The sequence below is a fragment of the Aptenodytes forsteri genome, unplaced genomic scaffold, assembly GCF_000699145.1.
Source record: "Aptenodytes forsteri isolate BGI_AS27 unplaced genomic scaffold, ASM69914v1 Scaffold2, whole genome shotgun sequence".
NCBI lineage: Eukaryota > Metazoa > Chordata > Aves > Sphenisciformes > Spheniscidae > Aptenodytes > Aptenodytes forsteri.
In genome coordinates, this window is record NW_008795695.1 from 14,418,890 (window position 1) to 14,488,097 (window position 69,208).

The 69,208-nt window shown below is 45.0% G+C and overlaps 1 protein-coding gene across 2 annotated transcripts; it reads left to right on the plus strand.

Annotated features, from left to right (window-relative positions):
* The first annotated feature begins 34,475 nt into the window (after positions 1-34,475).
* Positions 34,476-55,132, plus strand: NDP (NDP, norrin cystine knot growth factor). Of its 2 annotated transcripts, XM_009283029.2 has the most exons (4): positions 34,491-34,554; positions 45,405-45,461; positions 46,148-46,502; positions 54,321-55,132. In XM_009283029.2, exons 3-4 carry the CDS (start codon positions 46,329-46,331, stop codon positions 54,546-54,548), a joined length of 402 nt encoding a protein of 133 aa, XP_009281304.1. In that variant the 5' UTR covers positions 34,491-34,554; positions 45,405-45,461; positions 46,148-46,328; the 3' UTR covers positions 54,549-55,132. The 2 variants fall into 2 exon arrangements, with proteins under 2 accessions (XP_009281305.1, XP_009281304.1); XM_009283030.1 differs by lacking the exon at positions 45,405-45,461 and having other exon boundaries at positions 34,476-34,554.
* Positions 55,133-69,208: the final 14,076 nt, after the last annotated feature.

Sequence of the window (69,208 nt, forward strand, 5' to 3'; positions counted from 1 at the left end):
GAAAACAGTTTGGTGGACTGAACGAAATCGGTAAAAGATTTTTGTTGCGTAGAAACATGCCACTCTGCCTTTCTGCTTGCAAGGGCGTTGAGGTTATAGCCCACAATGACGACCACAGAGACAGTAAACAGTAGCTCATTGTTTGCGAGGAAGGCCCCGTGTTAATTGTTTGCTGTCCCAAGCAATCGCTTATTGCAATTAGTCTGTGATTGACTGTTAAAAAATCTGTTGCCTGTTTTTAAAATAGACCCTTTTCTCCCATACCTGAGCTTGTGGTGCGGGGCTTTATCTGGCTGAGCACAGGAAGGGGAGGCTGCTAGCAGGTTGACTTGACTTCAGCATTCATACCAGCTCCAGCCTGCCTGGGCTTGGGTTAGTGTTGAATGGGCTGTGGCTTAGCTGGGGCTGCCTACAGCTGCTTCCCTGCTTCGGCTCTGCACCCGGACTCCTTCGGATGAGCTGGGCTGCAGGGACCTTGCCTGGTCTGACCCCTGAATGGCGTTTTCCTGCTTGGATGAGCACAGCAGAAGAAAGAAGGTGCAGATCATGGGAAAGTGGTGAGAACCTCCCTTGATGAGCCAATTACTCAGACTTTCCCCCTCTGATTGTGTCAGGTGCCTCTTTCGAAAACCTTAACTCGCACTGTTAGGAGTTTAATTTTAGGCTCATGCCTCCCACATATGGCTTTTATACTGTGGGAAGCCTTCAGACATATCACACTTAATCTGTTTATCCTTACTCATTTTCTTGCCATGCTCGATATTTGTTTTTAATCAAGAACAACTTTTCTGTCTCATGCATTCATCCAGCTAAATGATAATGTGCAGTTCTGCTCCAAGAAGTCACTATGTGCTTGCTGCATCAGTTCAAAGCCAGGCTTGCTGAGCTGGGTGGCAATATAGCTTTTCCTTCTGCCACCCCTGAGCAGCCAGCACAATGCTGAGGCAGTAAAATAAATTGTATTTTATTTTGTGCCTCATCCAAAGAAATGGCTGATAAATTCCCAATCTGTGGCCAGCTGTGTGGCACTTTGAGGATGCTTGTAGGACTTTTCCTAGGAGGGCAGTTGGTAAGGACAGAAAGATTCCTGTTTGAGTGACACTGTCCATCTGCTCATCAGAAAAACCACAGCGAGTGAAAGCTTGGCCCTTCAGAAGACAGCAAGAGCTTTGCTACAGACTTTCATAAAGCCAGGATTAAACTCACCTACTTCTAACACAAATAAAGCAAATTTTGCACCTAATACATCTGACACATTTCCTATTGAATTTACTAGTAGCTGAAATGGGATCTTGGGTCTGAAAGATAGTAAACTCAGAGCCACAACCATATTTCACTGGGGAGCCTACACTCCCATACCGCAGCTGATGTTGCCAAGGCAGAAGTACGTGGAAGACAAATGCAGATGTTTTAGCTCTGTAAACCTTGGAGTCACACTGGAGGAAGAACTGGATTAAAAGAAAATACACTCTTGCTTCCCTTACAGTCATTGAAGCCGTGACAGAGAGAAAGGAAAATGCTCGTCCACAACATGTATCCATACAAACATGAGTTTGCAGGGTGTTAGAGGAAATAACTTCTATGAAAGCAGCTTTGTAAAGAGATAAGGAAAAAAGGTGTGTGTGTTTTTTTTGTTCAGCCATCACATTTTAATCTGCTTCTTTACTTGTGTTGGCTATTTCAGGGAATGTGAGCTGTTTGGGAATACCTGACACACACATCAGGTATTTTCCATGTCAGAATCACCATTTAGGAGATATCATTATGTTTTTCAGCACTCACTTTTATCTGTTAGTGAAAGAGATGAGTGAATGAATCTACGTTGCCAGCAGAGCTGCCCGGGTGGGATGGACATCCCGTACAGACAGCCTCCTCACAGATGCTGCCAGACACCAGCGCTTTAAAACTGCTTATCTTTCCCTTCCATTTTTGCGTACAAGATACCCTGCAAAAAGTACATGCTCTGGAGGGGTCAAGGGTTAGGTGACACAAAACCGTACCAAATTTCTCTTTTACCCTCCCCTTCTTGCAGAAACCATACTCCAAGTCTCTTCTTTTAACATCAGCCTTGCTCTGGTTTATAAGGGATGTTTTTCTGCATGGCCAAGTTTTCCAGCACCTTGCACCTACGTTGGTCTGTTCCTTCTCAGCTCCTTGGAGCATCTGCTTGGATGTGGGTGACTGAGAGGGGCCGCACCTCAGAGCTGTGGTGTGACACTGCTGGTGCACGGGGGGAGGACGGGGCACACGTGGGCTGCTGTTTCACTCAGCCGTAGATGCAAAGACAAGTTTTAGCCCGTCTGTGTGTAACCCCTGGATGAGCAAAGCCCGGCCTGGTGCTTAGTAGCTTCTTGGAGTCCAAAGCCTTGGCACTGTCTCGGTTCTCATGTGGCTTCTGGGGCTGACGAATTAAAAAGTTACCTACGTTTTGCTTTCCTAGAAGATGCTACAGTCATGGGACAGCTGGGAAAGTGGTGACGTTACAGAAACCAGAGAGTGACCACAGGGCAGCTGGAAGGAAAGAGATGCTTAGTCAGATGGTTTGCTCTTCTCTGGGCCAGAATTTCTCCCCTGCTGAAAAGGTATCCCAGTATTAATTCAATGTGTCTCCTGTTATGGCGACAGACCATTTTGGTTTTGGCTTCTGTCAGCACCCACATAACTCAATGACTACTTCTTTATAGAAGTAACCATTAAGCACTCAAACCGTCCGACACTCCACAGGCAGGTGTAAGAAATGACAAATAAAAAAATCCATAACATCAGTAAAACTTCTAGAACAAGGACGAGGTTTGAATTTTTTATATTTCAGACAGAAACAGAAAACACATCTTTAAACTTTGATCTTCTTATATGTCATTAGCTAAAGTGACTATAATCCTAGGTTAAAATAAAATATCCTTCTTAAGTCCTTTTTAATTTAGTCTTACCCACATTTCAGTCAGGTACTGAAGAAGCAAAACAAAGCAAAGCAGTTTTTCATTCTCATAAATCAAAAAGCTTTTCCCATCATACTAAAGCTTTATGCCAGAATTTATTTTACAGATAAATGTACACGTGTTCTGCCCACAACACCCACAATTGCTAGAAAACACAGAGAGGCTTTGAAGGATTAAAACAGAGCATGGGACCTGCAAATAGAGCTTGGCTAATAAGGGGTTTTTTTCAGTTCATTGGCAGTACTGAAAGAACTAAAACACAGTTTGTTTCAGGTTGCCCCAAAATGAGAATATTCAAAGTGTTTTGGATGAACAGAAGAGTGAAAAAAATAATTTGTGGCTGAACAAAATGGCTTATTGTACCTGAAATCAAACATTACAAGTAATTAAGTGAAGCTGGAACCCTGTTTTCAGTCATGAAAGCAAACAATTTCGTCTTAAAAATACAAACGTTTAATTGTTTTGTCATTTTGTCAGCGTTTTTTAAGGTCTTATTTTTCTGACCAGTCCAACCAGGCAATGTTGGACATAAATTAGAACTTATTTTTGTCGATCTGTGTCAGCATTTTCCAGGAAAAAGCTATAGCCATAAATGCCATCCATCTGCCCAGCCAGAAACCATGATGTTACCTGCTTCTAATTTGTATAATAAGTGTGATTCACTAATGACATGCAACTGTTAGGAAAATATCATGAACTCTCAGTCTTACAGCAGACCTCTAGTTTTTCATCCTTCTAGGGTAATATTGTACTGAAAAAAAGAAAGAAGACGCTGGTCTCTGCTACCTCTTTGAGGGAAGGTTTTTCTCTGAAGTGTCAACTCCATCTCCCATGCAGCTACGTGAAATGTGGAATCTGCTTGGGCTGCCTGGCGTGAATAAGCTTGTAGACCCCAAGTGAACAAGTTCTTGAATGTTGTAGTCAACTAGCATTTTTCATGGTGGGAAATCTTCCATCTCGCGATGGACTCTTATCTAAAATACGTTATACAACAGACTTTTACCATCCAGTCCTGAGGTTATGCAGAAAGCTATTGAAAATGCATAATAGATATTATTTTACAGAATAATGTTTTATGTGCAACACATATTCTAAGTTATTTCCTCTGCAAAGTCCTGTGGTAAAACATATGTTGACCTTAGTAACATTTCCTTTTTTTTTTTTTCATTTGCAATGTATATGGCTGTTGAAGAGCCAGCGTGTTCCTATCTGTGACAGCCTTGCATTTGAGAGCCAATATGGGAACAGAAGACGTATATAATGGGGAATGAATATATCTGTCAACTTCATATTTCTCTCTGGCGTATCAATGCACATCACGGGGTGAGATCCTCAGTTGCTGAATATTGGGCCCCTGTGTGTTTACTCTGTGTAGAGTACTGTGAGGTCCAGTGGTTGTAATGCAATAACAAAGCAAACCCACTAAGCCTGGAGCAACTGTAGTGTTTCATAACCCAGAACATGAACACAGTGGTGTTGCCAGAACTGTGAAAGCAGCTGTGCAGACTCCCAGCGTCCGGGGAGTTTGACGTTGCACCTCAGTCAATGGAGGTAAGGACTTTGTGAGAGTCAGCATTTGTGTTAATTAGAATAACTGAGATGCTTGCTTGTTTTTTCTTTTGATCTCCGTCATCCATGGATATGTGTGCTCAAGCTGGAGAGTATTCCTTTGACTAGGAAGCCCACAGTGCTTTTTGTTTCTTGGTATTGTCCCGCAGGACTAGCTCCCTGGACACAGTGGAGGAGGATTTTCAGAGGGTTACTCAAAATCTTTTCTTTGCTGGAGATGGTGTACAGCCCCAGGAAACAAACACAGAGGAGGGCATGGAAAAGCAGCAGACATTAAAAGCACTATCACATGCTTCTTTTCCATTCTCAGAAACCCTGGTTGTATACTCTGCTTGTTCTCTATGAGGAAGAAGTCACGGGGGTGAGGGCAGAGGGGCGTCTTTCAGTTCACTGAGGAAATGACTTCTCTCTGCCCTTCTCCACATACGAATGGGAACCCTCCAAGGGAATCCAAAGGGATGCATGGTCCCAGAAGGATGTGCTATTGGTAAAATACGATGCTTTGCACAACTTGAGAAATGTAACAGACGTGCATTAAATCATGTCCATTGATGGGAAAGACATTTCTACCCTGGTAAGATCACGTCTTTGGTTCTGCAGATTTACTGCTCGGCCGTGGGGGGCTCATGGAAAGTCCTAAGAATTCTGGTATGAGCAGTGCTGCGGAGGTGGCGAAGGTTTACACCTGCCTTGGGCTGGACCACTGTCAGAGGGCAGTGACATGATCCAATTTTGGACTCTGACATGATCCAGTTCTGGACTATTGAAGACAGCTACTCAGAAAATGAGTCTGGAAACAGCAAGTTGATGAAAAACCCAGAAACCAATTAAAAAAAAAAATCCTTTTCTGTTCCAGAGAAGTCTAGGCTCCTTCAGGAGCTCAGTTCCTGTTATTTATTTGCATTGTGTTGCTGCCTGCAGGTCCTACTGAAATGCCAGCAGCCCAATGTGGCTGGCAAATTAGCAGTAGAACCAGTTGCAGTGACCTTCCTGCCAGCAGTCGAGCAGAGAGTACAGAAAATAGATGCAGAGGGTATCACTGACAGAGGGGCCGTGGTAATTAGGGTAAGCTCTTTCTGTTTCACAGTAACATACTACAGTACTACATACTACAGTATAAAATCGCTCAAGGCACAATTTTGGCATTTCATGTTCCAGTCTTCACCCTGGCTAAGGAAGGCTATGCCTGACAATGTGATGTGTGAAGACTGATTTTTTTTTCCTATGGGTACCATTGCGCAAAGTGAGGATCTGAGCCTGTCACCAGGACCTTGATGGTCCACACAGCCCTGCTGGGCTTCCTATGGCACTGCAGTGCCTATGCTGGAGATCTCTGGGGTCTAGGACCCCTCACCACTCAGGGTGGCCGGAGTCTTGAATCCTTTATCAAAAACCTTCTTCCACAAGAAGAATAAGGGAAAGAAATGTATAGGTGAGAGAAGACTGAAGGACAGTATAAAAGCAGCCAAGGTGCAGTGTGCGAGTAAGAAAATCACTGGACATGTCGGTCTGTACAGTGTGGCACCCAGCCAAACTGTGATACCGTGCACTTTTTATCATGAGCAACAAAGTAAACAAACTTCATGGTCCCTTTGCAGTTTTTCAAAAAAGACCCAGGCAGAGAGGCATGTCATGTGAAGCACAGGGAAAGTAAGTGGGATTTTGGTTTTCCAAAGGCAAGCAAGCATGATTTTGGCAACTGCCAGAGACACATGTGATCTCCCCCTAACCCTCCCACCCCAAAATGAGTGGTACTTGGCAGAGACAACCCTGGCCGGTGGTGCTGGGGGGAAGGTACCCTGTCCTCACCCTCCAGACTGCCGTCTGTTCATAGGAAGAGAGTCCTGAACAACAGCAATAACCCCCCGCTCAACCTTTCTCAGCTGACTGATTCACTCTTTTTATGGAGCTAACCCATCCGCAGACATCCTTTGCTCCACAGCCAGAAATGATTTGCTGTTCTCTTCTTTTTTTTTGCAGTAGAGTATGCTTGCTCCACACCCACCCAGCCCCCTGGGGTGCCGTGTGGCAGACAGACTGACAGCTGGGTCCTGTCCTTCCCACCCTGCACACCCAAAGCCCAAAATGGCACCCTCAGGGGCTCAGCATTGCCCAAGAAAGTCATACGTCGAAATGTAGGGCACGGGACTCAGTCCCCTTTGCTCCTTTCACCAGCGATGTCAGCTCAGAGCAGGAGTTTCATGGAAGCTGGTAGCTCGGGTGGGTTTGGATCTCGGTCAAGAAGAGGGTGGGACTGTGAAGCTGGGGACAGGGAGGGTGGGTGGGTGGGCCAGGAGGTCAGTGGGACCATTCCCTGCTCTGAAGCAAGTCCGAATGTATCTGCGTTGCCCCTGGCAGCCTGCTTGTTCCCAAGCATTTTGGACCAGCTCCCCTCTTCTGTGCCTGAAGTCTCTTGCAGATCCCCAGCGTAGCCACCCCATGCCAGCAAGTCTATGAATTTCAGCATTTAATATTGTTCTGAGTATTATTTATGGCAGAACCCTTTTTCTAGCCTAAACGAATTATTCCTTCATCTTTTCCCCATAAATCATGTGTTTCAGTCCCTTGCAGCTCCTCTCCCTCCTCTTTCCTATGTGCTCCCATCTGCCTGCATCCTCTGCAGAGCCTGGTGCCAAGGTCTGGGCACAGGGCTGCTGCTCAGGGCTCCTCAGTGTGGAGCAGAGCGGAGTAATTGTTTACAGCACTTGCTGGCATGTCCCAGAATGACATTTGCCTTTTTTCCAACAGTATCACATTGTTGATTCATGCTCACTCCCCGCTTCGCTCTGACCCCCGGACCGGTTTGCGCAGCAGCCCAGTCCACCTCACCAGCTTGTCCTTCTTCTGGGCACCCGAGTTTTCCTTCCTGAATGCCGCCCTCCATGTCCGTCTCGCTGAGTTTCACCTTGTTGATTTCAGATCCATTTTATTTTATTTTACCAGGCCCGCTTTGAATTCCAGTTTTGTCTGTGAAAGTGCTGCTCAGGCATCTCCAGCCTCATGCTGTTGAAAATCCTACTGAAGCCAAGATACACCACATCTAGAGCATACCCCTACCCACCAGCCCTGTGACCCCACCAGAGAAGGAAATTCGTTTGGTTTGACATAATTTGCTCTTCACAAATCCATGTTAGCTGTTTCCGTTCCCCTTGATATCCTCTGAGAGTCACAGACTGATTGTCTAATAATTTTGCTGAGTATTTTTCAGGGTGTCAAACTTTGGTTGACTGCTCTATCATTCCCCAGGTGGTCTTTCTCTTCCTTTCTAAAGCCAGGTACCATGCTTTGCCCTCAGTTAGTGAATCCCACATCTCAAAATTCATTCACACCTGGCTTATTGGGAGCACTCTCCCTGGGATTGCCAGGAGCGCCGGCAGCATGCAATGAGTACATGGCCAGTCCCATAGGTAGATCTACACACATTTACTGGCCACCTTTCAATGAGCCATGTGTTCCCAAAAAGCAGTTTACTGCTTTCCAACACACAGCAAAAATGGTGTCATAGGAAGAAAGGCTGCTGCAAATCAGTCAAGTCAAAATCTGCTGTGTAATTCTGGGAGCTGAATTTGTCCCGTGAGAGGTGGGTCTCCGTACACGGGTCTGGGAGCGATGCCTGAGCTGACCAACAGGACCGCTGTCTTTTGCTGTATTTTTGGAAAGTGTCACAGGGAGCTAGCTCCTCCAAAATAAAAAAAAATATAGTGGAACATCCTCGTGTTCACCTCTCCTAAAAAGCCTTCTGGTGGAGTTCTCTCCCGTTCCCTTGAGATTCATTGCTGAGTTTTCTGAATTTGGGAATGACGTAATTTCCTTGATCTTAGCCTGGTCCCCCAGCCACCTAATCCTGCGCTACTTGCACCTACCCACATGACTTAAATCCCTGTGTGATACCTTTTACAGACGCCTTCTTTAAAGATAAACACATGTTATAATAATAGCAAAATAACACATTACTCTCGCAGGCCTTCACACTTGTTAACACTCATCTGGATCTATGCAACCTCATTTTTATGTCTATAATTTTATTTCCATAAATTTTAAATCCATACGTAGGCTGTGGGATTTAAACACAGGTAACTAATGCCTTTCTTTATGAATCTTACTGTTGGTGCACTTAACTGTAGTGCAGAGTACAAAGCGCAAGAGAAAATTTCTTTCCTGGGGACCATATGTTAAAAGAATAAAGCTCTGACTTAATGTCGTAGCCTTGCAGAGTAGCACAGTCAACAAACCACTATTAGATCATGGAATAAATATCGACAAGTTCCAGAGTATTGTTTAAGCCTGTTGCTATAGTAATTTGAAATTTTGTTCTATCAACTACTTAAAAAAGGGGATGAAACAACACGTTGGTATTTAATTCTTTCCAAATTTATTGTGTTGGCAACACTCAAACCAGAATCATCTGCTTTTAAAAGAAAAGTGGAGCATGGGCATCTCTAGGCTAAGTTACTCTGCGTAGGCTTCCACCCTGGAAATTATTTTTTCGTATTAATGGAGAAGAACAGTCTTTTCCCTGCTCACTCAGCCGATGCTTTAAGGTTCACAGCTCCAAACCAGATGACACTGCCTTTTTTTGGAGCCACATAAGTTTATAATTTCATGTGAAGGATAAGTGTTTTAATGGGTAGTCGCAGAAGGGCACGGGGCATGTAGCGAGCTTTCCTGGGCAGCGAACGCTGAGGCTCTTAAGCACAGCGCAGGAAGGCATGTATCATCCATAATGTATGGACTACCCCTGAGCAGACTTTCTGCAGTGTGAAAAGACGGTGTGAGTGCATCCGGGAACAGCAGAGATGAAGGTCAGGAACTTGGGCAAGCCTGAGGGGACTAGATTAATTGTAGGATGCGACAAAGGATCAAGCGTTGACTCTTATCCAAGTTACTTCTTCATAGTTGTAGCCTCAACTGTGTGAGGCTCGAGTCCCTTAGGAGGACTCGACACACTGACCAGTAATATTTTTTCCTTGTTTCTTATGCGTTTCCTTCCATACCCTTAGCAAACCACAGTGCAATCTTCTGAGGCCGCATCAGTCCCCTCCTGCATGTACAAAGTTGCTACAGAGGGTGTGTAATTCAAGAAAAAGTTTCTTTTGCATTTTCTCTGAAGTAGGCAATATTCTTTTGCCCCTCTGTTGTTTAGTGTTACCTTTATAACCAGTTAGAGGTGTCCTGCTGGGTAGTTTCTTAGGATTTTACAGTTACTCTTTCTTAATATAAAGCTGTAGTTTAACTCTTAGCATTTTGTAACACTAAGGCTCTGGAAGGGAAAGGAAAGTGCTTTTCAGTCTGTGGTACACACATTGTGCTGGTCTGTGAGGCAGCAGACAGGTGGTCTGTGGATGGATAAAAGAAGTAAGAAAATCAAAGCATACCCATACACATCCGAGAAACAAACAAACTAGGGGGGTAAAACAGACTTAAAAATTAACATCTGAAGTTTAGCATCAATTGCATTTGCCTGCAGAGGAAAAGCAAATTGGCAGCACTACACAAGCTGGCTCTTGAATTTTTTTTCAAGACGATGCATAGCTTTTGGAATAAGGAATGTTAAAAAGCACTGTTGGGCAGCATTGCCCACACTGTTGCATAAGAGTTATGGAGACTGCAATGCCACCATGTGAAATTTGGTAAGTGCCTTTGTCTAAATGTCTGGGGATGGTACAATTGCAGTTGTGTCTTTGATTTGGCACCATACTGCAAATTATTAAATAGGTGGTTGCCTGCTCTGAAGTTACTGTGTAAAAGCGTTTGATGGCAAAGACTGATAAAAGTGAGCTTCATCGGCTCGTGCAAGCCAGGATTTGAAACTCTGGTAAGTTTTGGTACCTGCCTGGGCACACTCGCTGTCCCTGCGACTCTCTACAAAAGCAACCCTGGGAGGGTTAAATCTTTCCATCGCCAGTGACCGACTTATGCCCCTGGGTCCAGCCTTTCTCCAAGGAGCAGCCTTTCCCCCTTCTCAGTGCTCAGAAACTGGGCGGCTGGCGCCTTGCCCACGGCTTGTTTGTCAGAAACTGGGATCTTTTCTTTTCTGAGTGCGTGGCTGAAGAGCAGCGAGCGTGCCTGGCCTGGCCTGGCAATGTCCTGCAATGTCCTGGGGCTGAAAATATTTCTCACGGCTCTGGTGACTTGCTGCTGGTATGGTGACAGCTCTCAAGACCCACTGGTTGACATCTTTTTTTTTTTCTTTTCTTTTTTTCTACCTTGCAGCCTGGCAGGTACAAATCTTCTACTCGCGGCTCATTAGGCAGGCTTTTTCACAAGGGAGAGTTTTTTCCCCTCCTCTGCACTGATCTTGACATGTATCACCCAGAAACGAAGACATCCTGGTGGAGGGAGTGGAAGGAAAGGGGAGCGAACACTCTGCTCTCACCCTGAGGACTGCTCACCCTCCACAACTGCCATGGACACCTCCAAGGGCTGAATTTCATGCAAAGCAGGTAAAGAGAAATTCAGACTGCATTATTTGCACCTGTAACTCATTTGCAAAGTGCCATGCTGCAGGTGCAACTGAAAGGTTCAGGACCAGTTTTTTTTTAATAATCTACCCTGAAGCACCATTTCTTGGGCTGCTGGCAAAACCGCTAGCTCAGTGATGGGGCCAACAAATGCTTTTGCACACTGGTTAGGTCTCATATTTGCAGGGCTTCCCACATAGTTCTCACCTGGATCCTGACACACAGAGTTTATAAATATTCAAAAGGTGACAATCTAGTTATTTTTGCATGAGTAAGTTGTCTGGGCAGTAGCAAACTGTAGCTGCTACTCCAACCTGGAAACTGAGGTAGTTTGTGTCTCCTTGCCTGTTTTTTCCATGGGAAACAATGGCAGACAATTTCGTTCAGCATTGCCTACAATGTCCTGCCCCAAGTGCTGTCAAATACCTCCTGTGCAGAAAGGCCTGTGCAAAAAGGGTCTGGAGACCTTTCTCCGAGCTACACGTTGTGATGTGCAAATTTGTCTACTTGACTGCATGGTACAGCCACCCTGAAGCTTTCAATGGTGGCAGAGGAGCTACCTCTGAACCCTTCTCAGAAATGACCAAGATAAGTAACCTATCCATAGCTATTTTCAAGAGCTGCCTGTGCTTTTTACAATAGTGTGAACTTTCTGGGCCAAACTCTCTGTTGGCATAAACCAAGAGAGTGTCAAGGACCCAGTTAACAAAAACCAGTTGGGTGGGTGGAAGGACTTACACCACTGAGGACAGTTATGAGCTTACTCTCACCCAGCAAAAGTTGGACAGAGTTTAATTCTACTTTGTTCTACTGGATGCTGCTGTCCCCTTCAAGCTTAAAGCTTGGCTTTGCTCTTGGCTGTAAGGAGAAACCTGTGGGGTGGCACCACATGCTCAGTGTTTTCTGCTGACAAGACTGAAGAGGAAGATCCCTCATTTTGGAGCCACAAGCCCCTCCGTGCTTCCCTTGCAGCATGCCAAAACGGGCTGGCAAGAAAGCCATGTTGCGGGTCCCCATCTCTCCAAGTGCGAGAGCTGGTCTCTTCCCTTAGGGCCTGTTTTCTCATATGCAGAAGCCCAAGAAATGTCATGGCTGCAAGTTTTGGGTGGGGGAAGAGGAAGAACATAGTCCACTAAAAATCAGCACTGTTGGGCTCACTAAAGATCACAGGTTGAACTCTGGGGCAGCACCTTTCTGCAGATGCCACTGGCAGCATCAGTGAGAATTTGGAAATTTTGGACCAGTTTGTGAAGCAGTAGCTTGGAAACGAAGCAAAAATGACTTAGAAAATCAATGTTTGATGAAGCTGTGCTATTATGACAGAGAAGAAAATATGCTCGAAGAAAATATGCTCAAAGAAAATATGAATGAAATGGCTAAGAGGACAGTTCACCTAAGTCCCACAGAAAAATTATTGGACACCTTTAGCTCACTAGCGCACTCAAGGAATTCCTGCAGGAGTTATTATTTTTCAGATATGACCTTTTTTTTTTTTAGCATTACTTCTTTGCAATGCAAGGATGGTCTCTGAAGTGCCTCTGTAGAGAACTGTAACTCTATATATGGTATTTCTGAGTTTAGGGAGGGCAGATGTAGCCATCTTCTAAAGAAACCGAAGTTAGGGAGGGCAGATGTAGCCATCTTCTAAAGAAAAGGCTCTTGAAAAGTGAAGAGTGACCCTGTAAAACTGAGGCGCTCTCTAATAACTAGGAGCAGTTGGCAGGTCTAAGCATTGGACAGGGCTAGGGGCAGGTATGTATATGCAAACATGAAAGCAGATACGAAACCAGATAACATTTATTTTACTTAATCCTTGGTAGAGGCACATTCCTGAAAGTAACTAGGGCACCGTGTCTCGTGTGCATTTCAGGAAAGCTGTTTCTGCAGCCGAGGCTGTGCCGAAGGGGCACACAGCCTCTGCCGCGCGAGGTTGCCGTGCTCCTGGTGCAGGCTCAGGGCCGTGGCTGGCCCATTGAGCGGGCAGAGCCAGACGTTGCATGGGAAGCATCGACACCGAGACGGGCACGGTGGGGAGAGCAACCACCGCTGTGGGTGCCATGCGGCACAGCCAGTGCAGCCGAGCTCCTGGAGGGGGACAGAGCTTCCCTGTGAACCAAGGGGTGGGAGCAGGGACTTCACCCCAGCTCTCTGAGTCACAGTTCGCTTTCCATTCTGGATTTGTTTTGGCAGGATGTCTAGCCACATCTACCTGATTTAAGCATATCTTCCATTTCTCACTGAGTGCAGGCCTGTGGACACGAGAAGCACCTGAGCTCTGCTCCCTGTGGCCCAGCGAAACAGGTCTGTGGCACACGTGTGGCACGTTCTTCCCACAGTAGCCCTGGATACCCTGTCATGGGGTGAAGGGCTCAAGTGCGTGCAAGGTTAGTGCAATAACATGCGTTTCACCAGGCTTATGGACAGACGCGATATCTTTCATTAGACCAGCTGATATTCAAAAAAAACCCTAACAGGCAAATTGGTGGACACACAGCTCTTTCCTCAGGGCTCAGAAAGCAGCATCATCATCTTCCAGGCAAAACACAGGTTAGAAACAACAGCCCTTTGTTCAACTCAGTTGTGCTAGCTGACCAGTCAACTTGAGAGGAAAAGGGCAGTTACAACCTGTGGGGTCAAGATAGGGTTTTAGCAAGGGGAAGGTGATAATACGTTTATTCCTTCAGAGCAAAGCAGGGGGGAAACAGGTCAGCAGGCCGCCCATGTGGAACGAGCATCATTCAGCTAGACAGAAGGAAGATCAAAGTATGCCTTAAATACATGGACTTTGCTGAGTCCATAACTTTTTTTTACTGTAGTAGAGTTACGCATCTTCCTTTTCAGGGTTGTCTTTTGGAGTTGTATCAGAAGCCACCCTTCAGGATGACCCTCCGAGAGGTCAGAGGGAATGTTTAGTGAAAAATATTCTCTACATGGTAACTGGATGCTACGGTTCTTTATTAATTGTCCAGCAGAGTTCACTCCAGCACGTAAGTGTTGTCCAACTGCATAGTTTCCATAAGTCCTGTAGTGTATGGGTGTAGTGTGTGTCACGTTTCATGGTGAGCATGTGAAGGCTCCCTGGATTGCAGTGGGGCTGCTCGGAGGGCAGTCGTGGCAGTGGCTGCAGAGATGGGCTTACAGATTTTTTTCTGCTTGTTGCTGTTCATTTGTCAAGGGCGGGTTCAGTTTGTTTTGCTTCTGATTATGAGTTTGTTGAAGGTGGGGGTTATTTAAAAGTTAGGAAGTTAGATGCTGGGGGAAATTTCTTTCAAAACATATGGTATTCTAACACTGGTTGTGGTTACTTGCTGATTTTCCATGTGGATCACATTAGGGTTTAGTATGTGAAAACCGAGGGGTAGAGTCAGTTGGTTGGTTTTTTGAAATAAGCTCCTGGTTCCTCATTCACTGTAAGGTAAGAGTAGTTGCTTTGATAAGCAAAACCCAGTCTTACACCAATGAAGTAAGTGCCATCATCGCTCTCCTCCAAGTGACTAGCGGCCTCTGAGAGTCTGCTCTAAGGCACAGCAATGTAATGGTTGCAAGCTTGGTGGAGATACATGTGTTGATCTGCAGGCTTGCCTGTGCATGGAAAATTGAGTGCGTCACTCCTCTAATGACAGTGCCCATGAAGCTGATAAAGTAGTAAGAATATTTCAAAGACAGCTTGATGGCATTGCTGATTACTGAATTTGTGATGGGAATTGAAAACAAAGTACAGGCTTCCAATCCAGGTGGTGAACATGTGATTTCTGAATGTTGGTTAAAGCATAGGCTTGGTGGCATACTTATTCAAAAAGAAAAATCTTCTGTGAAGTTGGTTATAAAGAAGTTGGTGTGTTTCAGGGTAAACTGGGTGCCTATGGCCTGAATTTATTGAAAAAAAAATTGGTGGGGTCAGGGATGAAGTGGGTGAGTTTGGTGGTGTCTTTGGGTTGGGAACCTGTGACTATCTTTTCTTTTGCAGGTTCTTAAGAGAGGCTGCAATGCTCTCACTGGGGATGTTGTTGCGCAGGCGGTGCTTGGCTGTGGTAGCATGAATGGTGCTAATTTGGGGTGCTTCGTGTTACCCAGCCCATGGAAAAAATCCTCAGCTTTCTGTGTGAGGAAGGGCTGAGGATCGTTTCTCTGCCTTGTGATAATTCTTCAGGAAAGTTGGAAGCAGAAGATCTGCCAAAGTTGGGGTTTATTTCATGTGTTGTTGGCTCAGGAGAGCAAAAGCACTGAATTCAGAATTGTTGTCTCAGTGCAACCTTTGTGTGCCGCAGGGCTTCCCAAACTCTGCAGCTAGGCAGCTGACCGGCCTCCGCCAGCAGCCAGGCTCCGGCTGCCGGTGCTACGTGTGCACGCATGCAAAGAGCTGCCTGTTCTGCCTGCTGTCTGACCTCCTGCATCTCCCCCTCTTTTTCGCTCGAATCCTCCCACGGAGGAAGAAGTTGCTGCACGGCTGAGGAGTTGCACAGACAGGGAGCTAGGGGATATACTGGGATTTTCAGTCATATTACCCTGACGTGGGAAGCTGTTTGTCCTCCTTCAGTATTCCAGGCAGCCTGCCTGAAAAGAAGTCCTTATCCTGTGCTACAGGCCAGTCGTGTTCACAAAGGTCTCTTTGTTACACCCGTGTCTGTTGCATTGTTCCTCTCAAACGAAACTCCCCTGCCAAAGCCCCGGCGTACTTGGCTCTGAAAGTGCCAGGCCGGTAGCGCAGGGGGTGAATTCCTGCTCGTTCCTCCTGTCCTGCTTCCTGCATCCTCCTGCCCCATAGTTTTCCTCTCTCTTCTGCTATGATGGGTGGGCGAATCGGGCAGGATGTGGTGGTGCATCCTCCTTGCAGCCCATGTTTTTCACCGGCTTCAGATTATCAGGTGGGCAAAAGTCTTGCTCTCCAGACAGGTTTGAATAGGTTTGCCCAGCGTCAGACCTAGCATCTGGCCTCTGAGCAGCTGATGACAAACAGGCTTTCAAAAACGGGACTGGCTGCTCAGCCTATGGGGAATCGAAGCGCTTAAGCTCTTCATCATACAGGAGGGTTTTTAGCGTGTGCTGGATTCATTGGGAGGCTCCTCCTGCCTCCTCACTGCAGCCATAGGAGCAACTCGGAGAATAGCAACATACACTTAAAAAATTGACCCTCCAGGATATGAAGCAAAAGGAGAGCAGTTACAGACCCAGAGAAGGAAGCGCTGGGGCTATCTGGAGTTGTCATGCTCCTTGGTGTCTGTACAAAATTACGCTGCCAGGCACCTGGGAGCATTTGACAGCTTTTTAGTCTAATGCACCCATTTCTGGCCCCTGGGGCAGGGGACACACCGCAATCCCAGAGCAGCCAAAGGCTGTACCTTGAGTTTCTGTTGCTGGAGGCTTTACCTGAATTGCCATGCAATATTGTTAATGCTCTCTTTTTTCTAGTCAACTTGCCCTGTACTCCTGCATGTCTTCACTACTGCACTTTTCACTGCCTTAGAGGAAAATCAGGAGAGTTTTCCAACCAGTATTTCTGTTCAGGTTGACTTGTATTTCGTAACAGGAGGCTTAATAGGGAGGTAACAGAGGTAGGGAACAGTAAAGACCCTCTCCCTTTCCTTCTCTCTGGCTCTGCATCTCAGTCCTGAAAGGTCCCTCTAAGGCATCCATCTGCTCCTGGCAAACACCAGTCGAACACCTGTGAGCCAGATGTAAACAGCTGCATGGTAGGTGTCATTTGTGATCCAGCCTTAATACAAACCATGCTTAGGAATGGTTACAAATGGCTCCATATAAAAGACAAAATGCATAGCACAGGTAAGTAGCACCTCTTTTCTTATTTCATCTTTCCTTTTATCTCATTTGCTTTCATATCTATGCTATGGAGGATGGTTTTGTGTGGCGGGATGAATAGCAGTTGAATTTCATTAATCTGGCCTCAGTGTATTAAATTGCTTAAGTAAATGCTTAAGTCACGTGCTCAGTCTAAACATTTGTTTAACTGCTTACCTGAATAAGGATACTTCAGTGCTATTACTTACCTTCACTAACACTAGTGGCTAGTCTGGCAGACTGGCTATTTCTGTCTTTGATATTTAACTTGGTGCATGTAAAATTACCTAATCCGTGAGTTTCTGATAGCAAACCGCTTTAAATGCTGCAATCCCTAGGCAGCACAGACTTTGCAAGGGCATTGCCTTACAGCGAAGTACCTTCTGAGGACCCCTCTGGGTAAAGGTAATGTGGCTTTTGCCTTTGAGACATCAGTGCTACAGGCTACAGTTGCCTTTGTTGACCCCTCCAGGGCTGGCTTTTCACTACTTGCTTCCCATTACATTTTCCATTTTTGAATACTTTGGATTGATATCAGAAGCCCTTTTTTTTTTTTGTTTGGTTTTTTTTTATTTATTTTAAACTTGCAGCTTGTTTGGGTTTTTTTTATTTATTTTAAACTTGCAGCTTCTTGCCTTGTCTAAAGACTGCTGTTAGCAGCTGTAGGGACTACACTGACTATTTTCCAATAGTCTGTGTGCCTTTGCTGAGAACTTCAACAAATATATTGAATTTCAATCTGGATCATGATGTTTTATAATCTCACATTTTATAATCTCACATTCCAGGCAGTTACAGTTTGATTCTCCTGTAATTGCGAGCTATTCATATTTTTAGCAGGCTGCTGAATAGTTCATGCTGTGTCAAATCACGCTGGTTTCTCTGTAGTTGTTGCATTATAAGCCCCCAAGGAAACATATTCTGTAAAACAGGTTTGGCTCAGACTGGATGTTAAATCAAGGTTTTAAAAAAGCTTGCACTTTCTTTTCTTCATTTTCTTTCTTTCCATTCCTCGCCTTCCTTCCTTTTCCTTCTTCTCTTTCTTCCTTTCTTTCTTCCTTCTCTTTCTTCCTTCCTCCCTCCCTCCATCTCTGCCTCCCTCCTGTTCCTCCCTCCCTCCACGTCTGGCATGTATTTGTTTTCATTTGCCATATAGGGTGGGAATCCTCAGGAAAAAGAAAGCCTTGAGGTTGTTCTCACCTACCTTCAGGCAAAGTTGCTGAAATGAACTTGTAGCCACAAGCAGGATCAAAAGGTAAATGATAAATAAAAGCAATGTCAATACGCTGCTTTTGCAAGCCAATCTCAGATGCATTTCAGAAACCTTTAGAAAGTGGAGTACCTTTAAGTAGACTTTTAGTGTTTTTCTAACCACACCTCAATAAAGCACTACGGACTTGATACTCACAGTCAATTGCTTCATGTTTACTTTATAAAACAAATGGCAGCCATTAACTGGTATCCTTAATTGTATCCTTACTAAAATTTTAAGGGGCAAAAAAAATACAAATCTAGAGATAACAAGCACATGTCTATCAGGTAGGTTTGCACACGCATGTAGACCTATAGCAACCGCTCAATATAGAAGGGAAGCAGGGCCGGAGATTATGTCAATGCTCCCTTAAATCAGGAGATTAGTTAATAGCGGTGGTCTCCTGTACGGGCGCATATTCCCTGCCATCTCCGCGATGCTGTTTCCATGGTATCACTTTGGCGACAAGTCCTGAAGAGGTGGGGAGAGACTGGAGTCGAGTGTCTGCTGGTACTATCGCACGTAAACATGGTTTACTTAATCTTCAAATGTCAAAAGAAAATGTAGAAATGTCAGGCTCGGCTGGCAATACCAGTTGTAGGTTGGACACTTGAAAGTTAGAGATTCAGTAAATACAAGCCTTTTTTGCCTTGTTTGCTCTTGCTATCTCCCCGCCCTTTTCCTACCAAACACTTCGCTCTCTGACCCAGCAATAAGTTGAATCATTTTTGTTCCTGTTCCAGGAAGGTCTAACAACAAATTTCAAACTTTAATAGAAAGCAAGAAATGGGGCAAAGGAAATACACCAGCTTGGAATTTTTTTCTTGAGAGCAAATTTGCAGAACAGTATTTTGATAATTTATAAGGACGTAACAGAAAACGGAAGATGACATTTAAATGTGTTTAGCGTCTGGGCAAATTCTTAACATGAAAAAATCACTTTGGCTTTCTTCAAAATCCTTGCATTAAGGCTGGGGTTCACTACTGAGAAGAGAAAAAAAAAAGAGAAAAGAGCAATAGATAGGTTAGTTTTCCCCATCAAAAAAGGGACTGAAACGTAGTCTTCATTTGGAAAGCAAACAAGAAAAAAAGTAGACTTTGCAGGGTTGAGTAACCCTTGCTAACAGTTACTGGCACTGTACTTGAATCTAAATGAGAACTGTACATTGCATTGATCTGTGTGTACAGCCTCTGCAGGTACGCCGCAAAGAAGAAAAAAAAAGTTACGCCATCTCTGCATTTGATCTAAAGGCTCTAGCTTGTTTTGGGAAACGGAGTGATATGGTAGAACAGATGGACCAAGTTAAAAAAGAGTCACGCAATGATTCCTGAAAACTTCCAACCCTGCACCCACCTTTCCAGACCTATATATAAATGACCTGCTGTTTCAAAACAGCAAGACCCCATAGCCCCCCCGAAGGCAGTCACTTTCTGGTCCCTGGCGTTTGGTGCCCGGCGGGTGGCTGGACAGTGCAGGCATCCCACAGATGCGTTGGGAGGTGGCATAGGCCCTTTTCTGACCTCCCTTCCTGGGCTGTGGGACAAGCGTCCTCCTGAGAAAGCCCATTGCTGCCTAACACAAGTCAGAGCTGCTCCAACCATCTCCTTGCATTTTCCTTTCTCACTCGTGGTTTCAGTTCCTGGATGCCAAAATTGCCTCATTGCTTTGTGGGTGGTGGTGCCCTACTGCATGTCCCTGGGGAGGGCACTGGGCACAAAGGCTGAAGCTGGGAGGTAAGTTTTGGGGGAGCAATGCTCCCAGATGACCCTGCCAGACCCCCACTTCTTCATATGGGTGAAGCATGATGCCAGACCATGCTTCAGCCAGATTTTCCCCCACAAGGGCTGAAGGGGTTGTTCATCCCCCTGCCTTTGCGTGAGTTGAAGACAAGAATGAAAACTTTCAAATGAGATTCACAAGCCCCTGCTGTGTCTTACCTTTGAGTGTTGCAGCGTGCATCATGCCAAGTAGCGATTTGTTATTTGTCTGGGACCTTCACCCCCTAATCCCAGATATAATCCAAAGAATTTGAGGGACACAGCAGGGATGACAAGGGAATACCCCAAGTCATTGCAATTAATATGTCTTTGGTCTGTGCCTGAAAAACACTGCCCTACAGAAGTACTGTGTTTATAAAGGAGTGGAAGTGCAGGTTCCTGATGCTCGGGGCACCATGAGGGGTTGTACCCGGACCAACACAGCACAGTGGCTGCGAAGCGGTGCTGGGACTGCCCCGTCCCTGCCACCGCAGCCCCAAAACCCAAGCCTGTTTCACCGGCTTCCTCTGGCACCAACCACTTTTTTTTCTCTGCCCCTTTTTTAAGATGGCCCCTGCCCATCTAGAAACTGCTAATTGAACAGCAGGATTTTGGTTTGCTTTTGGGACCCACCACCAGCTGGATGACAACTCTGGAGCATCAGAGGGACTTGGACATGATGATGTGTGTTGGTCAGCACTAGAGCTTGTCTCTTCAGACGATGCTCCTGCCTGTTCCTGTGCCTCTGAGGGTGGTGGTGGGGTATTGCTGATGATGGAGCTTTACCAGCTGAAGACCTGCAAATGAATTAGCTGTTGACTGGTAGATTTGGTAGTATTATGTTAACTTGTTGACCACAGACAGTCTTTTCATTTAAGGCCATAGAAGTGAAGTCACTGCACAGCTCCTGGGAGGAGTTGTTTATTTGGAAGAGAAACTGTCTTATTAGCTCTCTGTCATAAAGTAGATACATTTGTGCCTGCCACAAAACCGTTACAAATTTTTTTGCTTCTTGTTCTTTTCTGTGATGTTCCTATGTCAGACGAGATGGTAATGTACATAAATTAAATTTTATATAGTCTTCCAAACTTCATGGCAGGTGGTGTTTTGTCTTACTATACCATAGATGGAATACTTTGGGATCAAAGCATGTCTCCCTGCACAGGAGGACGCCAACAAACTCCTTCATGACAGGTGATAAATGATTTCAGCATTTTAGCAAGGTAGCTGCCTTCACCTGGAAAATCAGAATTGGCAACGGTAATTAAAGAAACTGCTTATATAGAGACATCAATGCTTGAGTGTTATGAGCAGTCTGAGACCGCTGTGCAGAACAAAGATGTTCTTCAATTCGTTACAAACTGGATAGATAGAGCTGGCCTCTCGAGCTCTGTAGACTAGGCCATTGAAATAAATGGATTTGATTTACAGCTATGGAGAATCTGAATTGTAATTTTACTATTATAAAACTCCAGAAGAGATAATTTCTCTTTTCTAACAGCATCATTTTCTCCAGGAAAGTACAGCATAAATGCAAACGAAATGTTCTGTGAAAATGTAACAATCTCAGAAAAAAAACACAACCCAAATCCCTAGACAAACAAAATCAACAAACCATGATATTGCTTTTCTTTATCAGAAGGCTTGTTTTTAATAATTTTGAGAAGTTCTGTTCTGAAGAAGCAAAACCATTTCATTTGGACTTCATCATTCGATTCACTTAATTCAGTAAACTACTGTGCCGTGCTGTGCCATGCTATAACATACCTTACCACATCAATCGTAAAACCCTAAGCATGGCTGCACTGCACCAGGCAGCGGTCCACCCAGCCAGCACCCTGTCTCCCACAGTGGCCAGCAGCGCACATTGGTGGTGAAGAGCAGCCAAGTTTGTGGTGCACATCGCTCCTGGGAGCAGCCTTGCGGTTCGGAGCCCTCCATAGCCGGGGCTGGTGTCCATGCTGCCTTGCCATGGTGGCGAAGCACTCCTGCCCGAGGGCTCTGGCACCACAGCGCTTTCTGAGGGGACTTTTCACTCCTGTGGGAGATCTGGAAGCTGCAATTCACCCCCGCTGTCAAGAGGGGAGAGATTTGGATGCATTGGATGGGTATTTCTCCTGCCATGTTAGCTAACCGTGCTGTAAGCAGCTTTAGAAGACATAGTACCAAAAATGCCAGTCTTGTCTACACTACAGCTCCTGGTCCTCCAGATAGTTGAATGGGCTTGACCTACTTCCCTACATGCAAATCTGCATGACTATTTGCAGATGACAAATCCGTGGACAGGCAGCTCAGGCACACACAGTGAATGCAGTGGCGATAACCTGCTGAGGTGCAGGAACTGCGTGCACGGTTCATGGTGCCTTCATTGCACTGACAGGCTGCTCTGTGGCTGCTGCGTCTATGTCACATTGTGTTGTATCAGTTCAGCATCACTGAAACAATCAGTCTTGCTGGTTATGAGTGTATCTCTCTTTTGATAACTAACTTTGAAGGCCACCTGTTTTAAGCCAGAACAACTGCAAAACAACAAAATGCCAACAATTCCTACGGACTGATCACCTCTTTTCTGTGTTGAACAACAGTACAATAAATTGCAACTACCATGTCCCCAAACTCTGGAGGTTTTTTAGAAAGCCTAGAGCACAGCCATGATTCCTGGCCAAACTTACCATGAGAAATCAGCATCCTACAGTGCTATGTTTTAAGCATTGAAACAATACAACTGCTCCATCCCATTCATTTGATTTATTAGATCAATAACTATTGAAAATATCAGGTTAGCTACTATCAATCACTGTATAACTGGAAGGGTAAATTTAGAGCTGGTGTAAATTTAGGAGTCTCACTGATGGAATTCATGCAAGCCCTCATATTTTGCAAAGTAGGGCTACAGCCTTGCCACTTTACTTTCCAGAGTAGTCTTTTGAAACAGAACGTGTGAGCTTAGCAGTTTGAGGCACTCCAGCTTCACAGCATCTCTCATAGTCATTGCAAATGGATGTTACAGGCTGGTAAAAGATTGCAACCCCAACCTAATCTTGCACAGGTTGTAGCTACCCAGGGTCTCAGTGCAGCCAAGGGAACTGTGAAGGCACGGTTGAGGAAGGGGTGAATAACCGGAGCTTTTACAAGCTTTGGACCAGTTCTGACTAAGCCGGTCCACAGTGCAGAGCTGTTGGCAGTCACAGCTAAATCTGTGCAGCTCAGAAACCAGGGAACCCGGCAAAGACCTATATAATTAATTTGTTCATTCATTCATTTATTCGTTCATGCAGTGGCTGAGTTGTAAGTGATCAGCATAGCCCAGCAAGGAAGTCTTCAACTCACAACCATAATTCCAGCTAACTCTTACAAGAGCATCCCAAACAAGTTTCCTGTTTCTTTCCTACCAGGTTAAACAATAAACGTAACAAGGAGGAATCAACAACACAGACGTTAATGCCATATAGGCAATGTAGTAATTAGTGGTGCTTGCTGAGCCTCTGAAGAGCCTTTCACTGTCGAGTGAAGGTGCTGGCTTTGCCTGAGATGTTAGGAAGCAGCAAACCCACTGGCTGTCCTGAGCTCTGGAGCTTAGCCCCAGCCTGCTGCAATGGGACAAATTGAGTAGGGGCTTACAAGGATGTCTGGTTGCATTTCCAAACCCATACCTCCGGGTCTGACTTGTCCCCATGAGATTGTGCCCTTGTCAGATATTCTTACATCAGGTACAATGTCTGTGGCAAACCCCAAATCTTTCCGCCTATTTTCCAAGGGTTTTCAATTAATCTATCTGTGTCCCAGCCCCAAGGCCATGGGCTCACAGCAACATCGGTAAGTCCTATTTCCTTCTCTGTGAGGTTTGTCTTGGAGGCAGCCAGCTGGGGTGGCCCAGAAGAGAGCCAAGGAGTGGGTTAACACTTATGCAGTGTGCACCAGCAGGAAACCACACCTGAACTTGCTGCATCAACCTCTTCTAATTAGCAACATGACCAGACCCTTACTGCCTTTCCTGTGTCCTTCAGCCTTCAAAGATTTCTTTTAGGACTGAAAATTTTCCCTTTAATGCTTACTAGGTAGTGGGAAAACCTGGTCCCTTCATCCTGGCCAGCAGCTTGAACTGCTGTCTGTGGGGCAACAGCCTGGGCAGTGCCTTTGGCAATCACAGTCTGCAGTCTATGCGATGGCATCCAGATCTGCTTTCTCCTTCGCTCTTGGGGCCATGGATAGGCACCTTGTGCATGATACACAAAATGCTGATCTCCAAGCATGGGATTCTCTCATCCTTTGCTTGGCAGTGTCTGTGAGAAATTTAATTTTAAGCTTACTCTCACAGCAGTGCAGGGTCAAGGATTCTTTAAAGGTTTCTTCCTCTTTCACAATGTCTTTATTAAAATTTACACACCGTGAGCACTGGCTAGAGCTGCCCACAAGCCTTGTCAGCTTGCTGGTGCTGCGGATAGGTTCCCTATACAGGTCACCATCCCAAGGATACTTTGCATCCTTTCCTTGTCTGTTGGGATAGATGTGCATATTTAATGGCTTTAAACTAAAGGGGGGGAGATTTAGACTAGGTATAAGGAAGAAATTTTTTACGCTGAGGGTGGTGAAGCACTGGCACAGGTTGCCCAGAGAGGTGGTGGATGCCCCATCCCTGGAAACATTCCAGGTCAGGCTGGACAGGGCTCTGAGCAACCTGATCTAGTTGAAAATGTCCCTGCTCCTTGCAGGGGGGGTTGGACTAGATGACCTTTAGAGGTCCCTTCCAACCCAAACCATTCTATGATTCTATGATTCTATGTATCAGTAATGATTTCAGCCCCACCAGGATCTGCCTGCACCCTTGCTGCGCTATTCCCCCTGCCAGGCATGCGATTTCTGTTGCACGGAGTTGGCAATCATTGTTAGCTTTGCTGCAGCCCTGGGAGGCTGAGCCATTTCCCGAGCTCAGATCTGTAGATTTTCTTCCCTTTAGACAACACGATTGTGTATGGAGACCAGGAAGCTTTATGCAGTCAAAAGGTGACTTTTCTTGAGAGATTTCTTTTCCTGAGAAACACCTCCAGTTTTGATCACTGCCTCGATGGCAGTGAGGCAAGGACACCTCTGAAATGAGGATGCTGTATGCACACTCTGTTTCAACACCGGCTCCTGCACAAGAGCACTGCCTGGTGTATCAGGTGTAGTGTGTGGTATCAACCGTCTCCTAAAAGCCATTCCCCTCTGGGAGGAGAGGAAAACGTGCTCTGTTCGCGTACTGACTTCATTGTCCTTATTTGTCAAGGAAGTGACATTTCCTCCTGTGGATGGATGCAGAGTCCCTCCAGGGTTGAGTTTCTCCCTGGACCGCTGATTCCCAGGGCAGTGCATTTGCAGCCCTCACCCTGGGCTGGGGGCGAGAGGCTCCAGCCACGCCCCTGGAGCGGGGATGGGGAGGGTGAGGTGCTTTTGTGCTCTGTTCTGTAGTTTGCAGAGACCATCTCTATCCCCTGGAGTCCATCAGCCTTTTCCACTATTGTTTTGATTCCAGTGCATTTGCCCTGGGGATGAGATCAAGGATGTGACATTTAAAAAACCCCTTTATTTGCAGATGCCTTTATCTCCTTCAGTGGGGAATAGCCCTTCTGAGCCCTTTCTTTTCTTACCTTATGCTGCCTGTAGCTTTTCTTTCAGTGCTCGTAACCCTGTCAGACACCTTATCAGCCTGTGCAGCTCTGTCCAGTCGAAAATTGATTATTGCCATTTTCCTGTGGTCTGGTTGTCCTTTCATCTTCTGCCACAGCATTTTTCATGGCTCCTGTGGATAAGCCTCTTCCCTCTAATGGTGCTGTCACCATCCTCCTCGCCCATGCTGTGCACCATAGGTTAATGTTTATTCTTTCTCAGACAACGTTGCGATTTTTGCATCTTTTCCCAAATGCCGGGTGTAGCTGCAGCTTGCCAAGGCACGTGTATCATATGTGGTCTCTCAGTGTCTCCCAGCACAGCAGACTCACCTTGCCCTTCCATTTCAGGGCTCTTTTCTGAGGTGCTTCAGAGTCTCTGCCCGTCGTTTCATCAGCCTCACTCTGTTCTGGTTAACTTCCTTTGCTTGACAAATCCTAATTCCTTTCTCCAGAGTTAATTCTGCTTCCTGCAGTAGCCTCCAGGCTCTGCCCCAGGCAGCAATTGCAAGAGAGGCTCTTGCCAGGGTCTGCTCCTGAAGCTCCTAAAGCTGTAGCTTCGGCTCTGCCATGTGAGGGTGAACTTTCCTTTTTGTACCCTCTATTTGAAAACCTCTTATTTATCATTTTAGCTTTTAGATGAAGTACAGGACTCACATTTCTACAATGGTTTCTTTGCCTGGCAGAATTGAAAATTATTTGGAAACACCAAGGAATGGCTCTTTCTCCTGCCTCTCCTGTCTTTTGCTGGTAACCTCTCTTACCCTTACTGTGCTCACTCTCAGTACACCACAGTTTATACCTTCTTCTGGTGTCCTCTCCAGCTCCAGCGTGTTTCAGCTCTGTTAGGTCTTTTGCCACCTCTGGTCTTACACAAAGAATGTTTTCTTTGTTTTGCTCCCGAGGCTGTGCGCTGCTGTCCTTGCTACCCAAAAAGCCCTTCTGTGGTCTTGCTCATCACAGCCCAAGCTGGGGCCGAGGAGGATGGTGAACCCCTTGGATTTCCATGACCTGTCACCCCTCTGTGCCCTAAGCATCTCCCTGCAGCCAGCAGGGCCTCAGAAGCTTGACCAGCCATGGAGAGTGGCTGGCTTTTCTTATGGCGTCCTTGGTCACGCACAGCATCGGGCCTGCAGAGCATCGCTCCTTGTAGAGAGGAATCCAAGTAACTCATTTCTAAAGGTAGTAATGAGGCAGTGGTTTAAAGTGCTTTTCTCAAGTTCAAAGGTGCTTAAATTTATAACCGTATGAGCCTTTACTCTCCTTCTGTACCTGAAGTCTGCCTCTGATTTACACTTGCAGTTTGAGGGGTATTCTATATAAGAAAGATGTTCTTGTTTCTATTTGAAAAAAAAAATCATAAAAAATTGCATAAGATGCCAAAACTTCACTCACATCAAAATCCATAACAAGATTTATTTAATTCCTTATTCTAGGCTTATAGTATGGTGGAATAATTAAGTTCATATGTTCATTTGGACTGAATACACTGCAGCACTCTAAGGAAGTTCAGTGAGCTTCACCTCTGCTGTGGAGACCAGAAGGCAGAGCATCCAGTTGTCAAGGACCAGGCAGTGGTGGCACCAAATTTGCCCCTAGTGCAAGGTCACAGGTTGCACCAAAAGCCACAGAGCACCGCCGGCTCTCATTAGGTGAGGATCCGGCCCCTGGGCTGTTTCCTTCTATGGTCTGAATTGCAGCAAGCTGCCTTCTGCAATTTTGGCATCTGCCAGCATGGGCATATATTGCATTGAAACCGGGGTCTGCATGCAGCTGTGTACAGACTTGTCCTTGTGGCTCTGCTCCCACCAACTGCTGGGGCTCCAGGAGTTCATCTGAGTTCAAAAGGACTTGTGTGTGTGTAAAACTAGAGACTAGCATGGATTTCAGTGCAATTAGAAAGCTGCCCACGGGGAGTGCCAAAAAAGGACTTGTTTCTGGCCCTGTTTAGTAAGTGGGAATTTTGACTGGGAACATTCGTGAAGCCGGGATTTCAGTGAATTGGCCAAAATGACCATATGTCTGAAGAGCTACCTGCAAAGAGGTATTAAAATGCACAGGTTTTGCAGCTGAGGGTGCAGTCTGAGCATCCGACCATTCCACCGTAATGGCTTTTGTCCTAATAATAACTTAAATGGTTTCCTAAACATTAACTTGAATTTGCTCAAGGGAATGGCCTTTCTTTGGTTATAATAATTTCACATGAAGTACAGCATGCACATTGGAGGGTAACTGGAGTTAATGTCAATTATGAATCACCAATTTCCTGCTCTAAATAGCATTTCTTCTCAGCAACTTCACATACAGCAAGCTGCCCTGCAGTTTTAACTCAAATTGTTTAGCTGAGACTGAATTTCATTTAATGGTCCCTTTTTAAACATGAGGTTTTGTACAGGGAGTGGCCGCACAAACCTGGGTGGTAGGCAAATTAATTGGCTTTAATTTTTCATAGTTAATAGCATAGAAAATTGTCTCCTCCACTTTGCTTATTGCATTATTACTGCAAGAAAATCACATCATGTGGGTATTGGCAGGAGACTGCAACAAAATAAGGTTGCCATTATTAGTATCTGGCTGTATCTTGCCAGGTCATTTTTGTTGCTCTAAGTGAATTTATGGGAAGGTTTTTGTCATTATGGAAATGTTGTTCGAATAACAGTCCTAACCTGATATGATGGTGAGGAAGGCAACAATGCCCTTTTCAATTAAGTGAAGATACTCATGCCATCTTAGTTGGTGTTTTCTCTCTCTTGTGCAAACCGTCCTAGAAATGAAGCTGCAGTTTGACCCTCAGCAATATGCAAGCTACAGTGAAGCCCTCAGGATCTGACTGTTGCTGAGGGAAGCGACTTATACCACATTTAGAAACATTAACCCCCAGTTTGTACTCAGGCAAAACTGCCAGTTGTGCCACTGGATGCTGTTTAGGACTTTCTGACAAACTCTGACCTCTTGAGGAACACGGGGGACAGGAAACAGCAGAAATGTTATCATTTGGGGTGGTGGGGTAGAGAGACCAACTTTGGTGCCCAAGGTGCACCGTATATCACCCACATGGGGAGGTGGAGATGCAAATGCTGGAGAAGCATGGGAGAAGTTGCCAGAGACACCACATGTAAGCTGTATCCCAGGGTCCCAAACTCCACACTGGAAACCTGGGGGCATGAAGGAGATAACTCCTTCCTATAAGAGACTGGGGTTAATACAGACTGCTTTTAGATCTGGTTTGAGGATCCTGTAGGACAGATCATAACTGTTCTTTCATACACAGATAAGCATTTGACAGACTACAAGTCTTCACAGAGGGAGACTTTCTGCCTCTATCTGATGGAAGAAATACACTGCAAATTGCACACTGCACATCAAGTGTCATTATCCCACACTGTTTGACACAAAACTTTCCCTGCAGCCTTGGCAAAAAAGCAAGATATTTAGCATTGACCTATGTACAACTATAGATATCTGGTATGTTATGTATCTACTGCATATGCTTACAAGATAATTTGAAACAACCTTAAAGGTGGAATTCATCTGCTCTAACCAAGGCATCCAACAGCTGGATGACTAAATCTGAACTAGTCACTGTTGGCTCCCTTTGTTATTAATAGAGATAAATGGATACTGCCAAAAGGCAATTCCACCTGGTCCTATCATCAGCAGGTGAACGGCCCTTCGGGCAGTACCTACTTGTGGTTTCCACTGACAATAAGAGGAGCCAAGCTGGGACTGAGATATCTGGCTTCAGGAAGGGTGGATAAATCCCACAAGTGTCTGCAGAACTGTTGATCCATATTGTTGAGATTCGCAGAAACACTGTAGCTTTCCTCTTTCTCCATGAGATATAAAGAAGTGGCAAAGGAGACCAGAGAGGTACAGCCAGTCACTCCAAAGGTGATGGGGACAGGGATTATGGTGGCTGCAGTCTCTTCTAGGAGAAAGGGACTGTGTCTTCCAGCAGTCTGAAGGTAGAAAAAAGATCTTCACTCTCTTATTTATGATTTTCTTATAGGACTGAGTTGCCTTTTTGTCTGTCTGCCCTGATGTTAGTCGCTCCCATTGGCATTTCAACCAGCTGTCCAATTTCAACCAATTTTAACAGCAATGCAAACGTCTCTGAGAAAAAAAAGTTTCTAGACAAGTTCTTGGATATTTATGGAGCTGTGGTGCTTAGGCAGGAGTGTTGCATCCTATTGCTGTCCTGCAAAGGGAAACTGAAGCACCCACAGTTTGGCAGTCTGAGGAGGCGAGGAGCCCCAGCGTGCTGGCTGATGAGCATGTGCTTGCTGGCCATGGAGGGCACGCTGCCCTTGCTCAGCCAGCAGTCTTGGAGGGGCTTTAAAAGCAGTTGAAAATTTTGTGGGAGAGAGGAAAGACAAGGTGGAGCATTACACATCATCAAGAGATGCAGGGCTCAGGGAGTTGAAGGTAATGTAGAGGCAAAACCCGAGTGGATAACCATGAGGGACATATGCTTAAAAATGTGTAGGAATCCAGGTTTCTTCATTGTCCTATTTAACCTGTTCATCAGGGCTCTGTGGTGAGCACAGGGGAGCCCGAGTGTGACTAACGGCAGGCAGCGACTTTAATTAGGAGGGCAGAGCAGCGACTTTATGCGCTGGAATCACTCATGCTAACCTTCCCCCACCTGACTGCCGCCCGCCTCTCTCCCACAGACCTGTTCAAGCCACTGTTCGTCCACGATCTCTCCTTGGTATATTGTTTTCCTTGTCAGGCTCTTGAGCTTGTCTTTTTTAAGCACCGATACTCCAACACCATTTGTACCTTGTAGGCAGCACACCACAGGGGATCCCTAAGTGACCAGCTCCCACTTCTTGCTGAAGGAACCAGGGGGACACCAACTTCTGGTCCTGCTGCAACCACATTTTCAAGTCAAACTAAAGCCCGAGTATAGTCCAAAGCCAATAGACTGTGGACTATACAATGACTTCTGTGGTAAAATGAATAACCAAACAGTTCAGACCCAGTTTTCACAGTCTTCTCCATAGCAGCCTTATTCCCTAGATGAAGGGAGCCTTGCTTTAATAATGGCACATGTGTAAGGCACTGAATAAACATTTCCAGATACTGTGTCTTAACAACACACATTCATGGATACATATAAACATTGAAAGAAGAGGCCCATTTAAGTTACAGAAGAATATATGTGTTTAGGTATTTAAATATCCTTGCAAAATGAATCTGAGGGAATGCACAACGGGGTGACAGAAGAGATGAAAAACATTGAGTGCCTAAACAGGCTTTTGTGCCACCTGGTCCTGCATCGATGTATGTGGGTGTGTAATTCTATTTGTTTGGAATACTATTTACCTAATACTTATTTTGATTTTTAAAATGATAGAAAATACTTCCTCTGAGAATTCTGGGTACCTCTTGTCTGCAAAAGTATATATGCATTATATAAGTATTATGTTGCTTGTTACCGTAGACTGTCATTACAATACTTTTAGTTCCTCCTACGTTCCCAACTACGAAAAGAATACTGCTAGCCAAGCCCCAAATATAAACCACCCTTTATCAATTCAATAATGGAACAAAGCATCGTCCTTCCCTGAACCGCATTCCTATACAGCCTACTCCCTCTAAGTGCTTACAGCAGTAGTGTGCGTGTTTTTATGTCTGTGTGTGAGTATATATCTACACTTAAAAATTGTCCTTGCGTGTGTACTCCATTCATGGTCTTCACAGACACAGCCAGCACAGATACCAAGTAGTGCCTGTTCTGACAATACATTTGATGATATGGAGGTCTGTTATCCACCGTCTCAGAATGTAAAAAGAGCCTGGGGAAGACTACAAAATGGCAGCACTGGAAAATCCTTCAGATTAAAATGAAAGATTGATTTTGCTGCAGAATTCTGAATGCACAATTCTGAATTTCACAACACGCGCACCATGGAGAGGTGAAATCCTGCTCTTTTGAGGAAGCAACACACTGCTTGATGATGCCAACAGGGCAAACAATTCAGTCCCGCTGAGTTGCAGGTAATGGTAGTACAATGTTTTTCCGAGGACAAACATGAGTCTTGTAGGCCATACAGTGGTGGAATAAGGAAACCTGCGAATTAGGGTTGCAGGTCTGCAATGCATTTCATGGGGATGGAACCAGGGAGGTTGGTAGAACTCCATGCAGAGGTGGATCTCCATCTCTTCAAAATTACAGCCTGAGTCCTTGAGGGAGGGATTTTTCTCACCTAGTTTAGCTATCTATTTAAGAAAATAGATATTTAGTCCAACTAAATTAGCAGAATATCTTTGGTTGTTCACAGAGAGAAAAACTGTTATTGACGCCAACCTTAAACTGGCCTGAACTGAAAGTAATTTGGGATGGAAACTCTCCATTTGCTGCTGGGAGAGCCTAAATTTAGTTTTCAGGCAACTACTGCTAAGTGAGATAAACTCCCTCTGAAGGGAACTCAGATCAAACCTGATGGGAGCAGGATACCTTAGATCTTCTGGAAATCTTATCTAATATCTGGGGCCATCTCAGATGTTTAATCGTCTCTGAAAACTGAGCTCTGAGCTCCTGTGCTTACTGCTTTTATTTGTTTCTTTAAAATGACTGTTTTTATGGGTGGGATTAAGTCACAGTGGTTGAGAGAGGGTGAAGATTTATGAATAGCTATGAAAAAGTTATGGGCCATAGTGTTCTTGAGGTGGGGGGAGGCTACGTTTGATGCTTCTACTTTCATGCTTGTGATCATGTGTAAGTTCATTCAGAAGGCCACAGATGAGAGGGTCAGTTTATAAGTCACCAGCCTGTGAGGTCAATTAACTGCCGATTAACTCCCACTTACTGCCAAACACGGTCTTGAAGCTGAAGATAAAAAACTGAAAGTTACTTTTAATTTTTTGAAAAATTTTTACTCCAATATCTGCAGATTTTCCTGTATTAGGAATTGGTAGCTGTGGTAGCAAACCGCTGAGCACTAATTCGCAAAAATACCACTGTTTGAGGTATTGTTGATAATTGTGGAGTATTTAAAGCATGCTTAGCACCCAACAAATAACTAATGCAGATATTGCCTCCTGTAGGTGACACAAAGATAACAAACCTAAGCTGCACCAGTAAAAAACTTAAGCATCATTTTCAGTAAGGACCATCAGTAGGATTTCTACTGTCCCCTGGAGGATTTAATCCAGGAGCTACTTAGCCAGGCTTTTGTCTTGCACATGGCAGGTCCTTAGTGCAAGCAACTGGAGTATGTGAGCCACTTTCTTTCCCTTGGAAAAAGAGAGACAACCTGGCAGCATACTGACCAAAGGGCAAATACCCTTAGTTTTAAACGAGGGTGTTGGATAAACTAAAAAAGATTGCCATGTGTAGTCTATTTGTTTAAGTTAAGTGTAGTGCCAGAGCATTGGTGACATTTCAGCCCGCAGTTACAGCGCGGCAAAGATGCTGGTGAGCTCTGCCATCGTCCACCCTGGGCAACCGTGGTGGCATCTGCGAGGGAGGCAGAGAGCTGGTGCACATATGGTCGGCGAGAGAAACCCGGGATTGACTTAAGAAGCAAACCAATGTAAACACTGAATATGAGGGAAAAAATGTGCAGCAAAACTCACATCCTGAGAATCTCGGTCCTAAGTGGATCATTTGTTTATCCCACCAGCCAAACCTGGCTCTGCAGCAAAGCAAGCCAAAGAATGTCTCCTTTATTGTTTCCATGATGCTTACTCATCTACAAGCCATTCCCCTTTTAGATTATTCTATTTTTAAGGCATAATTTCCATCTGTTCTTTGATCTTATACCACATAAGACATTTAGCTAATAACATCATCCATCAAATACCAACTTTCCTTTAGAGTTCAAACACAATCGACACAGGACCCTGTCCATCTGCTGGCCAGTGCCTCTGAACAGATCCAGCTTGTGAATGGCCAGCTATGTCGCCTATTTTTTAATTAACCGGCTAAGGTCTGTGCTTCCCGTAATGCCGCAGGACGACTAGGGGACACTCCAAAGGGAAGTGAAACGCGCTCCTCTGTGGAAGTGGAGAAGAGGGTCTGCTGCATCCACAGCTGCCATGTGCTTGTAAGTGGGGGTTTCCAGTGGATGGAGTCTGCCTTCAGCCCCTCAGGGAATTAATTTTTGCATAAAAGATGCAATATTTATATAAAAGATTTGAAGGCTAACCAATTTCAAACTTGGCATTCTTCAGAGGAAGGTGGGTAAAGCAGAAAGATAATGTTTGTTTGAAATTTTAAATAGCTCTGCTTCTGTGAGCAAACTTCTGAGTTTATTTGAGAGAAACTTCAGAATTTCAGGGCAGGTTATCTGAAGCATTGGAATTGCAGATTTGCAGACAAATATTTATACAGAAAAATACTTGTCTGCTTACACTGGAGAGCCAGGGAATGTCAGATGATTTAGGTGACCAATTGTAGTGAAGCAGCACAGCTTGAATTAAGGATATCTGAGATCAATCACAGTTAAAAAAATCCTGAGAAAAACCTGTCAGGAAAAAGGAGATCAATGAGTAATCCGGGGTAAAGGCAGTTTCTCTATGGATATTTTCCAAGGACAAACAGATATGCAATTTTTTAAATCGTTGCTTTCAGATTCTTCACTTAGCTCTATTACCTTGCTTCTCAGTGGTTTGCTTTATCTTGCACACAGTGCATTTGTTTAGGAAGGAATTTGATTCAGGATTTATATTCCACTGGCTTACATATGCCACAGCGTACGTATCTCCAGATCTGAAACAATAACAAAACAAAAAAAGCGCCTACGTTTCCTTCTATTTCCTGGCTTGCCAATAATAAGAAGTCCCTGCAGAGGGGAGCTTGGCTGGTGGTGTTTTGTGATTTCTCAGATAACAAGAGCTTCACATTTCTGTGGAATTCCCATTTGCCAGCGAGCTGCTGCTGCCGCTGCCCTGATTGATATATGACTGCAGTGGCACTTTTCCATTTGACATTCCCTCTCTCTCCCTTTCCCTCTCCCTCTCCCTCTCTCTCTTAAACAACAGCCCCAACTTTTGTGTGTTGCAAATATAAAAGGCAAGCCATGTGACAGAGGGACAGAAGAACAAAAGCATTTGGAAGTAACAGGACCTCTTTTTAGTCTCTCCGAAGAATTTGAGGGGAGGAAGGAGCAGTGCATTTTCCAAAGGTAAGCACACAAATAAGAGATTCCTCCAGATTCTGAGTATTACATGGACTTAAACTGAGCACTTAATCTCTTTATCTGACAAACGCATGTTCTCCTTGCACCATTTTTTAAATTAAAATGTGCTGATGTGGAATCAACACAGCTTTAGTACCTGTGTCTCCTTCTTATCCTTGTATCTTTAACTATATCTCCTGTCTGAAGGATGCCTGTACACAGTCAAATAGGTAGCCCAGTGTGCTTCTGAGCAACTTGGTTAAACATCTATTCTTGTGAGCGTGCCGGGCTCATGTTTGCAGCTCTGCGCTGGTCCTAGCTGTATGGCTTTGGAGTGAATGGACGTGCTGGACTCTGCCCTGAATTCATCGAGAGCGCCGGTATCGCCAGCACCCTCTTTGTCCCATTACAATAGGGCTCTATGAACACAGGCAAGCCTGCTAGTTTAAAGCTGGACTGTTTACTTTTATCACTACTTATGCATGCTGTTCTCTTGCCAGTCATCTGCCGGAGTGCTTAGAATAATTTGAAACAACAGGCAATATTTATTTCTAGCTTTGTGTGTCATGCTTCGCAGGAGCACTCTTAATTTGCACATTATTATTTATCCAAACTTCTGGGAAGCTTTACTATGGACTGGACAGCACTGGTTATGGATTAGGAGAGATTTAATATACACTCTTGATTGGCTGAAACCTATGAGGAAAGCCACAGTGTTTGCCTTTGCTGTAACGCCGAGGGGTATATTTAGTAGGCAGCCGACCCCGTCCGCGCGACACGTAATGCAGCGTGGCTGTGCAGTCGGTAGCTGACACGGGAGGATGCTGCAGGACCCCAGACCGCCTGCTGAAGGAGAGAGGGAGGCTCTCCTCGTTTGCTGGCAGATCATTTTGCTGTCTATCAGCGTCAGAGGCAGGAGCATAACTGTTCTCTGTGTCTTTGGGACAAAAGAAGAGTTTCACTGTTATGAACCCAGTGATAAAGTGTCAGGGTAGTGTAACTGCGAGGCGCGGGAACGAACACTGCCCCGAGAGAGCCTGGCTGAGGAAGAAAGCCCCGTCTCCCTGCTAGGATTCAGGTGAGTGAATTCATCCTATAAAAGTTCAAATTAATGGGTCCAGTAGCAAAAACCAGGGTAACAAAGCTGAACCACGTGAAGAGCAATCTCAGTACTATGTTAGCTAACTGCTGTGGTGTCAGTAAAGCAGGCTCACACAGAGTGTGTGTTGGGGGGGTAATCTTCTTGTGGCAAACCTGAATTTGCAAGACGGTGTCTGTGGACTGACTCTTGTGGGACTGTCAGGCAGATTTCTTATCCTACCCCTCAAGTTCATTGAAATTTCTCCCATAGCCTCCCCATAACACATCTTATTTGTTTCTGCCTGGGACAGACGGCGTGACAAGTAACTTGTTAAGGTTTCTGCAGCTCTTTAAAGATGAAAAAACGTTTCCTATATGCTAAATGTTACTAACAGTTCCTAAAGCTTTGTAACTGTCCCAGTGGCTGGAAGGTGAGAACTTTGCATGTTGGAAAAGGACAGGCAAATGATTGTTTAAAACCAACAGTGGGGACAAATTCACTTCAAAGCAGTTCCTCGCTGCAAAGATATTTTCTAAGAGAAGCAGTCCAGCTGCCTGGTGGGGTTGATAAATGAGGATGTAATAATCACAGTGCTGTTATTTGTCCTTCCTCAAAAGAACATCTACATTTTAGGACCTCTTTTTTTTTTTTCTTTTGCATTACTAACGATGCTCACTTTTGCTCCGGCTGTGAGACCTTACTCATATCTGTGAGCAGTTATACACATGAATAATTCCCTTGACTTAAATAGAACTATTTGATGAGTAATTACTTACCAGCTTGAATCAGGGGTTCCCAGGGTGACCTATACATACATTGGCATGTTCTCGCTGGAATAATGAAATCTTATTTGCAATACTGGTATTATAGGAAGATGTTTTTAGATTTTCCAGTTAAAAGCAAATGTGGAAGGAATAGATGTTTCAAGCTTACAAAATAAAATACAATTTGATTTAGTGAAGGGATAAAATTAGGGGCTGCTGCTGATTACTCTAATTACAAGCTCAGATCTCTACCTGCAGGTGTCCCATGTAGGTTTCCTGGGTTTGCGCAGCGCCTGGTTTTAATCAGATGGATGTACGCTGATGATTCCCCCTTGCAGAGCAGGATACTTGTTATGGACAGTCTTGTGTACAGTTTGCAGCAGCGATACCGCAGGTAGCTACCTATGCATGGCTGATCTCCGCAAAAGCCATCTGCCCCACCAGAACAATCCCTCACGTGCCATCGAGGCTTGTGAAAGCACCTGTATGTTCCTGCTTGCTTGAGTTGCCAGGATTGCAATCTTTTGCCCAGGTGGGAGGGAAGCGAACCACCTCCTTGGGGGCTGGTATGATGCCTGCAGTGACTCATTTGACAGGAGTCCTCCTGGAGTCAGCTTCATTCCCTGTTTCCCCCAGGGGCTGACTGTGTCTCCTTCCTGGCTTGTCTGCTTTTAGATGCACTAGGAAGTGCTCAAGGTTGTTCTTGGACCTTGAAGGGAGTTGACTATCTATGGTGCAAAGCTTGCATGAAGCCACTGAGACGTTTGCTTTTGCAACAAGTCTGGAGGATTATTTGTTTAACTGAAAGAAGAAAAAAACCCCTCCTTTTTTTTTTTTTTTCCCAAATGTTATTATTGTAATTACAATTATAAATATTAGATAGTTGTATTACAAATACTACAAATTCCTCTGCCTCTAATGTCCTGCTGAGTATGAGGAGAAACTTGCCTCTATGAGTTTTAGAAAAGTTTTGCTACATGAGACCGTGCCACAGTCCCATGTTATTTGAGTAATCCACCTCTTGAGCGTGGCTGGAAGCGGCCACATCAAAGAAAGGCATAGAGACCCCATGGCAGGCAGCTACGGGGTAACTTGCTGTGGCGAAGGATTTTTCCCTAACCCCATCAACTGAACTCTCAGAGTCCTGAGAGTTTATAACCCTTCCAAAAACTCTTTAAAAATGAAACCCTTACAACTGTAACCCTCCCATACATAACAAGTCCTTTTGCTGAGCCCAGCTAAACTTTTGCCCTCTGTGATATCTTGTTCCACCGGATCATTGTCGGTTGTGTAAACATGTGTTTCTTTTCATCAGTGTTAAATGTGCAGCCTCTCAGCTCCCCTGCCCTTCTCCACGTCCTGGTATCCGGGATGGGGTGAGTAGCTATGCCCAGATCACCTTTTTTTTCTGCTGTCTTGCTTCCCGCTCGACAGCCCTTTCGCTGGAACTCAGCTCAATGGCAGGAGAAAGGTTCAGCTGGTGTCAGGTTAGCTCGGGTGCCTGAGTCTCCCTGCCCAAGAACACCCCACTTTGCCCATGCTTCTGTGCATGCATACAAAGAGATGCTGCAGTCTCCGCTGACTATGATCAGCTGTTATTTCCTTTTTATATGTGTCAGTGTGGAACATATTAAAATTTCTCAGTAGTGGTATGTTAGGAATCCCTCTGATGCCCCACCTCTAACTTAGCAGAACAATAAAAGCAAGGTTGTAGTAAGCCTTTGAGCAGCTGGCCGTCTATATATTCCTTCTTTTTCACATAATCTAATTCAGACTATTATCCGGGTAACAGTGGCACTACCACTTCCAGACACCATCAGTCCTTGTCCTGTTTGCTGGAATTTCGTTGCGTGGCACAGAGATCCTTTCTACCACAGACGAGTGTAGCCTTTCTTCTGGTGTCAGGGTATCAGGCTGCTGGTGCCATGGAGACACCGGTCCTAGGAATTCCACCGCATCGCTATTTTTCAGCTTCTCTTTGCTATTTTTCTATTTGCATCAATCATTGTTACAGCTTACGCTTGTCACATTTACATGCTTATTATTACTGAGCTGCAAACTGTGTCGGTCCGGCAGTGTGGAGGCAGCACAGGTTATGTTGCCCTTTAAGACATGTGAGTTGAGGATCTGAGTTAATGCCTCAGCTCTGGTTTGGCAAAGGTTAAGCATACCATGGCAGTGACAATCGCATTACTGTCATAGCAGCACGGCTCAAAGAGAGTGGGACCTAGGGGAACGCTGTTCCCCTTGTTAGGAGACATAAAATTGTTACCATGAGTCAAATATTTAGGTTCCCTAATTATCAGAGGCCGAGGTATATGGATGGTGGTCTGAATTTTGCCTGTATATAAAAGAAGAGAGGATTTTGCCCCTGGGGTCAGAAAAGAGGGAACATCCCCTCCAATTGTGTGCTATCTCCAGCATGCGTAGCACTCTCTGCTGGTCCTGGTGGCAGGGATGTCTTTGCTTAGTATTAAAGAATAAGAAACCCATTCCTACTCCTGCATCTATTGATAACTACAGTCCTTTGAGTTCTCTAGGAAATATGCTAAATCAACCTCTAATCATCAGGCATGCAATACAGTAAAAGACAGAGAACGAAAACCGCCCACCTGCTTGTTACACACTCCTACAGGTAGAGGACACATGCCCGAATGCCCTAGACCTCTCAGCAACTTGTCGTTTGGCCAAGAGTCATTTTTCCTCATGTTGGGTCATAAGACTAAAGCAGAGGTAATTACTGAAGCAAATCCTATAGCTAATGCTCGGCTGGGAATATTTGCACTTTAGCCAGCAGCCACCCTTGCTGGTTTGCCTCCTGAGAGGGATGGGCAGCCTTCCTTAGACCGCTCGGCTCTGCGCCCGGTGCTTCACCGAGGAGTGATCCCATCCAGCACCCTCTGGATGAGCAAGTGGAAAACTGTATTCCTCTCAATTCCTCTCCCAGACTCAAGACCACGACTACTCTGATATGCAGCGAGACACTGAAGAATAAAGAAAAAATCCAAGGCTGGCATCACCTCGCCATTAAATGGCTCTAGTAGCTCATTAGAGAGAGATCACATACATGCCCCTAACCAATCTATTTAAAGTTTCCTGGAAGCAGGAAAAGGAAAGAATAAAAATACAAGTGCTCTTTTGTCCACCAGTAGTTATTCTTTGCAAGTGTATTGAAAACCTTTTCTCCATGTTGGCCTGTGCCTGTCTGCTGGCAGGGTGCCAGCTTGCAGTACCCACTGGAGTTTGTTATTTCAACCGCCTAGCAGGAAGGCGCTGTTAGCTCCCCCTCTCCTAGCTACCTGAAGGACTGGAAATATTCTTGGAAACTTCAAAAGGAGAGGGAAGCTCAGCCAGCTCAAGTGCTGTTCAGCTTAATTTGTTCCACCTCATGCACCGGGTCCCCGCCACGTGAACACTTATGGGGGCCTTACACGAGCCGCCCCATCGAAGCCCGGGGAACCAGTCCCATGCGTGCTCATCCCATACGAGCTAGTGCTCCCAGGAGTGCTTGCAGCAGTGTGTTCTTCCATTATATTTGCTGCAATTACTATGTTGTTTCTTATGCTTCAAATACCATGGTCTTCCTATTTTTTCAGTCTGTTTACAGTCACAGGTATTCATCTCCTGAAATACTAAATGTCTTAGCGAAGCCTCACAGCAGAAAATGATGTGCAGGAGTTTCTTTCAACTACCATCAGCGTGTTTGACATTTCAGACTGCTCAAAGGTAGTGTCTGTTTTCTCTTCTTGGTTTTTATGGGACAATGCTCTGCAGTTGCTGGCTGGCAGGCGGTAGGACAGCGCAGCTTCAGTAGGACCAGAAGATGTGCTTCCTTCCTGTGGACAACCAGATGAAGAGGCTTAAGTCCCTTCTTTTGAGCCTGTTTTCCTTTCTACTGCCTTCTTCCTTCCCCTGTCCTCTTGCCCACCAGCTGCCGCCAGCTCTGGCCAGGAGTGTGTTATTCGTGTACCCTCCTCGCACACGCACGCTGCCCTGCAACCTGCTGTGTCATGGGTGTACCCTCCTCGCACACGCATGCTGCCCTGCAACCTGCTGTGTCATGGGTGGATGGAGCTCCTGGACGATGGGTGAGAACATTCCCCTTGGTGTCAAGGGGGACAAGCTTCAGCACAGCTGGATGTCAGCAGGGCAAACGCTCATTTAGCACAACGAGGCCTTGGGGAAGCATTTCACTTATTTAGACCTGTAAGGATCTCACTCAATATATTTAGTTTAGTATTTGCCCTGTCTTGGGAGGGGAAGAAACCTGTTCACGTGCTGCACGGAGGCATTTCACAAACGACTGGAGTTCCCTGTGTTCACCTGCTGCTTCCCGGCTGCCACATGGCCGCTCGGTCACTTGTCATGTGTTTTGAAAGGCGGCTGCAGAGTAGAGCGAGGATTTTGAAAGCGTATGTAGGAGGCCAGCTACTTCACTGCTGGAACAGAAATGGCTACAGTAAAATAACTAGATGAGAAGATGACTACATTTATTTACAGAGCTAAAGCATACACTGGAGCTGATAAAGCCTTTGAGTTGATTCAACAGAAAGCAGGATCCGGCACAGCATCTTAGGTCGTCTCTCCTACTAGATAACCTGTTCTCTTAAATTGCTCAAACGGTCACTTGTACGATTTTGTCCCACAGCACACAGTGCTTCCCAAGGGGTTCCTGGGCATGGTGGGGGTGGTTGCATGGGCTGGAAGCCCCCTGAGTGCTGTGGAGGCTAGAGGAAGTCCTGGAGCAGACCGCGCCACGCCACATGGCCACAGCACTGGAGAGCCACTCCGGGGGGCTTTAATGTCCCAGCAGAGATGTGGCCTTAGAGTAAGACTTGAGCTGTGGACATGCAGAACAATACATGGCTTTGGGAGAGGGGTACCCCTTCACAAGGGTAGCCCTGGCATAAGGGCAGACCCGCTGCCGCTGTCAACTGGGAGGTGCGGTAGAGTGTGGGGCAGCTCTGTACACAGGGCACCCCCAGCCGACCGCCCAGCTGGGGCCTTGGCAACTCATTGCAGGAGCAGAAATGATGGTTCCCCAAGCTCCCTGAAAGAACAGATCCGTTACTCAGAAATCCTGGTGATGGGTCGCCGTGGGCCATGCTAGCACTGTGGCCAGGCGGCAGCAGCAGTGGGGACGCCACAGCGCTACCACATGCCTGGGGCTGGGGGACTGGGGGTTGTCTCCAGCACAGATTGCTCGTCCCCCCCTTCCTGTCCCCAGCCCCTTTTGTGGACCTTCTCATGGCAGTGGGGAGTTCAGCCCTGCAGAAGAAACACTGGTGTAACCCAGCAGTGTAGTTTGACCAACACAGTCATTTCCACTGCAGTCCAGATCTTGGAGTGCAAAACCCCCAAATCCTTATCCTTCTGGCCTAAACTTTTCCAGGTTAGATAAAGTTCTTGAGAAAACCATTTTTGTCTCATAAAGATCTCGGTGACATTTTTGTCAGAACAGCAGTGGCAAACTACACACATACACATATATATACACATATTATGGGTAGTGACACTTTTTTAGGGCTGGAGTTTGGAGAAACTGAGTAGTCTTGTAACTTTTCTGTTTACATAACAAATTCAGAATGAGGGAACCACATGGTAGGATCCAAGTAATTGCGTTTACTAAATATGCACAGCGTGCAAGGCCAGGCTTAGTTATATATACACACTGCTGCTCAACAGGATTTTGGCAGCCTCCAAAATGTAAAAGGCATTGAGTGACTTGAATTGTACCCTCATTGTCAAGCAGGAGTCTCAAACATGGAAAATGCACACCAAACAAAGGCCAAGCTGCACATACGTGCATGCCTAATTCATGGGGCTCAGGAGTGGGGAACAGCTATGTAGAAGTACACCATAAATGAGCTTTTCCATTGCTCCCTTCCTACCTTCCAGGGTAAAAGCTGTGCAGATCCAATAGACCTTTGGAGAATTGCTCAGCTCTTTATTTTTTCCAAGATACATAGCAAAAAGGGAATTTCTGTTTACGTTCTCACAAAGTGACTGGCTAAATAATTCCAGATGATGGAATTTTCTTCTGTCCTTAAAGCAAAACAAAATCTTAACCTTCACCACTCTCTAAATGATATTAAGACGATGATAAGAAATCTTCATTTCAGCATTCAAAAAGCAGTTAAAAACAACATAAAGTTGGAAAAATAACCCTAACTCTGCCCCTACGTCCATGTGCAATACAGTCTTTGATGGTATGTTCATATGGTCTTTCTTTGGTTTGTCTTCTATTTTTCCCTGCAGTTTTTAGGTAACAGCTGTAACAGCTTTTAGCATGTTATGTCTCTATGAATTTCTGAAAACCAGTTATATGGAAAGGGCACTATAAGCCTATTACTAACAACATGTAATGCCTACATCAGTGAATTCTGAAAAAATGGGAAGTAGTGATTTTCATCCACGGTTAGGCCAAATATTTTTGTAGCCAATTTTCAGCCTGAGAATATGAAGTCACCTTTGCATCTTTTTCTTTACAGGATGTTGTAAAGAGGAAGCATTTTAGCTTCCTTTTGGTTAGCTTGGCAGGTGAGCTGTTTACCACAGTTTTTCACATGAAAAGAAACTGAGGAAAAACCAGCTTAAATAAAAGAAAAAAAATTTCTATGTGAAATTGTTGATTTTGATAAAAAAGTGTATTTTCCAAATGAAACAAAATGCCATCATAAGTACAGCTATAATGATTAACAATTACAGGTACTTGCTTCTGGTTTTGGACAGAAGGATAGACTGGAAGCTACATATGTCACTCCTGATACCATGTACTGTCTAGGATTTTATAATTTCAGACAGCATTTCAAAAGGAATACAACCTTTTTCTAAAAAAAAAAAAAAAAGTTAATTTAAAATGAAATGCCATTGCACAAAATCAGCTGGAAATGGAAAATGTCCTGTCAACATACTTCATCACGGTGATGTACCCGAGTGAAAATATTTAGACTTTTTTTACACAGTCAAAAATCTACACCCTAACTTCTATATGTTTAAATGTCCCTGTGAGACTTTTTTCCCATATATCTCAATTATATATGGCATATGTACTTGAAAAATGTATGTGTATGATTCACGTAGGTATATCAGGAGATGCTGGCATGTGCAAATAGCCTGCTGTTGTCTGCAGTCCTGCTTCCAACACCTACACACTCGTTTTGCCAGTATGTCTATCAACAACTGTACCCAGTTTTTTCACGAAAGATGGGTCACATGTACATCCGTGGTCTCTCTTTTTACTAACAAATATGTGATAACAGTGCTTTTTTCTTCCTTCAAAGTTTTGTTACCAAAGCCCGCCACATTTCTTTGCCAGGGAAGTATCAGGGCAATTTTAAAAGATTGTGAAAGTGTTAATAGTTTTTGTATTGTGCCGTGCTTATCCTGAAGAAGGTACAGACGTCTTCCTTTTCTCACATTTTTCCCTGCTTCTTTCCAGCTTTCTCAGAGTGTTTTCATGAGGCAGACTCTATGTCATCCAATTATTTCCTGAAGAAAACTAGAGAGATAAGCCTTTGAATACCGAGCCAGGACTCCGGATTTCTCTCACTGTATTAAATCATACTGATCAAAAACATAGAAAGATATAGAAGCACAAAATTAACAGTGGGACAGAGAGAGTGGGAAATGGGGATCCCTAGACGTAATATTACATGAGGTGAGACCGTCTAATATCAAGTAAATTTATTTGGACAGAGAGGGAATTACTGGGTGTGTAATACTGATTAACTATGTTGGAGAGAGACCTTGCCAAGCAGCGTGTTTTGGTCAGCCTCTTCATAAAGAAGAATAGGAATGTAGGTAAAAGGTTAAATATTAAAAAAAAAGTGCATCACTCCTCCTGTTAGCTAATCCTTGGGCATCATCTGCATGAACCGGAGTAGTACAGTTTACTTCTGGGAGGGAGTCTGTCCCAGCTCCCATGACCGAGAGATTTCTCTCTTACCCTGCTAAAATGTTTGGAGGGATATTTATTGACATTAATGAGACTGTGCATAAACGTATCCGAGATCCTAAGTCTTTAGTGTTGTTTAAGCTCCTTATACTGCAGACGTAGTATTTTTTAATGCCATATCTGCTGAAAAACATTTGCTTGAGGAAAATATACCAGGTCATAGGCCAGACTCCGGGAAAAAAAAATATTGTCTATTAAATCCACAGTCACATCATTTTTCCTTTCCTACTTAGGCACATGGACAATAGTTTGAAACCCAAAAAAGGCTTTAAAAAATGTCTAATACACAGAGCATCCCTAATTACATTTCTTCCCAGCATGAGACTTTGTATGTCACTTCAGCCCGACAAGTCCTGACTCCCAGCTTGGATGAACTCTGGAAGTGTTTCTCACTGCTATGCACTCCTCTCACAAAAGTGTTTGAGCAAGCTATAAAGCAATACACAAATCATCAAGCACTCTGGTGGGGAGGCCTCGTAATTTCAGGCTGTTTGGGAGATGAGTATCACTCAGTTTAGAGTATCGCCAGCAAACCAGAAAACAGTTTTGAAAGAGGCTTGTATAAGGCAATAAAGGCACACACCAGCTCTTTAAATAGGCAAGAGGCTCTGGGGGAGCATTTCTGCATGACCAGGGAACTGTTTTATCATAAGTTTCTTCAGAACGTCCTTGCACTTTTAACTTTACTTATGACTATCCTTTGCTTCATCAGGTTGTATTTACATGGACAATTAACAGCTCTTTCAAGCTATAGCTGTTTGTAGTAAAAGCGAAATTAAGTCACCCATTTGAGACTACAGGCTTTGTGAGAAGGATCCAGGGCCTGTGATGAAGCAGCTGAGGGAGATGCCCTCCTTTCCCTGCCCGCACAGAGCTCCGGGCAGTGTTTCAGGGGCTGTCCTGCGCCTGTTTTCTGGGGGATCTCCTGGTCTCCAACATGCGCCAGAAATCCAGATGCCTGGGTGGATATCCACATGACTCCACCTGCATATATTTTTACCCAATTGATAGCTGGGATGTACTTGGATATTATGGAATATAATGTATTTTTCAGACGCTGCTCTTTAATTAACGGGGAAGAGACTGACACTGAGCAAGTGCAGCCTGATAAGTAAGCAAGTAAAGCATGCCCATCTGTGTGCATGTGAGTTTGGTACTCAGGAGGGCAGGTCAGCCAGAGACCTAGGTAGTCCTCCATGCCGTGCAGGTCGGCACTCAGCAAGCTTCCTGGGGGACTGCGTTGCTCATGCCTCGGCTCAGACCCTCAGCACCCCTCCATCCTGGGGGTGCCCCTTGTCCCTGCAACACAGCAGCTGCAGGAGACTGACACACAGCCCCTAGAGCCAGGGGTCAACCTGCCTCCAGCCATTCCATGTGCTACCTAGGCCAGAAATTCCCATCTGTAATGCAAGAGGCAGCCTAGCTTTGCCCCCCTTTGACACTTTGAGTGGATACACAGTCCTTTCAATTTGCAGAAATCTCTGATGTGTTACTAATCACCAGTTTTGAGGGGAACCCATTAGGGACATCACCAACTGGAAAAGATTGACACTGCACCACTTGTGATGTTAAAAGTCAAAAGGTTCTCCCCAGTAAAATGATAGAGCAATGCTTAAAGTAACAAGGTCTTGACATCTCCTTCTTAATGCCGTATACTCTACCTACTGTAGGAATGATGCTTACTCAGAGCGCATATTTTGCCCAGCAAAAATCTTGTGTGCCTTAATATTATTTATGTCTGTTTTTCTCCAGAGCTCTTTTTGGTCAGAATTGTGATTTATGTTTTTTTTATTCCAGCTATGCAGGAGATTCTTTGACGGATTACAATCTCAGCAAACTCCAACTCGAGAAGGAGAATGACAGCTAAGAGACTTAAACCAGACTTTTCATCGTCCTGGAAAGGAACTGGCTGCCAGTATTTGGAGTTTTTTTAATACTCTACCTCCCTCTGCTGTTATCAGCGAGAAGTTCCTCGACAATGGGAAATCATGTACTTGCAGCTTCAATTTCCATGCTCTCGCTCCTGGTGATGATGGGAGACGCGGACAGTAAAACAGACAGTTCCTTCATGATCGACTCTGACCCCAGCCGCTGTATGAGGCATCACTATGTCGACTCCATCAGCCACCCCCTCTACAAGTGTAGCTCAAAGGTAAGGACTTCCCTCACCCCCTCACAGCAGGGTGCTGCGTCGGCAGAGTTGTTAAAATGAGCCATTTTGGGTGATTTTTCTCTGTGCAAATTCCTTGCTAACAAAATCTAGCTGCAGAGACATACAGATGTAAAGACGTCTGAGTGTGTACATCAGAACTGGGACTAGAAAGAAAGGCTCTTGACTCTCTTTTCACCTTTTCAAAAGGAGAAACACACCATGATGGTAAAGCTAACACACAGTAAATGATAAGATTCAAAGGAGCACGTCGGGGTCTCAGCTGCCAGTGCCAAGGAGATGGGCTAGTTTGGAAGTTTAGATCATCCCAGTCACCCCCTCCTTCAAGTGAGTCTTTAATCCGGAGTATGTAAACTTACAAACATTCGAGGTGAAGTACTGAGATAAAGAATCAAGCTGTAAAATGCTAATGAAAAAAGAATGTGAAAAACATTGCTAACTTTTTTCCCCATTTAGTTTCAAGGCCTTTGTTTTCATGCAGAATGAGAATTGGATGTTTACTGTAGGGCTTAGGAGCAGAAGGAAATACAGGATTGTCTTTCATTTGAGATTTCAAGTCTGAAAAGTTTTGTGTCAAAATGGTTAAGCAGCCTGCGCATGTAGCCTACAGTCATTTATTTCATTGCGTGGAGAAAAAGAATGGGGAGAAACAATGGGAAAATCCTTGCCGTTCCCTTTTGTCTTGTCCTAATTTGTTCCGGCTGAGTTAACTCAGTGCATATTCAGATGTACAGTCTTTGCCTGGACCATCCCTCTGTCCCGCGGAAAGTGGCTTTGCCTTATGCACCCACATCCCTGGATTAACGAAAGGGAACAACTGCCAGCGCTAACGCTTTTGCCAGCCCTGTGTGGGGTAAAAGAGCGATGGGAGGCAGGTACGTGATTGGGTTTAGGACAAGAGGGCTGCCTGTGGTGTTGCCTGACAGCAAACCCCAGCAGCCGTGATCCTGGGAGCATTTCTGAGGAGAGAGGATCCATACAGTTCAGACGGATGCAGCGCTGGCTGCAGAGACCCCCAGATGCCTGTGTGCAGAACGAGTTATCTGCCTCCCATGATCAGTGCAGGGGTGAGGTAACACCACAGGTAGCAGCAGGCCATAAAATTTAAATTAAAGCACAGAGAGAGGCGTCAACAGAAAATAAGACCCACTCGGTGCTCTGCACTCCCCCTGTGCACCAGGACGGCTGCTGTCCTGGCTGTGCACCTTCAGCGGGGCTTGCCCTGTGCCTGCTTGCCAGAGAGGGGCTGACGGCCTCGAAATTGCACACAGGTGAAAGCCCCGCTCTGGCCTGCCTTACACCGGTCTCACACAGCTTTGCATAACCATGCCTGATCCACAGCAGTGGGAGACCAGAGACTTGGTCTCACAGCAGTGGTGTCTGCCCGGCTTTGCATAACCATGCCTGATCCACAGCAGTGGGAGACCAGAGACTTTTGCCCTACTGCTTCTAAGTTCAAACAGTAAAATCATGCATTACTTGTGATTCAGGAGAGGTCTTTTGGTTTGCTTTTAGCCTAGACTAGACCTTCCTACCATCTGGGAAACATCCAGCATTAACATACAGAACTCCAGAGATGCATCTGTGCAATATTGATTTTATTGCAGTTGACTCCAGTGAGAGGCAAAGGTGAAAAGTCTAGGTATGTGGGTGGTGTGGGTGGGTTTTACTTACTGGTATGTGGGTGCTAGCAGCCCTCCCCTCTCAAGGCACTTCAGATCAGCTATAAGACCTGAGAAGCCATAGCTACTGTGATGGTTTGTTCCATGAGGGCAATGCTCCACCCAGCTGGCCCTCGCTTTCGGCTCCCTACTCTTCCAGAGAGCAGGAGGAGCTGTGGTATGTAATGTAGGCAAGACAGTAGGTAGCCCCCAGAGGCCCTTTGGTCTCCAGCTTTGGGTAGGATCCCCCTCTGCCCCTCTACATGCAGAAGAGCAAATGAGTAACAAGCGGTGACTTCACTAGGGCAGTGAGAAATGCAGAGTATAACTGACCTGGGCACACTGCCTCAGACATAAGAGGATAAACACAACAGGTCCCAGTCCAGCCCCTGAGGTAAATCCCTCCTGGAGCATGAAGGATGGGGCTTCTCTGGCCTGGGGCCAGAGGACTGCTGTACCCCAGATTCTCCTTTCCCTGGGGCCATCACCCACCCGCTCCCATTCCCCGGCTGTGGTGGGTTCCCACAGCATGGCCTTGCCTCTGCTTGGTCCTGCATCACTGCCAGCTCTCCAGCGGCCACTGCCACGGCCAAGCTCTCCTGTCCCTGGGCCAGCTGGGCACTCGCCCCGAGGCTGCTGCCCCGGCACTGCCAGCCCCGCAGCTCCACACACTCCTGCCTGCCCCACAGTCAGCCTGTGTCTCACCTCTGGCCATGATTTTCTTCCATGCTCAGGGCATTGCTTCCTACACAGCCCAAGGGCTTTTGCTCCTCAGCTGGCTCTCCTGGTGGAGGCTTTTAGGATAATTGTATTAGGTGGGGGCTGCTCCCTGGTCCATGTGACCCGGAGCTGTGATTGTGCCTGTCCAGGACTCTGTCGGTTTGTTGCCTGATGGCTGGGATGTGCTGCGGGGTCTGGCACGCTCCTGCGCACCTCCATGAAGCCCTTTCGCTGTGTGGCTGCCTTCCTCGCTCCACTATCGCCACCACCATCCTCTGGGTTTTTCTTAAAACTCTGGCTGCCACAGACATCAGATAGAAGGTTGTTCTTCTCTTTATTTTTCCGAAGAAAGAACAAGTGGGAGGGAGGGAGGGAGGGAGGGGGAGGGAGGAAGGAAGGAAGGAAGGAAGGAAGGAAGGAAGGAAGGAAGGAAGGAAACCCACCAACAACTCAATTTCTTATCTTCCCTAATGAGAAAAGCAATCAGGCCTCTAGGAGTGGGACTGATGGAAATGAGAACACAGCATGCATTGTAATGAAAACCATATTATTTCAAAACTGAGCTATGAGAAAAAAGCTGTTGACATAAACATCTGTAACTCTGACTGCAATCTGCACCTCTTGGCTTCCCAAATTCCACAATGGTTTCAAGAATAGTTTTTTAACAATACTGCAAGTTGTATGGTCTTTCTCATGAAGTAGAAAATGAAAACAGTTTCCATACAAAGTGAAATAATGTTGACATTTCCTAGAAAACTTCTCTCTGTTTGTTAAATCAAGCTCTTTTTTTTAAGGTCTCAGGGATCTGAATCATCCTGGTAGACATATGGCTTCTGTTCTTGATCTAGCATATAAACACAGACCAATATTAGACTTGCTAATGAAAATTAGATGCAATGTCTGTTCCTATATATATTGTGATAAAATATAAGCAAGTCAAAAAAAGGAAGGTTCTGCGGGAGTAGCTGTGGGAATTGTGGTACCTCTTGTTTCCAGCGAGTTTCCATTGTGAAGTTTGGACTGGCAACTGATGTCAAGCAGAGACTTTGCCCTTTTTTGGTGTGACATATTGGCTCCACCGAGCCATCCTTTTTCACTCCGTATGTTTTCCCTTTTAGTGCAGCATAGAATTACAGAAGTTAAAAATGGCTTCAGAAATTGCAAGTTGTATTATGTTTGCTGTCCGTCTTGGTTAAAAAAGGATTATGTCCACCGTGCTTCTCTGTGGAGGCTGCCAATTGTACCCACATGGGAAGTAGTTTTGTTACATTTGGAAACATCCACCCAATATAATTTAATCATTAAAATCCCTCTTGCTTGTGACCTCAGGCAGATGTTAAAAACAGGTTTCCAAAGCCTTCAGAAACAGCATGTATAAAAGAGACACAGAAGAGGGATGGAAGAAGGTCATTTGTTCCTGAAAAACAGTGTTTTCCTTTGACTTCAAGGAAATGTTTGTATCAGGTCATGAGGTATTGCCTTTCCTGACCATATTGGATTCTGCCTGAACTCTGCCACGGAGACCCACTGGTCTTCATCGATGTGCTGGATTGCCTTGACGCTGCAACCAGAGCCTCCTAAATTACAGTATCGGTTGTCACAAGTGCTTCCTCCAGATGTGCCAGAAGTGTGCTACCACTGACAGACTTGCACTAAAGAATCCAGCCCAGAGAGACACAGACCAGATGAAGGAAGATTTAGCAAATGTTTGAAGACATTTGCTCATGAGGTAGCTCAGGAGATTTTCAGTAATGTCTGCCTGCAGCCAGGCCACGGACACTGTGTGAAAGTCTGTTCTCATGCATCTCAGCCCATGTGCTTTTGGGCCTCAGCTTGTTGCTGAAGAGTGCGGAAAAGAGGACTACAAACACTGTTAATAACAAACCAGTTCACAACTTCCGAATTTCCGGAATACGGCTCGAATGATCAGAGTCAAATATTGCCTCAGATTCAGGTTGCTCTTTTTCGTGGCCTTCCAGATGCCTGTGAGACTGCTGACTTTAAGTAAGAAAACCTATTCTTCCCTAGCTGCTCATACAGGCGAGACCCCCGCGGTTCCCACATTGTAGCACGCTGTGCTTCCGGATCCAGCATCGCAAGGTGACACGCACAAGCTCATATGTGCGGGGGATGAGGGGAGCCAAGAGGCACGCGTATCAGGTTATAAAATACCCACACATTTTTACTATATATACACCCACTGTATTACTGTGCTATGCCATCACAGCATTACTAATTATTTAGGTGATAATCTCTATTGTGCTATAGTATACGATGCAATAAGCAGCTGGTGCGATTGATTAAATGGCAAAGCAAAGCTTTTAAAGTACATGCTATTTCCAGCTCATTTGCACACCTGCCAAAATCCACTGGTGCTGTTCTGGATTTATGAGGAGGAGGAGGTTAAATTTTGCTGAGGACTTCAGGTTAGTCCAGAAGTTTAGAAAGCTATCAAAATGGGAAATCTGAAAGTTTTTTATACTGCAAGTTTGACTTGATACCCATGGTGCTGTGCCATTTGTAAAAATTTACACTGTCATCCAAAAACAGGGCATAAAACCAACACTGGGTAATTTTACGTGGTATGAATACTGACCATACTCTTATGAAAAACTAAGTAGCCAGCAAAATCTGAGATTAAAATTAGAGTCTCCACAGACTAAAATATGTTTTTAAAGGCAAGGCTTGCTAAGCAATTATAAATGCAGTTGCACGTTGAAGAAATATTGACTGGTTTTGCATTAGAAAGCTTGCTGTTCATAAGAAATGTATTGAGACACAGATATTGGCACATCAGATAATTCTACCCTACAATGACACTGCTGCAACTCTTCTGTAGTCCTTAATCCTATCCCCTGGGGGTTTGTTTTTTTTCCTGGCATTTCTGAAAGTACCTGCAGATACAGGAGCAGATGTGTGCCATAAAAAGTCCTTAGGGTAACAGTACCAGAAGTGACTAACTGTTCCAGCTCCAGAAGCATCAACCATTGGAAGCCACCTCCACCATACAGCACTGTGTGCTGTCATATTTGGGCTGAAATCACAGAATCATAGAAATGTTGGTTGGAGGGGACTCTGGAGGTCCTCTGAACTTCCCAAAAAGCAACTTGTGGCCATTGCACGTCTCCCTTTGCCACTCCTGAGGAGAGTTTGGCTCCATTGTCTTTGCAACCTTCAAGCGGTTGCCAGCTGCCGTTGGATTGCTTTTCACCCTCCTCTTCAGGCAAATGCTTGGGAATAACCTGTCACAGAGAATGCACACAGTCTGGTGAACTGGTCAAAGTGGGGGACCTAACGAGCTGTCAAGATGCTGGGAAGGGAACTAACTGTTTTAAATGTCCCAATCTGCTGTCTTTCCTTTGCAATACAGGCAGGATTAGATACCTGTGTAGTTCTTCACCAGCTACCTGCCTGTCACTGTGGGAAGTGAGTTTGTTTACCAAGGGGACAAAAGTGGATCTTTATATGTCAGTAATGGGGTGCTAGCACTGTCATGATTGTCCCTTTCCCTGTTCTCGTATACACTAAAGACTGGTATTAAGGAGCTTGACATAGCTGATACGTCTAAGGCCGGGGTGTGGCTCAACAGTAAACTGAAATTTCCTTCCCACCATATTACTACTAACAGTTGAAGTGAATTTGCTTATGAATATGCAGCATCACAGGAAGGGGACCATAAATTTGTGCTACAAATCATGAAGGATGGCAAATTTGTCGGAGAGCAACAAGAACACATCTCTTAATTAAACCAAGAAACAAGATGGTACCAACCCCAGATGATCAGCTCATGAAGACATCTTCCTTGTGATCTGTCTGTGTTGACTGGAAGTGTAGTTGTTAATATATTAATACATTTCCAAACAAACCATTTAGCATTCAAGTACTCTTGGAAGAGTGATTTTTAAGCACTGTACAATGGATGATCAGTGCCTTTCCCATGGACACAGACAGTGCTGGTATTTCCTACTTGATACCAGGAATATTTTCTCTCTCTTTCACTCTCATCTTTCCTCATGACTCTGAATAAAGAGAAGATTAAACATTTGACATACCTGCTTGCAAGACTTGGAGACTTGCAGCCAGTTGAGCATGTGTAGTGAAAGAAGCTCAAAAAGGTTTAACGTTGTAAAATATTTGCTGTTACATCTGTAGTTATGCTTTTAGATTGTCTGGAAAAAACATGAGATATGTGCATCATGGTTAAAATGTAATTTTCTTCCTTGGTTATAGGATAGACATACGACTGTTTTACTGCCTACTGTCTCACCTCTGTCATATTTTGACCTTGTTTGGATGATACGATAAGTTGATTTTGAAATTTCTGTTGGTTAAGCAGAATTAGCTGATATGGACTTAATATTTCATTCCCCATGAAGGTATAAGAGTTTGTTCAAACCTGTCCAACACCTACCTGTTATCAAGGTGGTAACACCTGTTTCTAACCACATAATTTCCTGAGCTTTAGAAGATGCTTTCCATGTTTTATATAGAGCTTAGGAGACTCTATCCATCTCCTCTGCTCAACAAGGGGTTGTTGGGAAGGGGAGTAGGTGACTCCTCATGGGCTTTCCTTCCTTAGTGCCTCCCATTGTGCAAGTTACCTTATTTTGATCACAACTCAGTGAACTCAGGAGGAGAAGATCCATGGAGCCTGCACTGCTTTTGGAAAATCTCACTAGTGAACCCTCATGTTTGGCAATGAGTTCATCTTGTTTACATTTTCACTACCTTACGCTATGCAGTGCATTTTATACGTTTATACATGCATCAGATACAACTGATGCAATTATATATATATATATACACACATATAATTGCAAATACGTATTCAAGGTGATCTTTGTAAAAGGAGGGAGCTAGAAACTTACTTCTTTAGAAGCAATAAACTGAGCATCTTCTTTATATTTCTACTTTATATGTTTATATAGCTAAGCATTTGAGACATTCACTGGCCCCAAGGACCAGTTCTGCTGATCACTAGTATATGCACTCAAAACATTGGAAAATATCCAACCAAAGTATCGGTCTGGCTGATGATTTAAGGGCTCGGCTGCCACAAATCTGGGGTCAGCAAGTCACAGTTGCAGTCACCGTTCCTGGAAAACAGGGCTGGCTGTGATCATCTGGAGCCCCCAGGTCAGCTTTTAGAAAACCAGGACCCGTACTCCTTATTGGTGTCAGTGCCTGGGACTCCAGGAGGAGCCTTGCTTTTCCTCCTGCCCATGTTACCTCCTCCGCTCTCTCAGACACAGCTCAGGGGCAATGCACTGTGTGGGGCTGGGTGGCCTCACCAAGGTGGGGAGATGCAGTAAGTGAAGAAAGACCAGCCAGACTGGAAGGAGGTACCCACCTCCTGGTGTTAGCTGAGCACTGGCAGCCATGGAGGCACATTTCCTAACCCACCTCTTTTCCTTCACAGATGGTGCTGCTGGCTCGCTGCGAAGGGCGCTGCAGCCAGACGTCACGCTCAGAGCCAATGGTTTCTTTCAGCACCGTCCTGAAGCAGCCTTTCCGCTCCACCTGCCACTGCTGTCGGCCCCAGACCTCCAAGCTGAAGGCCATGCGGTTGCGATGCTCAGGGGGCATGAGGCTCACTGCCACCTACCGCTACATCCTCTCCTGCCACTGCGAGGAGTGCAACTCCTAGGGACGTACCTTCCACAGCAGAGAGGGGACTGGGATGCTGTTGTTGGAGAAGGGTCCCAAGAAGTAACCCAAGGTGAGGTCGACGCTCCCAGTGTACGATTGCAGCGAAGACAGGACTAACCAGGCTGGATTGGATTCTGAGAGCTAAAGTGTAAAATATCCTGGGGCCCTGGATGGTGCCGGTACCGAAGCGTGGGCTGTGACAAAGGTGAAAGCACGAGGACTTGTTTTGAGAAGCCTTTCTTTTTTTCTGAAAGGATATTTTTGTGAGTTTCTTCTTTTCCAGGCTCAGCTCTAACTACAGAGAGGTGCTTTTACTTTAGGCCAAGGGCAGCAGGGGAAAAGAGAGGAAGGTCAGCCGGATGACAGCACTGCGCTCTGGAAGTTGGCGTTCGGACAGAGGATGGGCATCAGTTCCCACATACAACCTCTTAACCTATCAATTTATTCTCAGTTTCCTAGTTTTATTGGCCTTCAAAACAGTGTTGTTGGCAAGGGTTATCTGTTACTGATCTAGCAGCCAAGTGCTGAGTAACTTTTAACTGTGGTTTAGCAGAAATTACAAATAAATCATGGAAAAGTGAACTGGATATGAAATGTCGTGGTGGGATTACCTAGCCCTAGCCAGCTGAAGTGATTATTTGCAGTGTGCGGCATCAGAGTTCAGTGGCTGAGCAACTCGAGAAGTGAAAGGTCTTGAGACTCATTATTCCCCTCTAAAAGCCTGGAAGTGTGACACATCACATCTGTCACAAAAGCCATTATTCAAGTGCTAAAAACTAATCAAAGATTAAAATGACACATACTAAATGGAGCTTTTTCTTAACTTAGGTAGACCTGTTGTTGTACAGAGCCAGAGCCACCAAAATAATGACCAAACCTAGGACTTATTTTCATCTATAACTCTTAGGCCATTGAGTGAGTACCATTTTGCCTTTTAAAGACAGGCAACCCCAAACACAGGGGAATCCCACTGACGTGCCCATAGGAAGTTTAAGGCAGAGTCTGAGTCCCAGCGTTATCCACTTGACCACAAAGGCTGTGTTTCGATTTACCTCATGATCTGCTACCTGGGGTCCTGGTTGACTCACCATCCAGCTTGGCAGCTGCTCGGGCAATGAAACAGCTCTTGGCTGGTCCATACGCCCATGTGTCCTTTGTGCGCACACAAGGATGTAGGAGGCTGTGGTGGGGTTAGCGCAAGCCCCGATCTCACCCGTAGGTGAAGCTGTCCCACAGCCAGGGTATCGGGGCTGTGGGGTCCTGCAGAGCTGCGGTAGCCAGCGCTTCTCTAAGAAGCAAGTGAGACCACGAGCTGTTTTCCCCTGTAGGACCATTGCAGAAAGAAATGCCTTGAGGAGCTGAATGAATTGCAGTGGTTGATGGGGTGAAAGGATCTCAAAATAACAAAGGATCCCAAGTTTCAGAATGGTACTTGGTATTTGCAGAGAAACTCTGTCCCTCCTCCATTAACATGAGGTTTTAGGAAGGTTCAGTCATAGTCCCTTGTGACTGCAAGGAAACAACATAACAGTTCTTATCTCATATTACAGTTCTTATCTCCTTAAATGGCAGTCTATCCAGTCAGTCAGCAATATGTCTGTGATGTTCACATAAACACAGCTAAGCCATTTTTTTGATAGAAGTCATGAAGATGTTGAGAGCGTCTTTGCTGTGTAAGGATTCAGAGTTGGTGCGCTTTCTACCCCTCAGTAGCACCCATGTGCGTAGTCCCACACTTATTCTCTGGGACAGGCTGGAGCAGCTCCCCTGCACAGCAATGTTTGGCAAGACCCCATGGTAAGGAGGGGAAGTCCTATCCAAGCCCAGCATTTGGTCCATCTGTTCAGCACCATCCAGTCTGCCTGCAGCAAATGCCACATGCAGCAGCTTGAGGATGCACACTGACATTGCAGGGGATGCCCCAGGTCTGCCAGGGAGGGCAGTCGTCCTGTGGTCTACACAGGAGTTACTGTGGCTGATCGGGCAAAGCCAAATTCCTTTGCCACTGCCTCCTCATGGCAAATATGTATGGGATGTGAAGGCAGGCAGGTGACAGACACTGGCCTTGCAATCCAAATCCTGGAGTAGGATGGCAGTCAGTAATGGAAAGCGATGGGGGGACAGGTACACCCGGAGACACCAGTTAGAGAGGTTTGTGATACATGGGAAGGACTGTCTCTGTCTTCCAGAGATGACTTCGAGATGGCCAGTTTCAACAACACAGAGCTGTGGGCAAACAAAAGGGCGAATCAAACTGTTAATCTGAGGGACTCAGATTAAAATGTCAAAACTGGGAGTGGTGAGCCCCAGTGAGCTCATTAGACACCATGCATTGTTTCAGCACTGTCAGTCATTCTTTTCACACCTGATGCATGGCCTGAACTTCAAAGGGCAAAGCAAAGGGAGCGTGAGCTGGGCATTATCACCAGACTACTTTATATGAAAGATCATATGTGCATCCCTTTTCCACTCTCTTTCAACTTCCAGCATCTAAAAATCCCATTATCCAAAAAAGCACCACCCCCTACTGTTAATTATATGTAGGAAATTCCAGTCCTTATCCAAAACATCAGCAATACCTTTGATAATCAAATAACTATGCTGCAAAACATGCATGACCTCTAAGCGTGGGTATATGGACTGCTACACAAAAGTGATGCTATGCAGTTATCTAAGGAATCGGGAATGTTTGGAGGGTAACTGCTATATCCAGCATCACCTCCCCCCGGGTCGTGCTGCCACTGGCCTACTTTGTGGGTGCAAAATGGGATGCTGGGGGGCTGTGACATGAAATTTGGGTGACGATTTGCAGCGCTCCTGCATGGCTGCAAGCGGCTCTGCTGGCTGGACAGGACGTGGCAGAGCAGCGTGGCCCCAATCGTGGTCCTCTGGTAAGGAAAGAGGAAGGCTTTGAGCAGAGACCATGCCTGAAACAATTTAGAAAAAAGAGAATATTTATAGTGAGAGAAGAGCTTGGCTGGTATTTATTCCCACATCCCCTTGCTATCACAGTGCCAGAGCTATAATTGCTCAAATCGGTCTCACAGAAGATATTCGTTTTTCAACAAAAGCTTTTTTTTTTCCCCCCTCTCCCCCCACATTCCTTCCACTTTTGCTCGGTTCCTCTAATGAAATCATTGCCTTGTGACCGCAAAGGCTGTTGCCAGGCATAAATATTAAGGTGAATTCAACTTCATATAATTTAACTGTTGAGTCGAATAAATGCGTGGAAGGAATACAACAGAAATTATGAATGACAAGACAAAACATACTTGTAAATAGCTAGAACTGGATATTAAAGAATGAATCAAATTTTCAAATTCTCCTTTTGGTTTTGTCAGGCAATCTTCATATTAACATTTAAGAAAAGGAGGAGCTATTCTTCAAAACCAAATGCCCCAAGTCGGTTATACATCCATATTTTGATACTTTTTTATCAGTATTTTAGGCAACTAAGTGCTGAATGAAGCACACAAGTGCTACCCATGGTAAAATTCAGGAGGCGTATTGAAGCAAAAGAAAATGAGGCTTCAGGTAAAAACTACAGGATATGGCTCATGGTGAGAAAGAGTCTAAATGGTGCTTGGAGATGAAGTGGCTTCCTGATTTCTTAGCCTGACACCATTCTGGATACTTAAGCTCTGTTTTTCAAGTCTGACTACCGTGTAAGTGCTTCTTAAATTGAACAACAGGGAGGACAATGTCTAGTTGTCCAGATAATGTTTTGGGGCTTTTTCTTTGCTAAAGCATCCTCTCGCTGGGACGGGAATGAGAAGGCTTTGTCCTGTTTTCCCCTCACTGCGCCTCATCCTTCAGGCACCGTCTTCCCTCACAGAAAGGCTGGTTCAGCTGTGATCATCCCATAGTTTGGTCAAGATGAGATGTGATACAGACTTTGGACTGTCACCACACTATGCCCTCTTCTTTTTTGATTAAGTTTCTGAGTCCAGCTTGGCTTACTTTTGAAAGCCACCCATCCCAGCAGTGGTGGTGTTATGTTTCAGCTGGATTGACTGTACTCATGGAGACCAGAGGGAAACACTAGACCTTTGCTGGCACCCTTTGCTTGTAAGAAAAGCCTTATAATGCCACTGTTTTGTGCCTATCAGAAATAACCTGTGATTTGCCAGAATAAAAGAGACCATGACCTAGCAAATTTTAATTATTCTGCTCCCAGCTTCAGTGGGTCTGTTAAGCGCTTAAAGCTGCATAGATACAAAACCAGTTTGCTGGTTCAAGCTTTATATGAATCATTAAACTGAAGAACTCACTGCTTGCTTTTTCCTTACACCTCACCTTGCCCTCTGAGCTTGGAGAACGTCTACTAGACAAGAGATCCTGAGCCTGGTTGTCTCCCGGTGGCCTTTATCAGGGCTTTTGTAAGCTACTGTCACAGTGCTCATGTCAATAACGGAGAGGCGAAGTTCGCTGACATCCATGGTACACCACAGCCTGTGCTGGGCCTTCACGTGAGCCCTAGTTGAGACCTGTTCACCAAGTCCTTGCAGATCTACCATGAAGCCCTGAAACTCAGGCAGGACTATGTAGCTTGCAGCCAGAATATTTTTGTGAAAGGGGAGAGAAATAAAAGTTGAGAGGTTACCGTCTCAAAGGAATAGTCCGATGCTCTGCTGCTCTGTGTGTCTGACCTCAGTTCTTAGGACCTGATGTGAGAAAAGAGATGCCCCTGAGCTCCCTTCTGTGGGTGAGTGTTTTTTCAGTGCCTAGTCCTACATGTTTAAAGATAGTGGTTTCTTTCTGAATTTGTCTGAAACAGGATTAAACCCTCTAGGAAACACAGTTCTGCTTAGCAAGGAATTTTTCCACTGACTTAGGCCATAAGTATTTTTGAAAAATCCAAATGCCATTAAAAAGGTCAGTGTAAGGGGAAGGGGGGGAGGGAGTGTCTTACTTTCTTTGACTCTGTAGTTATTTGAAATACAAGGGCTTTGGAAAAAGAAAAAAATATTATATCCAGGGTAAAACTGACTGACAGCCTTCTAAGATAGATTGCATTATAGCTAACAGGTATTGAGACAGATACTCTTACAAAAGTGCAGCAGGCTGTGTTGGAAAGTAGCAGCCCAGTTAAGTTTGCTGTGTTGCACATATACTAATAAGCTGGTTGGAAATCCAGATAGTGAGTCTCTCCCTTTTATTTTGCAAGCAAGGGGTCACAATCTTTATTTGTGGTTCAAAAGAGAGAGGACAGGTGATCACTGGTCTGCAAACTATGTTAATAAGCAGGCTAATGCACTGAAAATGGTTCTTGGTGGTTCTATGATATGAAGAATATGCTTTATGTACACCAAGATACAAAAGATCAGTCCACTAACGAGAATAAGTAATCTTGTTTGGCCTGCACCAGGAATGCTTATTTGAAAATGTTTTGGTTTGCCTTTTTTTTTTTTTTTTTAAATCAACCATTTGGGAGCGGTCTAGGAATCAAACACATGTATGAAAAGACAAAAGGACATCTACCATTTATCTGAGTCAGAATTAATGCTTCCTTTAGATGCTAACCAACAGTACATCCCATGAAAATGAAATACTAGAAACAGTTAATTGCATTGCCAAGTAATCTACATGTATTAATCTGATCTTTTTTCTAGGAAGAATTAAAGAGCAAATACTGAGTTAGAGCTGTTTTCATTCGGATGCACAATTGCTATTCCAAGCTCTACATGGATCTCGCGACTTCGTAATTTTCTATTCTTTTGAGGCTAGAGGAGGCTAAAAACTAATGGAGGTTAGCACTGATGTTGTGTAGCGCAGACAATCACTGTATAAAAAAGAGGATTAATCTGGGGAGCAACAAGTAAGTGGTGTGCCAAGATTCATCTCCCCCAGCTCCCTACCCTAAGCACTAGAGACTTTGTCTTGTTGGGTCAAGTTCTGCCTCCAAAATGATTGATACTCCAGAGGAGAGGTGGAAAGTCCTCTCCCTGAAAGCATCACTCCCAGCTTTGTAACAGATGGGGATCAAACCCCCTGTTTGAGTGGAGGAAAGTCTGGAATCAGTCTCCACGGTCTTGGGTGAGCATGTTTTCCTGCGGGAGCTGTGCAAAAGTGAGGTGGTAAAATCACCAAAGCAGCTGTCACTAAATGCAATGCAGTCTGAGTGAACTAAGCACGCTCTCAGCATTGGCAGAAAAATTAAGATCCTCTTTGGACTTGAGTTTTCTTTATGCCAAATGATTTTACGCAGATGCAAGTTCCTAGGTAGTCTCTGTAGGAAAGGCAGAGATAACCTCTGCTGGTCAGACTGACTTCTGTCTGAAACTCTGAGGCCGAAAATGTCCTGGGTAGGTGTCTGAGTGTATTAGAAATTAGATTTGCAGAATTCACACAAATAGTATTGAAAATACATTGAAAGCATTTCAGGTATTGAAATGACGTGCTTACTGCCTGCTTTGCTCTTTGAAAAAGACACAAATATGCTTCTGCAGAAGTCAAACATTCACAAGGGCAATCAGCCCCATAGCTTTATTAAGGAGCAGTTTGGTACTATTAGGAGTAATAACTCTTGATCTTTTTGTTATATTCCTGTGTATACGTATATGTACATATATGCACAAAACAAGGCTCTATTTCACAGACATCTCTCTTCAGCCTCATAGCCTTCTACCACGCCCTCAGAGCCTGGTAGCTGGAGAGGAGCAAAGACCTCTCCTAGACCCCCTCCACTGCTCTTAGAAAGCAGCTATGTTTCACCACTGGTTGCAAGATGGACAAAATTTAGCAAGCAGGTGGCCTGAATCACTCATCATTCTCCTGAAGTGAAACATCACAGTAGGCACCCAAATCCACCTAAGTCCCTCAGCTGACTGCTCAAATACAGCCCTCTGTGGTCACATCAGGCGTCACTTGTTGGAGCCAAATAAGTATTCCAGGCATAAAGTTCTGTTCCTCCTCGTATAAAAGGGGTCAGGGTGATCCCATATGAAGCTGCATGTCTACATTTACTCTTTTCATCTGTGCTTTTTATAGGTCTCTTATTTTTTAAGTTGCAGATCGTCCCAACTCTTGTTTTGATCCCTTTAGGGTATTGACAAAGAGAATTATTGGCACTTTAACAAAATTGTTGTATGGTGTTTAGAAATTGCGCCATTCCTCATCTCTGGAATTATATTTAAAGATTTAGTTCTTGTCTACAGACTGTAACTGTGGGAAAATACATCAGAGGAGGAAATGCAGCAGAGGATGCTTGGGTGAACTAAGACACCATATTCCACACTTTGATAAACTGACAGTAAGGGATTTTCTTTAACTAAAGAGATCCCATAATTAATACTTAATAGAATAAACACTAAATGAATTCTGAGTGGGATTTTTCAAAGGTGCTCAGCATTGACTTAACTCCACTTCTATACACACCAAAGGAGAGCAACCAGTAACTTCAATGAGAACAAACCCTGGCTAGCACTGCAAAGTCTCCTGCCTGAGGGAGATGGGGTGAGGCAAGGAGGGAAGAGAGAGGGAAGGATCCAGTTCTGCGATGCACCTGCTCAGGATATTGGCAGTCCTCAGCATCAGATGTTCACAAGTCAGCTGCCCTTAACTGAGGAAAATTCAGAGTTAAGCTCATTTAAGTTTTCTTCATCCCTTTCGCCTGCCCTGCGCCTCCTCACCCTGCACCTTTAACACGTGGAAACAATCGTGCTGCTGGGATCCCACTGCTAATATCAGACACTTTGCCACATTGTCACACACAGAGGTTGTCCAAACACTCCCAGTAACTGGGAACGGGATGCTGGGAGAAGAAACCTGTGACCTGCTGCAGCAAGACTGTGCAGACTTAAAACCGATTCTAATTTTGTATGAGCTAGATATGTTCAAATATTATCACTCCAGGGACTAGAGTTACTACTGCCTCACGTATTTCATTCGCTTTGAAGTGCAAGAGAGTCCCTACACTGGGAGAACCCATCCCTGTGCTTCCTAATTTCTCCCATATTGTTTCTTTGTTTATGTTTGCTGCTGCCTTTAATGCCTTGAGCAATGAGGAGCCGGTAGTCCACCTCTCTTCCTCTGTACTCTCCAATTTGGAAACAGCCTCAGGGGGGAAATATATGCATCATCATCCTCTGTGTTGAAGACTTCTTTCCTTTTTTGCATCCTGTTTCAAAGACTGCATGATGTGCTAATTCTGGCTTTTCATCTGCAGGCGCGGTAGAGCACGGGACACTGGGGCTATCTATTTTGTAACCTGGTGTTGGAATCTCACTAATGACTACTTTGTGGTTATTTCCCTTAAGCTGTAATGATAGATACAGGCGTATGTGTATGTGTATGTGCACACACACACACACAGAGAGGGAGGGTGAGACTGTTTACTCTAGGATGAGAAAAGCTATAGTTTCTAGCCTTGATAACCACAGCTTTGTGGGAAATGATTTATATTACAGTCTTTCAACAAGATATAAAAAAGAAACATACAGAGATGCACTAAATCTACTTTTATATATTCATAAATATATTTTTATGCGTTTAAACCTCAGTAGTGCCATTGCTGTCAGACAAAACAACTGCATGAATGACCTTGAATGCAATAAAATAAAAGGTGATAAATACAAAATGATGCTAGGTCAGCAGCACACCTAGATGCAGTGGAGGCAAAGGGCATTACTGACTGCTCCTACATTTTGCTGAGTAACCTACGCCTTTCCTTGGAGATGGAGCACAGCGTGAAGCTCAGGCGTGATGAAATCCCTGCGGATCCCTCCTTCCTTCCTGGGAGAGAGCTGGGGCTGGGGCTGAGCCTTTAGGTGGAGCTCACGTACCGCCGCTCCCGGGAAGAGGAGCACTGCAGCTCCTGCTGGACATTGCTGACCTGGTCCAGCCCTGCAAGGAGAGAGCCAAGACAGCAGAGCTAGTCTCCTGATTTTCACAGCTTGGGTTAATAGCCAGGTTCCTCACAAGCTGAAAAATGGTTTCTTTCGAAAGCTGTTTGAAGATGACTTTTGTCCTGCGTACACGTGACTAGTGCATACGGGACATAAAGCTGCTAGTGGATCCGCCTTGGCTAGGCTACATTACCGGGGCTGGAGGTGTTGTGTGCACCTGGCTACCATTGCAGGATGAGTATGGTATCAGAGACTCTTTGTGTATGTCCACACGGCCAGGGAAGCTCCCTTCAGGTCTACCTTGCATCCCAGTCTAAAAGGATCCCATGGACCTCCAGCTCCAGAATGAGACATAGTATGGCCCAGAAGCAAGGGACAGCGGATGCCTCTGGCACGTTTTGCTGCATGGCTGCAGAAGGCTGTGTTGGGTGGTGGGATGGGGAGAGCAGTGCGGAGGCTGTGTGACTGGGAGCCGGGCCACTGCACAAGTGAAGTGCAGTGGAAAGCATGAAGAAGCAAGCTTCTGTGCAAATTTTATACTCAGGAAGGGAAATTTGGCAGGCTTGCATCTACTGCAAAGTCTGTCATTCCCAGTTCTTCCCGTCCCTTCTGTGAGATCTGGCAGGCTGGAGAATGGGCAGAAATAAGTGGAAGAAAGCTTTACGCTAGCAGCAAACCCCGAACCAGTGGACTGCAATTAAGTCACACGTGAGGGCTTGCAATTTTGCCTAACAAAGCCAGGCTTGTAAAAGCTGTGTTCACTTCACACTGTAAAGGGGATACCAGGCATGACAAGCAGGGTCTGTGTCAGCTCAGGAGGATGAAGAACATGGATGGCCTGGAGAGCACCAGGGTATAGCTCTAGACAGCAGAAGGGGACAGGAACGGTCCTTAAACCTGCAAAACATGAAAAGGCAAAATCACAGCACTCCACTTTTCTTATTACACCTGAAGCTGCCAGTAATATCACACCATACTCACAAAGAGCCTGACATAACCCCAAATCTTGCCCACCATGTTTTTACACTCCCAGGCCTCCTGGGATGAACAGATATTTGGGACAGCAAACTTCTAAAAAAGCAACTTTACACTGAAGTTGTCAAGCTGCCAGCTGTGGGATGGTGAGGATCTTGCATGGATGTCAGAGGGATCAGGAGGTGCCAAATGCCCTGTTGAAGCCCTGGCAGTGAATGGAAAGGTTAGATTCATAACAACAGCCCCTAGCTTGCTGCCCCAGGGCTGAACTAAAAAGTTTGGTGCTTAGGGTGAGCCTGGACTGCGGGGTCAGCGTGCAGACGGCCTCTCCCAACACTGCAGCTTGAGTGGTGACATGTGTTAACAACAGAGTTACTCTAACACTCTTGTCATTTCATGACATTTTGTGAAATACCATGACTATAAGCTCTTGCTCCTTCTTGCACTTAACATAAGTTGACATGAAGTTTGGTCAGGGACAAAGAAGGTTGATATTACCAGTCTACAACAACTTCAGCCAGGAGAGTCTGTCTTACAGCATCCGGGTTTATGCAACTGGGGCAACTAAAGGGGAGGCAAAGTTCAGACATTCAGTTAGCAGCCAAGGCCTTTGAAGAGCAGATTTGGTGATCCAGCTGCAGCTTTGTACTTAAACGATATTTAAGTCTTTACAGCTGAGAATCAGTGACAGGGAAAAGAGGAGACATAAAGTGATGCCTCCAAGAAATAATTGTCTGCAACCATGGTATAGACAAAGGACAGTCCAGAAGGGCAAGAGGAATTTTGAAAAAAAACCAAAACAAAGCCTAAATCCAAACCAGATAGGCTTTGTAATTCTGCTGCCTGCAGAGCTGCTCTTCTTTCTTACTTTAGTGCTTGCTTATTTCATCTGGATTCTCACAAATTCCTGGTCTTTTTCTCTACCTGTGCAAGAAAAAAACCTTGATGGTTGTGAATATCTGTAAAATAGCAAATCTTTCAGTGAGCTGTTTTCCAGACAAAACTTCATCAGCTGAAACCACATCTGCACCACAAATCCTTCCCCATTTTGTGATCTCTCATACCAGTATCCAAACATCCCTCTCATGTATGTGATAAGAAGTTTTAGAAGAAAATCAAGTTATAAGGGACACAAATTTTAACAGTGTTGCCAGCGCATGCTTCTCATTCTGTTCTTATTACTTTTTTTTCCTGCCTGACTCCCTGTTTTTTTCACAGGCCCAATTACTATAAATGTAAGCAACATTAGTAATTTAAGATGATCTCATAGGTCAGGGTTAGGAAAACTCACTATGCCTTTCACATGACAGATGACTACCCATTACTGTAAGTAGTTACTGAGATCAGCAATAACAAATTCCAGTGTTGCAATATTACCCCTATTTGCACTGTAAATATTACCCTTCTCACTGGTTTTCTCCTGCACTCTAAAAATGCATACCAAAACATGGCTAGAATATACCGAATACAACATATTATCCTGTGCGTTATGCGGAACTTAGCAGGCAGGATTTGACTCACAGATCAAAGCACCCAGAATCAGGCCTGTATCTGACTTCCTGCTGCAGCTGGTGGAGATCCAGTCGAGACAACTGAGTCTAGAGTCAACTCACCTGACTAGACATCGGTGTCTACCTCTGGGTGAGCGGAGTAGCCTTCTAGACTGAACTGATTGTCCTGACTAGATGCCCACGGATTATAACAGGAGGTTAGACACCTATTGCATATGTAGACGTCTTCTCCAGTTTTAGTCTGCAAGCTGAATCCATCTGCTATTTCTTCCCTCAAAAAAAAAGAGAAATTCCGTTACTATAATTTATTACTTTTGCTGTCATTCTTATTGCAGAAAGAGTCGCAGGTACAGATCAATATACTGTACACACAAAAAAAGAAGGACAATTTTAACTCAAAGAACCCAGATCCAGGTATAACCACATAGCAGCTGTGGAGATCAATAGAAGTCACAGTGATGCTCTTAACATAGTTTCTCTAGTGATATTTTCACAAATAAAATGAGGAACCATGCTCTAGATGGAACTTCTGAGAGGTGAGTAAGCAACTACTCTCAGAGAGTAGCTACTAGTAAACACTGTCAAAATGGGCAATTACATCAGCTGGGGCCCTTCATATTTTCACTGATGACCGAGATGGTCGAATAGAGAGGATGCTTACTATATTTGCATGTGGCATTAAGCAGGAGGGACTGCAAATACAAATTAGTATTCAAGCAACCCCGACAACTTGAAGGTACTGCCTAAAGTAAACAGAAGGGAGACCTGAAAGATGCAGCAGACAGGAAAGAATAATCAGCTGTACAAATACAAACCTTCACCAGGAGGAGATATGGGGGTTATGGTGGGTCATGGCAGAGCATAATTCAACAACATCACGTTGTTATGAGAAAGCTAAATGTGATACTGGGAGGCATCCTGAGGTACCTGAAGCAATCCTTCCACGTCATTCAGTGTTAGTGAAGCTTCAGCTGGGATAGTGTGATCAGTTTAGAGCTCAAGAAAGATGTTCACTAACTGGAGAAAGTATAGAGGAGAGAAATTCAAATAATCAGAGAGCATGAAAACATAACCTATAAGAAAGAATTGAAGGAAGTGGGTTGTATAGAGAAGAGGAGGCTGAGGGAAAATCTGCTGAAAATATTAAAATATGCAAAAAGCAGCTGCAGGGATTAGATTCCTAATATCCATAATGAAAAAAATTCTTAAACAGAAGACAATGAAGGGCTGGAAATGATTGCAGTAGATGGCTGTTAAGACATATCCTTACGTGCCTTTCAGAACAGTTTGGATAAATGTTTAGGTATAGTCAGTCCTACCTCTGGATAGTGCAGCGAAGTAGATGATCTCCTCAGGTCTCTTTCCATGCCCCTCTGTGTAACAGTGCATCACGACCATTTTGTCACAGTATCTTTCTCTTGGGTAAGTTCATGATACATGACCCCTGAGGAGAGGGTTAAAAAACTGTGCCACTAAACTAAGCAGGGGACGTCAAGGCATGCATCCTCATTGCATGGGCTGCCACAGAAAAATTATGTCAAAGTGATTCTCTGATTGGGAAGCAGAAAAGGAGAATCACTTGCAAGCTGCCGTTGAAACTGAGCTAAGAAGAGAGCAGAGCTGCAACATTTAGAAAAAGTAAATATACCGTGAATTTGTTTCACATAATGGGGCAGCCTGCAGAGGCCTGGCAACATTTTGCTTGTTAAAGTGTAGACTAAGGTAGCCCATTTGTTCTGACTGTTCTTCGGCAAGAAGAAATCTAGCTTTAGCTTGCAGCTGTGAGCATGAGCTCTCAGTGCCTGCTGCAGATGTCTGTAGAGCTGAGGTAGATTTAACCCAAAGTCTTCAACATACCTCTCTGCATCTGCTTTTACCCTTTTTTCCTCTGCTTTTTCTCTCCAAGAGTGACTTGAGTCTGTTTCTCCTGGTTTACTTTTTGTACTCCTATTCTTGGTTATACTCTGCACTTTCCAAAGACCTTAAAGCACTTGTCACGTAGCCGGCAGGCTTAGAAATCTCTTGAGGCTTGAAGTCAGGTCCTTGACACAGCCAGTATCAACACTAATCCTTCCTTACTATATTGCTCCAGCAATAAAAAGATATGCTACTGGTGTAAAGTACAGTGTCAAGACCGTAAGAAATAAGATATCTTGTTTTTGAATAAAGGAACAGAGAGGCTTAGGCTTTATAACCGTGAAGGTATACAGGAAAAGGGATGGCCAAAAGGTGGGGGAAAAGGTGTTTTGAAACCTCAGAAAACAGCCCCAGACAAAATATTTTGAGGGGAGAAGGTGGTGGTGAGGCATAAAGATGTGACTTGTAACTACAATGCAAAAAAAGATGTAAATGCTGGTTCCATAGAGAATAGGCATATGGAGCTACACTATCAGGGCAGGCGTCTCCTGGGAGTCTCTGCTAATGGCAAAGAGCAAAGGTTAAGTGAAGATGTGCGAGGAACCTGTGTGCATGCTTCTGCTAAAGCACTATAGCTCTGAGATCCCAATTCAGGACGCTCCTGGGCAGCTTCACTGACTTCTTGTAACGCAGTATCACCTTTTACTAACCCCATTTTTCACCAGAACTGATCAAAGCAGGTACTTCCACTTTGAAAAAGAGCTGATTATGCTTTCCTCCTGTTCTCCTGGAACAGCTGGCTTTCAACCGAAGCAACATTAAAATGCCCTCTCCTGAATTCAAAGACAAGCTAGTGGGGGAAAAATAAACAACACAAAAACAGACTTTCAGCTGCGCCAGGAAGGAGTGAGGCCCAATTCCTCATCCTCTGGATTCAGCAGAATACCTCATCATACAATATAGTTATTGTAGCTATGGTTTCCACTTGGCCGAAAGCCATCACCAGAAGGAATGTGGCAACCCAGACGGAGCCCTCACACAAGCACACAGCTGTCCAGGTCTCTGGCTGCAGGGAGTGCCTGAGCCTGTCACTTGTACCGGAGGGCAGCAGAGACACCACCTGTGTGCGGTGTGACCAGGTGGATGATCTGCTCGGCCTGGTGGCAGAGCTGAAGGAGGAGGTGGAAAGGTTGAGGAGTATCCGGGAGTGTGAGAGTGAGATAGATTGGTGGAGCCGCACCCTACCGTCCCTGAGGCAAAGGCAGCAGATGGAGGCTCCACAAGAAGCAGAGGATCCCCTGCCCTCTTGCCACCAGGTAGAAGGAGGGGACCTAAACAACGGGGGGCAATGGAAACAGGTCCCTGCTCGGGGTGCCAGGCGAACCCCCGCCCGGCCTCCCTCACCTTCCCGGTTGCCTTTACACAACAGATATGGGGCCCTGGAACTTGAGGGCAAGGCAAGCGAGGAT

What these genes read in the sequence shown, in the direction of transcription:
- NDP (XM_009283030.1), top strand. Translation starts at nt 46,329, where the DNA reads ATGGGAAATCATGTACTTGCAGCTTCAATTTCCATGCTCTCGCTCCTG. An exon ending in TCTACAAGTGTAGCTCAAAG is followed by an intron (nt 46,503 to 54,320) that starts GTAAGGACTTCC and finishes TTTCCTTCACAG; the next exon opens with ATGGTGCTGCTGGCTCGCTG.